The sequence below is a fragment of the Melanaphis sacchari genome, unplaced genomic scaffold, assembly GCF_002803265.2.
Source record: "Melanaphis sacchari strain LSU unplaced genomic scaffold, SCAv2.0 Contig20_pilon_pilon, whole genome shotgun sequence".
Classification (NCBI taxonomy): Eukaryota; Metazoa; Arthropoda; class Insecta; order Hemiptera; family Aphididae; genus Melanaphis; species Melanaphis sacchari.
In genome coordinates, this window is record NW_020271042.1 from 1,860,106 (window position 1) to 1,932,194 (window position 72,089).

Consider the following 72,089-nt stretch of genomic DNA (forward strand, 5'->3'; position numbering starts at 1 on the left):
TTTTGTTTTTCTGAAATTTAAATCGTACTTTCCATAGCATTACAATTAGAATCATCACCTTTAGAACTTATTGTTATTATTTATACAAACAATGTATTCTACGTCGTACAATAATAATAGGGAATAATATTACTAAAATATTTGTGTACAATAAAACTGGATAAAACGCTGAAAGTAGTTAGCAGTGTAAGTTCAATGAATAAAAAGTAAAATACAATGATGAATGAACGAATAGTCAGAACACTTAGAACATTCAAAACAACTATAAGATCTCGACGATGACGGTCTAGTCGGTCTACAATAATTCAGTAGGATGCCAGGATGACGTCAATGCTATATACTTCTCCTACTCCTGTTTTTTGTTTTATAAAACTAGGAGTTTTACATTGAGACAACCGATATAATCTATAAATCTTGATTATGATGGCTCAGCAGTCAGCAGTCAACATAATGCTAACCATAGACATAAATACATAATATAAATAAAAATAATATAAATTTCATATTACGTAACATGGCGCTAATGTCTACTAAATATTATTATGTTTATAATCAGAAATATACAATCAGCAAATATTTTATTGTATAGATTAACTATAAAATAATTTGAATTTTATAATTATACTTCAACACGTAATTTATATCGACGGTAAAAATTAAAAAACACGCGTGCAACTCGATTCCACTGATTGCAGACAGCCACATCGTGGCGGAAATCATTTCAATCACATCGAATAATATTCACGTTTTGGTTCTGTAATCGATTGTAGCACAATTATTATTGGTCAACGTCGCGGCTAGCCTGTAGCTAGCCCGTAGTTAGCACGACTACAACAGCTGTGCTGATCAACTACCTAACGTCGTGATGTGATAACAGTCAGTGAACGTTGCCTAAATCGAGTTATATTAATTATATTTCTATTACTGCTATTTATTATTATTATTTGTATTATCATTTATTTATTATTATTCGCATAATCGACAACGGTGTTGCTCGTCTTGTTGTTTTCCTCGATTTACGTTACAACATTATTACTTCTCACCCGGCGGGGGGGCCCGTCCATCGTTGTTATCGCCGCTGTCCGTTGTTTTTGTTCCGTGTAGTGTACCGAGCGTACACACTATGCTGTAGTAATCCCGTTGTCCCACAGTATCGCGTACAGTTTTCCTCTGGTTGTCAGAAATGTTCACATAATTACACGTCGCTTTTCTGTCCGTACTAAGTTTTTTCATTACGAGTTTCGATATATTGGTGCGTGCGTCGAGCGCTGGTTTCAGTGATTCGAGCTGCAACTCAAGGTCAGTTTATCGTAAACAATTGTATGAGATCTATGGTGTTTAACAATCAATAATATTTATTTATGTCATATACGGCTACCGTAACGCATTTTGACAATATTTAGCCCATCATTTTGATGCGCACGTAGTGATGGACTGCGATCTTCACCGATGAACGCTCGTCAAAATGTCAAACGTTGTTGTTGACATTGTTTATAGTATTACCATTAAAAGCTAATTGTTATTGTTATCAGCTACAGAAATACTGGTCTTAGTTTTGCTCGTCACCATTAACGTTTTAGTGTCAATTTTTAACAACATTTGTTTTTACTTTTTTTTTTCGCAGATCATGATTTACGCCGAAGGTCAGATTTATTTCAACTGTCAGTTACACGTTGTATGGCCAGATTTACTGTAACAGTTTGCCAGAAAATAAGTAAATAAACGGGGAGGTCTTAAAACATATTGTATAATATTGTATAATATAGATCTATTGGTCTATGAAATGTTAATTCTATATAAATGATTAGTAGGTATTTTTGTTTCACACGTATTATTGCCAATGATAGTAGAATAGAATAATGATAACAATATGTTTTATTTGGTTAATCTATTGTTAACTTATAAAAAAAAAAATAACCGTGTATTAAAAGCTTATACTAAGAACATTATCAGAGTTGAAATCCAGTCTTTTGTGTAGCATGTTTTAGTTGATTTAATTTTTCCAGTATGTAAACATTAAAATGTACATTTAACAATGCTTTTTTTATATAAAATTAGGTAATACGATAACATGTTAAGTTTGTGCACAAATAAGAGTGTTGACCCGGGGTGACCAACATGAATAGGTTCACGAATTACATACAAATATAATACCAAGAGCCGAAATGTTAATAGATACATTTTATATAATTTGATAATCTTTATAATATAATATTAAAAAAATTAAAATTTATAATATTAAGTATTGAGTAGTATCTGACAGTAACAAGAACCACATGTGTCTCGCGAGCCACAAGTTGGCCACCTATAGTGTAGGCTATAACTGTTGAGTATTATTAATCATTTTAAATTAATTATTATTAGATAATTTAATTTTCGTGTGCCTGATACATTAGAGTTAAGTGGTTAGGGTAGGTGCCATATTATGTATCTATAAAAAATAGAAAATTTTATTTTATTTATCTATTTTAATTTAATTTAATTTTAATTTTAATTTTAAGTTTATTATTATAATAATAAGAACTAATATGAATACCAACTAAACCAAGCTTGTATCTAGTTGATTTTGAACAAAACATAAAATGCTTGTAAAAAAAGTAATTATTATGTATTTTTATACATCTTTTAATAAAATTAGGCAAAAATTGTTTGGAAGTACACTTAATGTTTTTTTATAACATTAAATTTCAAAACATTTTGTTTTGATAAAAACTAATAACCTAAAAAAAATACAACTATAGCTTAGATACCAGGTTTCAATAATTAAGAGATGAATAAAGAAGTTGACAAACTGGCTATAAAAACAGCAATTAACTTAAAATTTCATGCACTTTGGACATTATAAAGGTTATTACTTATTAGTGTCAAATTTTACAAAATTTGTATGTAAAAAAAAACACCAAGCTTAGTAAAATGCATAATATTGTTGAATCACAAATATTTAAATAGAAGAAATATTTTTTTAATTTTAAGTCATGTAAAAACTTATATACAAGCACTAGTACTTTATGAAAAAAAGAAGATTCAATCAAATGTACAGTTAGTAGATTACAATTATCTGTCTATTCTTATAGAATGTTGGCAAATAAAAATTACCAAAAATTTAAACACTATTACCAAGTTTAAGTTCAAAAGTTAATATGACAAAATGAGAATACGAGCATACAATTTTAAAAAAAATTAACATTTACAACTTATTATAATGCCATATATAATACATATTAAAAACCAACACTACTATAGTTATTATGATTTTAGTATTTCTATTTGTTCTTAAATTATGTATGAAAAAACTCGATCCCTATTCAACAAATCACTTAATACATAATCTTAGACAAAATATGGGCAGAACATGCCAAGACAAATAAAATCAATTCAAACTATGTCGACTATGTTCATTATTAAAATCCAAAATGAACCTTAAACACAAAATACTATTATATTTAACAATAAAAATATAAGGTCAGTTAAGAGTTACAATAATATGAGAAACAAATTGCATTACACTTATGCTCAATTGAAACATTCTAATTAATCTACTAGTAGATAACTGCAACTTCACGGTATGTTACAAATATACATTTACTCAAACATTTGAAAATTCAAATAGTCTATAAACTTACCTAATTTTTCTATAAAATATTCCATGAATGACTTTTCAGAATTAAAATGATTCTTAGAGACCATATATGAAACTAAAATAAATAATAACCTACTAAGAGTTACTCTTTTTAGATAGTTTCCTCATCATTAAAAATGTATAGGCATTCTAAAATATATTTTCTTTATTCTATGTAGTTTACTGATTCTTATACTAAGAAAGAAGTTTCATTATTATTTCATTATATAATTGTATAAAACAAAAAAAATTAACCATCGGTCATAATAAATAAATATGTATTTGTGATGAGTTTAATATTATCGTTCTATATACCTACTGTTTTTTTTAATAGGTTAGTTAAATAATAACATTTACCAAATTAAAATATGTAAATATAACAAATTATTTATGAATAATTTAATTATAATATTTTTATTGTTGTTACTTAATATAGACTGATATTATTCAAAATTATTACTCCAAAGTAATATTAATATAAAATTTAATATCTATTAAAAGCAATGTTAAGGATATTTTTAAATAATTAAAAATAAATGATGATAAACATGTAAATTTAGTATTGCTTAATTCAAAGATTTCCAAACTTTATTTTACAACAAATATTGGTGACTCGTAACTCATTAGTGTATTTTATTATCCCTATTCTTGTAATAAATTATAGCCATGCAATGTTGTGGTGATAAATTGTTCTGTATTATTTATAACTAGTATAGGTAACTACCAATGATGTAAACTAAATTTGAACATTACATGTGGTTTCAGTATATCATATGCTCATAGGTGTTGGGTGGTCAAATTTTTTTGGGAGAGAGGGGCTGTAACCCTCTTAGTGGTAGACATGTACTGACTTGTGGAGGGCTTCATCTGCTTTTTGTGGGAGGCCATTTTTTGAACTAGGGGGCTAAGTCTCCCCTAATATGCCTATGCATATGCTTTAATACTTATATTTAAAATAAAACCTTTGTTTTAAGTATATCCATTTAATAATAGTTTAAAATAATTTACTCAATATACTGGATAAAATAAAAATACTTTTAAATTATTTTTTATTTGTTTCAGTTGAGTATCAGATGTTGTACAGCTTTTATCAAAAATGTTTAGAAAGGCAACGGCATTTATTGCCTTAATAGCCTTTGCAACTACAGTAAAATGTGACATTAGTATATATACTAGAGATCAGCAACAGCTAGATTTAGAGTTTAAAGATGCGCAGTCTCTTTTTGGACCAAATATACCTTCAGATGGCATTAAAGTATTTCAGTTTTTAAATATACTTAAAATCTAAGTAAATATTTACTTTAAATTTTAAAATTGTTTAAGGGTTACATTTTGAGTGCTGAACCTGAAGATGGCTGTACTAAAATTGAATCTCCGCCTAAAAGTGGAAGTTGGTTTGTCTTAATTAAGAGAGGAAATTGTAATTTTGATGTAAAAGTTAGGAATGCTCAAAATAGCAATTATACATTAGCTATTATATTCAATGTCAACTCTAGTGCTGTTGGTAAGTAATCATAATTTAAATATTAAATTATTTAACACTAATAAGTTAGTATTTACTATTATTGAAAATTTAATTACATTATGTTATTTTAAGATATTGTGTTTAATTCATGATGGATTAACAGATTTAAAAAAAAATACATATTTAATATACTTTAATTTGTTTTTTTTGAATTTTATTTAAATATTAATTCGTTTTTACTTTTTTTAAATTAGTGCCAATGAATGGTAAAAATACAAGTGATATAGTAATTCCGTCAGTTTTTGTTGGTGAAAGTACTGGACTTATGTTGAGAGACTACTATGATTATCAAAATGGGTAATAATTATAAAATTTTAATTAATAAAAATTAATATTTTTCATTTAAAGAACAAAATATTTTATGTAATCAAATAAATTTCTTTATAATTAAAAATTTAATTCAGTTTTATTATATTAGGCAAAGTCTAATTCTACATTTTTTCTTTTATATAAAAGTAACTTAAAAGTATTTAATTACTAATATTTTAATGCTATTAAAACATTAGAAGAAAAAGATTTTATATTAAAATTTAATAAATACATTAGTTTTCTTAATTTTATAAAAAAAAATTGAATTTGTTAAATTATATATAATAGCAGAAAATCTTGCAGGAAAAATAGTTGCTATAATATGTACGCCTGATTATTATTAATGTTTTATATTGTTAATTAATTATTGCCTTAAGACCATTTTTTTGTTACTTTATATTTTAATAAAAAATCTGTTGCTTCAATTACAATAATTTAAATATCAATCAATCATAGAACATTTAGTTGAATAGCGCAGGGCTGTTTTTGAGGATTTTTAGTGTAAGTTTTTGTAATCAATTATTAAAAATAAATAATTAAAATATTTTATACTTAGAGTAATTCTATGTAATTATCATTGTTAGTTAAAAATAAAATTATATTTAAAAACTACTTTTTCCTATTTAAGTTTTACATGAAATAGTCATTATTTAGAAATCAAACTTAAGTAATATTAAAACTAGAGGATGCATTATTATATTATATTGTTGTTGGTTTAGTTTGTACCATCTTTTATCAGAATTATTTGTAAAAAAGATAATTGACTTCTTTAATATTTAAGTTTTAAAATAAAACATTGGCTCTTGAAAACTGAATATTTTTCATATCAGAATAAATATTTAATGTTTTCAGTTGACTCCATTATTACAGTCTTAATATACATCATCTGTGTCAAACAATATTTTTTATTATAAATATAATTCTTATTTAGTTCAATTTAAATAATAAAAACATATCTATAAATATATATTCATTTTTTTTTTTTTTTTTAGCTATTATGTGATTATAGACAACAGTCAATTTCCATTCGATATAAACTTGAATTTATTGTTGCCATTTGCTGTAATTGTTGCGGTATGTTTCTTCGCAATGCTTGGGTTTATGGTAATATATATTTATAAGCTCTGTCCTAGATAGATAAAAATTGTTTATTATTATAATAAGTGCAATTAGTATCACACATAATATAAATAGCCAATACAAATAAATAAGCTTATTCAGTAGGATTTATTATCTATAATAAATAAATTATAATAAAGCATTTCTTTAATTATTAATATTTAATTGTACTAAAGAGTTGATTTTAAGTTTTTTCAGCAATTTTATTTAATTGGAAGTTTGTGAATATTTATTGTCTTGTTTTCTTAATTTTTTGACTATAACGTTTGAATGCTGATCTTCAGTATTATATTTATTAAGGTCCAAAATTTATTTTTATGTATTTTATTATTAAAATAATTAAACATCTAATTTTAATCAAATATTTTGGTATTCAATTTTAACATTTAATTTTATTTGTTTATTTAAAATTACTATGTCTCAGTTTATTACATCATAAAATTAATATGAAAACTTTTAAACATAAAACATCCAAAAAATTATTGTTTGATTAGCTATTGATGATATTAAAATTACAAATAATCAACAGTTAATTAAATGGATTAAAGACCGAAGACGAGCATTTAGACATCGATTACCTGCATCTATTCTTCGTAAAATTCCGATCTCAACATTTGTAAAAGGTGATCCGTATGATACTTGTGCCATATGTTTAGATGATTATATGGATGGAGACAAATTAAGAATTTTGCCATGTGCTCATGGTAAGTATATAATTATTTATTTATACATTTTATGTTTGTTATAAAAAAATTATTTCATTAAATGTTTACAGCTTATCACTGTAAATGTATTGATCCATGGTTAACACGTAACCGACGATTTTGCCCTATTTGTAAACGTAGGGTTTATGGCAATAATGAAGATCTACACTCTGTGGCATATTCTTCAGATACTGATAGTGATGAGCCCAATGATAGAACTCCATTAGTTACACCTGGTGTTAATAATTCAAATTCATTGGGTGTTGGTACATTCCGTAGTTTCAGAGTACGTACTATTATTTTTCTGTTAACATACAATGTTTCATTAGTGTTTTTTTCAGGGACGTGTGTTTACTCGTGGTAGATCTGCTAACACTGTTCCTGTGCATCCTCCAGTTTTATCTTCAATAAATGTAGCAAATGTAGACTATGACACAGTTTCATCTCAAACAGATACATCAGACTCAATGTTATCAGATTATCAAAATCTTTACGACGCACCGGCTCACCAATCAGTTTCGGAATCCATGTCAAGTAAGTGAAAAAATAAATTAATTTTACTATATATTGAACATTTATGTGTTTATCACAGATTCAGTGAATAATTTGGCACCAGAACTGATGAACAACACAGAACCAAGTAGAACAAATGTGCAGAACCATATCGTTTAAACCACTTAATAACAAACAGCCTAAAATATTTGATTTTTTTTATTGGACTTAATTTATAATATATTGCTTTTAAATAGAAACGAAATATGATTTATTTTTCTTAATCAAAATGTTGTATTTTAGGTCTATTTTATTACAATAAGTTTTTTAATAATTTACATTAACTTTAGCAATGAATATATACAATTAAAGTAACTTAGACAAAAAAAAAAAACTACAGACTGTCAAAATGTTTTCAATTAAATATTGTTCTCACTCTATTAATAATAATTTTCATATATACTTAAAGTTATTTTAATTATTTGTTTTCTGATATTAGTAAAAAAAAATAAATAATTATTAATTCAACATGTGATAATTGTTATGATTATAATTTATAAAATATAGTTTTGTTATTAGTATTGATATATGTTAAAAAAAAAAATACTATACATCTAATAAATGTATTTGTAACTTAAATATTCATTTATTTTGATTAGTTGACATTATCAGATGTACATTGTATAATGTTCTATCAATCATATATTTACTTATGTATATACTTTTTTTTTGTTGTGGTATTTTAAATAAGCTTGTCAGAATACCCATTAAAAATATATATTTTCTGTGAAAGAATATTGTATTTGGTTAAATAGTTTTAATGTACCTGCAAGAATGATATATAATTCATTTAAGATTATGTTTTGTTTTTATATTATTTTTTCATTATATTTTTAAATATTTAAATATTTTTTATATCATATATTATTATTTACATTCTCCTTAAGTTGTATTTGTGTATGATATAAAATAATGTACAGCATGTATTAAACAACTTGAATACATTATTTAAATCGAGAGCTACTTTGATACATTTAGCTTAAATAATTTATTACTCTTGCAATTTTGTATAGTTATCCACCTATATCTAATACTCAAAAACTAACACTAAAAATTATAAATACTTAACATTTTAAAAATAAAGAAAACTTTGTTTTTTACTTAAATTTATAATTACTGACAAGAGCACAAACATATAAAAACATGCTTTATAAAATCAATTAATTCTCATTTTAGTGTTTACTTTTTAAAATGCTACAAATACGTTATTCAATTACCAAATAAAAAACTATTTTTAGTATCAAGGACGAATTAAGTTTCTCTTCAAACATATTTACATATATTTTATTTATTATTTAATAATCGCTTGTTATGTATTACTTAGTACATCTAGAGATAAAACTATAATGTTAATAAATCCTCATTTTCATTATATCATTATTCTATTTTATAGATTTTCATAAATTGTTATCTTTATACTGAGAAGTGTTCATGGGTGCTCATTCTCTTCAAACAGTTATTAAAAAAATAAAAATGTTATACTCGAACATTGCTGTTCTCGGAGAATCTAACTTATAATTATATTGACTTAAGTACTAAAATATTCGACACAATGAAGTTTTGGAGATAAATCTGTCATGATTTTATATTTATGTAAATTTAATATAATTTACATAGATACTATAGATAATATAGATTCTAACTAATTTAAATTATGGTTCGCACTTGTATTTATTCAAAAAATATTTATTTTTAAATACATTGTCTCTAAAATTAGGTAACTACATAATATATAATATATTACATATATTTATATATCATGTTTAATAGTGATATATAAAATAATATTCAAAATTTCTTTACTAAATAATTTTTTTTTATTGATTATGAAGTATACAAAGTATACAATCTATATAATTGTTGACCTGGATGTTTGTGTACTGGAGATTTGGGGGAAATTTTACCAAGTACTTATTCTTGGCTTGTTATCTTCTAATGATTAACACTAATCGTGTTATTTTTAGATTAAAAACTAATTTAAATCAAGTATAAAAATAATAGTATAATATCATTAACAAAATGTAAAAATCTTATGTTAGAATCTAATAAATAATAATACAAATTTTAATAATTATAATGATAATTTTATGAGCTGTTTGAGCCTTTGTTTGATTATATAATAATAATTTCTTAGTCTTTTTTTAGTGGCATTATAAAAATACTAGGTCTCCTAAATTAGATGTAACTGAGGGACCTGGAAGTCATAGCCTAAATGTGCCATTGAGTTCGATGCTGGTAAACACGTATCTATTTATGAGGGTTGAATAGGTACATACTTATCAACTCGTTAAAATAATGTTTACATATATTTCAATTTACAAAATTTTAATACACATTATGTTACAATTTTTTTGTATTTTTAATCCTTTTAAGTCATGAGATAATTTCCAATGATCAATTAAGATTTATTTTAAAACTATTAAATTTAGTTATTACTTACTCCTAATCGTCTTACATTTAGAATGGATCTTAGGGTGACTGTACATAATATATGTTTTATTAGAAGTTTGCGCTGTATTAGCTTTGTACTAAAGGGTAATTTTAAGTTAGGGTTGAGAAATCGTTTGAAGTTGGAAAAACAAATATTACTAGGGTTAATTTTTAAATGGTTAATTTATCTTGATTGCGTATTAAACTTTATTCATGTAAGACATTAATAATCAATAAACATAGTTAATACTAAATATATATATAGATAATAAAATGTGTAAGGTTAGATATCTAAATTATTCATTTTTATTATTTTTTTAGAATTATAAGGAAATATGGTAAGTGAAGATACAAGTGAAACTTTTAAAGAAAGAAGCTATCCAATAGTGATACTACCTATGAATGTAGTATATTAAATGTTTATTTTATGGTTTTTTTAAATATTGGGATAAAACATAAAACCACAACTTCTTAACAAAGTAGTCCATTTATGACTAGAAATGGACTAGACTTCGATGAACAATAAAAGTATAGAAAGTACTTATCCACCTAAATAACGAATATTCTGTACACCTACTTTAATAGTAGATATTGTGCTTTTAACTATTTTTGGATTGTTATATGATATGATCCTAGCATATAAGTTTCAATAAATCTTAAATCTTAAATTTAAAATAAACAAATATTTGAAATTATATATAGGTAAAAATGAGAATTTTAAATAGGTTTGTATAAATAAACGATTTATTATACAGGCTCAATGTCTGTTGACGAAAACAAAAGATTTTCTGAATGTATAAAAATCCAAGAATCAAGAAAATGATAATTCCTTTCTAAATTTAGCTCCAAATCAATCTCTAATAAATATTACTTATTCTTACCTGCATAATAATATACCATCCATTGGAGATTAGTTTAAGTCTGAACTCTGAAGGCGAGACAGAGACGTTAGACGTCGTTGTGTGCGGTCACCTCTTCTCAAACCAAATCGTATATATTTAGGACTATTTGTGTGCGTGTTATTGAAAGCACAAATAGCAATATCTATAAATAATTTAGTATTAAAGAAAATACTCAATTTCAATTTTTAAGGTCTATTTGTAAATTGGTGATACGAGATTATTACGCCTCGACACCATGGTGACATGGTATAATTTTCTATTTATTATTAAAAATTTTATGACATAAACCACTGGTTGTTGTGGCCCTAAATTGCCTACACAAAGCGCCGTCACTTACGATTTTATGACATAAATAATATTATAGAATTTGATTAATGATTTTTAAGTGTTTTTACTTTCTTCTAAAATAATAAAATATGGACTTGTTATTACTTAAATTAATTTATTGGAGGAAATTTGAAGGTAATGTACTCCTTTTGAATTTTCTCAACTGATTGAAAAACTATTGCGATATTTTGTTTTTTGAATATATTGTCATTTTAGAAGTATTTGTGAAGAATATCTTCTTAATTAATGTGGTAAATATTTTGATTGGAAATAATTCTCATTTTTTATTTTTCCCACATAAATGATACTCTTTCCCAACTAATCCACCTGTTATTATTTAATAAATAAATTAAAAAAATATGTAGAAAACATCTTTGATTACTACGATAATGTAGGAATAATCTACAATTCTATATACATGATATGCCAATATATGCGCCTATTAAACAAGGAAACGAAAAATAATATTTTCAATCATATTTTATTATGAAATTATAACAATTACATTTTTTCTTAGAGCAATGATATATTTATATATTTTTAATGGCATTTAGAATTTTTGTTTATTGAAATTAATATTAATCTATATTGTTATAGCTATCAATTGAATGTGATTTTTATTGAGCAGATACAATCAATGTAAAATTGTTTTAAATGTGGTTAGGATTATAGTGTTAAGGGTAGGCAAATTACATTTCTCAGCGGCTGGTCAAATACCGTGGATCAAATACTGAATATTTAAGTGTGCTGTACGCGCATGCGTATGTATTCGTACGGCGACCTTGGTGTACCCACAGTGATGTTTAAACAACATAAAGAGTTCACGGACTATCGGATTATCTTATCACACAATATCCTATCATGATAAGATCGATATGGCGCTAAGCAGTAAACATTGCTTTTGAAATTTAAATTATAATACGCTTACTTAATATATTCTATTTTAACATTGAAAAATTTACATTTAAGTACAATATTTTAAGTCACGCGCGTACTTCGAGGTGCGTATTTTTGGAACTATTTTTTTTTGTTTTGCAAAAATTGCAAGAATTGTAAATAACACGATAAACGGCGTCATTGGCATTTAGCAACCCTCCCACAGTTCGTAAGAAATAGAAATCGGAATGGGAAGACATCGCAAATTCTCAACCACAAAACAGCGGTCTTCGAGAGTGCGTCCAAATCACCGCTAGATTACGTCGTTTTCGGTCAGAAATATCCTTACCTTCTCACTAGTTGGTTGTTCGCGAAATTCTTGAACTCCCCACTCCACCCTCTCAACGATACCAAATGTTCAGAGAACAACAATAGTAATAGTAATAATAATAATTCGGCGTATTGCGCGGTTTGTATAGTGCGCGCGCACAACGATAGTGTTTATGGCCGTGTGCGCGTGCGCACGTTTTTATGTGCGAGTGAGTGCGCGCGCGTGTGACAATAATATTATTGCCGTAGCGTCGTGACAGTGTGTGAGTGCGCGCGCATCGAACATCACCGTCGTGTTAGCCTGGTCAAAATAACTTTGTAGCGTTCTACACACTGCTACACGTTTTTTTTTTTTTTTTTATACACAAAATAAAATATTGATTGCTAAGATTTTTACGTATTTTCTATCTTTTTACTGCTCATTCCAACCGTGTCCGAAGCGCGTCATACAATAATTTTGTGAGGTGCCGTGTACCAAGATAGCTGTAGACTTATCTCGTTACCCGTTGGTACGACCACGATACTGATTTATCTCACACCGAAGAAAATCGCGAAGTGTTGTTTTGTTCAGTGGCTGTAATCCAAGATGACGGTCTCGTCTTGATTCATCGGGAGTGGTGTACGACCGTGGCTGTTTGGACGATTTTTCTGGTAGAGTGGTTGCTTCTAGTGCGCTTGGGTTTACATAACATAGGTCGTAGCAGAAGTCCTGACATCAGCGTCCATTCGACGTCGTCATCGTCCCTTTGGCTGTGAAGGTGGTGAACAAGGAAAAGTCGGTCCGATGTGCCTCCATGGCGACCGCCACCGCGTCCGCCGTCATCGTTCTGTTGCTGTTACTGCACATGTTAACGGTCGGCAGTGTCGGTGAGTATATATTCATTATTCACTATTCCATAACGTTAGTTGAAGGTAATGAGATTAAAATCGTATAGTGAATACATAGCGGTCAATTTATAACTCTCCTACTAGATTTTAAAGAATCTTCTGCCCTAGTCCAAGTAAAAAGCGTATAAAATCTTAAAAATGTTATTTCGTGATAATATAACATAATATGTTTTAGGTAATATTAAAATTGTAGTACCTATCTAATGAATTTTGTAAATGAGCCATTGAGCCATATATAATTTCTAAATCTCCACGATCATCTTATTTACTCTTGGACCCCCTAAGCGTTGAGTTTATGATTTTCCCTCCGGTATTTCGTTTGGTAATGTGTGTATATTATAATATTGTTATCATACTTAATTCGAGTAGTGAACTCAGCGATCGAATCTTTATCGTCGACTGTCCGCCCGCTATCTGTTATATCGTGAAATAAATGATAATTACTGTTATTGTTATTCGGTCGTACGTGATAACAACAAACTACTACAGGCTTAGTCGCTGAGTGTACCACGATTAAGCCATGTGGTTTGTCTAGGAATGTCGAAATTAAAAAAACGTCATTTATCACCACCATCAGTGGCACTCTCAGTATTTCGTTATTCAATTATCGCCGCGTGATTAAATATTATGTTTTTTACGTAAGCGGTATCCAAGTATCCAATGCGTTTTCCTACCGTTGTCTACGCGACCGGCCCGTCGCTGATCGTACTTGTCATATTACATATCTCCGAGCATATCTCTATCTACCTATACATATTTTTTATCCTCCGTAACTTCCCCTCCCTAACCACTTTTAATGATTCAATTAATGATCAATCACACGGCTGAAATGTTTTAACACCGTTATCTTCACGCGCAGACAACAATTGTTGTCATTCATCACCTATTGCCGTTTTATTTAAACTGTTGCAAATGTGTGTTTCAATAATAATATTATGTGTACATATCCTGATCGATTTCAGTTGTCAATTGTATACGCTAGCAAAAGATTTTAAATCGCGTGATCTTTCATGTAGTGTTTACAATGTTGCTCGTGTTGATAATATCATGTACAAAAAAAAAATAAATATTTTTGGCATTTAGACTATTTAGAGTTACGAGTAACCCAACTTAATAAAACCTTAACCTTCATCATCAGTAGTTTTTCAATAGCTTATTATTTTAATATTGTTGTAGACGTCGAATTTTTCACAAAACTATATTGGTTTGATGTTTTGAAAAGTGATGTTTATTCCCACTCATGTATTATATTATATACTTTATAGCGTTCTAAGCTGCTCTAGTATGAATCGTACTGTACGAACCCTCAGACTGTTATTTATAAATATATTGTATTATCTATTTATTATTATATTTTGTATATTATGTATATAAAACGACAGTGGCTCTTGTGTAATTTTCCTCTTCAAACATAATATTATTTTGATGTTTGTCAATTACTAATATTTCAAAGTCCAATCCAATCCCAAACTCTGCTGTGTTATGTAGGTACATGTTTACCTTATGAACAAAATAATGTAAATATTTATTTTTAGCAGTATCTAAATATAAAGAAAAGGATCATCATGTGAAATATATTACTAGGTACCTATAGGTTGAATATAGTAACTAACGAAAAATATTAATGAAAAATACATATATTACTATATATAATGGCTGTATTGGTTATTATTACTTACTAGTTATTACATTTGGTTGGGGTTGCTGGGGGTACCCATATTTTTAATCAATAATTGAACCGAGGTCTTATTGACGAATAAAAGGTTATAATATCTGTCTGATATTTTATTAGAATTATATCCTTTGATACTTGGCTGCATAGCATTATTTCGATTGTATATTTTACAATATTTTTGATGACAGCTTAAGTTTAGAAATGTAGTATTATGTATATAATAGCTATAATAGCTTATGTCTTATAACTTTATAAGCAATGAGTATTCATTAATTTATTTTTAATTCCTGAAAAATATTGTAGTATATTATTATGTTTATGTAGTATTTAATATAAATCAGTGAAACAAATGTTTTCAATATTAAATTTTGCTTTAAATATTAATACAAAGATTATCAAATTTGATCAAAAGTGAAACTCTGTTAACATAAAAGTGGTATTAGTTTGACTGGAATAATATGTTTATATTGTGTCCTTGCTATTTTTTGTTGTTTACTCGACTGTTAAGAGAATTTTTCAATATTTTGAAAAACCCTTTCTTTTTCTTAAAATTGGAATTATATTTCTATTTTTAGAGATGCTGTAAAAAACTGTTTGATATTTTTGTAACTGTTTAAAGTTGTGACTTCATAATATTAAAAGTACATCACTGTTGTAACTTTATAATTTTACCCTAGCTTGCTCAGAATTTAAAGAAGATTATTTTGAATAATTCAAGGAAATACATTTGTAACCTACCAATATAAGTTGTAGTATTTTCCTGGAAATGTACGGTGTTTAAACATTAGTTACTTCAAGCTGTTTAACGTTATACAAATACTTAACGTTCATAAGATAACTAGTCTGCAAAAATTTCTAATGTAATCTGGAAGAAAAGTTGTTTCTGAAAATATAAATTTAATATATATCTTTGTTAATTATCTGTATATAATTAATTAAAAGCTGACAACTGTTAAGTAATGTTGTGCAATATTAATAATACAGAAATAAAATATTTTAAAATAACTCCTATGGTTAAACAAAGTGATTTACTGTTGTAATATCATGATTAGTAATGTCAATGTGTATTGTAACATATTTGTTTTTATTTTTAAATGCTTAGTCTCAAAATAATTTAAATGAAAAATGGTTTAAGTGTAAATGTATAAACAATTAAAGAAGTAGAGATAACATTTGATTAGTATTAGATTGAAGACGTCTCAACCACATGTATGCTGTCTTATAAATGTACTACATATTATTAAATTTACGTTCAGCAGAATACATTTTGCGTTGTTAACATTATAATATCAATGATTTTACCTATGTATGTTATAAAACTTGGCTTACTTAAAATTGGTTTTGCTAAACGTAAACTTGCTGTTCTACAATTGAAACAACACAAGCGTGACAGCGTGAGTATAGTGCTTAAAGTTTAAGTTTCGGGTTAAGTTTATTTTTACGGTAATAAAATCGTAGTTATAAAACTACAAGTTAAAAATAAATACAAATTAAAAATTTAACAACTATTTATATTTTATTATTAATAATATTTCTAGTAAATACTAAATAGATATAAATTATATTTTTTTGCGTTATTTCTGTTTTTATGTATAGTTTTAAGATTTTGTACAGCATTAGAATCCCAATTTTAGTAGGTAGGCAATAAAAAAATAAAAATAATAGATAGTTCATGAAGTTTTTAACTTTGAGTTATTTGTGTTAGTAAAGTACCTATTTAAAATTTTGGTTGCCTAGGATTTCTGAATTAACATAAAATTTATAAATATTTTGTTTTTAAACTAATCAATAATAATGAAAATACCTAAATATTTAATAATTACTAACTCTACAATTAGTTTTTGGTGTATAAATTAGATTATTAAAATATATTAACTCTTAAATTTGAATACCAAATCATTAACCTATTTTAATTACCTACTTGACAATCAATTGTTCAATTCTTAATAATTTATCATATATTATCGTATATAATATATCATATTGATGTTAATTTTTTAGAATGCAAAATGTTTATTGTATGCTGTTATATTAAACCATTAGTATTGCAACGCAATAACTGATGTAGTAGCGTTTATCTTTATAAACTATACTAAAATATTGGGAGTATAAAATATACTCTCTTGAGTTAGGTATTTATTTATCATTTCGAGGGATAATTTTGCTGGAGATTGTATCGTGTGCGCTTGTTATTATTGCCAAAAAAGAACAGCTGCATAATACTAGCAAACTGTTAGCAAAATGCACACCGGTATGGATCTACTGAAAAGAAACGATTTATTGTTGGTCCAAATTGAAAACTGGTTTCTTTGGATTTCTGTTTGATATTGTGTTATAGGCCACCTATGCCTGCCTCACCACGGGTGTGGGACATAACAAAGGTTATGTATGACTAGTGGCGAGGGTTGGGTTCTACTGGAGATGCCAACTCTATAATATTTTATATTAGTATACAGGATAATTGCAGTAAACATACCATTCGATACCATTAATATTAAAATTATAACGAGGCCACAATATTCTTATTTTTATAATTTTTACATGATTTTTTTGTGTTAGGAATGTATCAAGTTTTCTGAAGTTTATTATCACTACGTATAGTATTTTGCATTTTGCAAGTTTGAAAATTGATAACTGATCTTGTAAGAAGGTTGTGCCTATTATTATTTCGCTAAAAGTTATATCTTTTTTACATGAGAGTTATTTAATTTATTAATCATAGTAGTATTTATTTTATAGAATAATATTACTAAATATTAATGAAAAAAATATCTAAAATACTTGAGTTTTTTTAAATTTTTTAACATTTTTTGGTTTGTAAAAATTATTTAAACTGTACTCGAATGCATTAATAATTTTAATTTCTTTTTTATAAATCAAATAAATTAGGCTTTTTAGTTATTGACACGTGAAGTTAAAAATAAATATTGTCATAAATGACATCGTTTTAGTTTGTATTGATTTAATTAAAGTGAAAAAAGATTTTATTTTAGATTTAGAATTAATATATTAATTAAAAGTAATATCAATATTTTAAATATATAATATTATTGAATATGGTAACAAAAACATATTTGAATAAAAATAACAAAGGTCAAAATGTTTATAATCACGTGATGAATAAAATATACTAGGTTTAGTTGTTAAACTAGCTATTAAATACAATTTATTAGTCTAATTTAGTCCTAATTAAATTAAATTATTTTTTCAGTGTGGTTATAATTTGTGTCTAAATTTGAATTTAAAATTGCTTTATAATAATCGGAAAAAAATATTATGTTTTTAAAATTGTTGATTTTGTTGTTGAAAAATAACAAATATCCAATTTTTAACATACTTTGTATATTCACTTTTTAACCTCTTATGTGTAATTAAAATTATTTTTTATTTATTTATTATTTTTTTTTTTTTTTGAAGATAAATTAACTGCTATTTTATTTATTTGGTATCGAATTTCAATGAACTTTGCACAGGGTATTTATTTAAAAATGTTAAACATAGTACTAGAATAGTTCTGTTTAAGTGCAATGTGTAAATCACGATTGTGAAATTTGTGTAGTTTCGTAATCAAAGGGATTTTGCGTTTTATTTTATGAGCTTACCCTTGTTCTAGAACAATAGATATTAGCGTTATTAATGGTATAAAATAAAAATAACAATAACATACATTCCTGTATTGAAGAGTTCATTGTCCTCATTTTTAAAGGGGTAATGTTAACATTATTAAAGTTTGTCTAGTTTTTCACGGAAAAAAGGTTAGCGGGATACGTGTATTTCTCAATTAGTCACAGCTATCGGTACATATATTTTTTTGATACTCAATATGTAATTCAAATTCTACGTGACTGTTCCAATGCGTATGGGAAAAATTACAACTGAAAAAAATTGTATTCATCAATACTATTTAATAATATTGTATTATTCATTTATTGCTATATGTTTATTTATAAAATATTGTGGACTTATCATTTTAGAAGAAGTGTTAAGTGAGAGTATATTATGGCAATAAAATGTCTTTTAAAAGTGTTATGCAATGTATTTTATTTTATTTATTATAATTATAACTTGTTTTGCTACTGTAGGTCATAAAATACTTAATCTTTAGAATATTTTCTATTTAATGAGTGTAGATTAATAATCTTATTCCTAGTAAATAATTAAGTAACTTATTTCTCTTTTTAAAAATTGATTATCATAATTTATTTTAATTCACTAAAATGTTTTGCAACTTATTCACGTATGTATTATTTATTCAACTATTATTTCTTCAACTATTATTTCTTAGGATTGATAAATTATAATTTGAAATTATATATAGAGAACATTTGTGTGATAACTATTTATTATTAGTTTTGTTATGTTTGACTTAAATTAATTCTTGAGTATAAAACTATTCATTTCAAATTATCAACTAATGAATTTATATAAAGTAAACAGAATTAAAGTTGTGACCAATAAAAGAATGATGTTATTGGTTGTTGTTAAATATTGTTTAAAGACTTAATTTGCTTGTTTATCTTATGAGTTTTATTTAATTTTTATGTAAGGTGATACAATTAAAGTCAGATCAAAAGTAATTTTTTATTGATTACAATTTTAAATAAATACAGTGAAACATCTATATAACAAAATTTCTATTTAACGAATTAATTTTGTTTTTTTTTTCAAAACAAATTTAAAAAATATTGTTTTGTTTTATATTTATAAAGTACATTTTCGTCAATTAGACTTATTTAAATAAGTGCGAGCATTTTTAATACTAGAATGGTACAAAAGTTGTTTAACAGGATATCAGAAAGTTTTTCGATAACAAAGAATAATAAAATTTCGGAAATTTAATTTTTGAGATTTCAGGAGGTTTTTAAAATTTTTGTAATTTCAAAATTTAGTTATTAATTTTAAATACAATTTTTATTTGGTTATTGGTATTATAAAAGTTTTTTTCTTTGGAATTTAATTTAAAAATATATTTCATTAGTTTTTAATCTTTAATCGTTTTTAAGAACTTATTATATATATGTATATATAATTTTTTTTAATTATCAGTAATTTAATTATGTAAGTAAACAAAATATATATAAACGTAAACAATTATTAAAAGATTGTTGTTATGGAACTTCTTCTGAAAATTTTTAATTTAAAAACATTTAATGTATTTCGTGATTTTGACGACTTGTCGAATTTTTAACTTATAATGTGTAAAAAAAATGTGATGGTATTTTTGAAATTGTTAAACTATTGTAAGAACAACTTATGATAATATATCTTATACTAAACTTTTATTTTTTTTTTTGGCTTAAATAAAAATATCTCAACATAATTAGGATAACCACTAAAAATTTTAAATTTTGTAATGCTTTTTTTCTAGCTTTGAAAAAATTTGATAATAATTTATCGTGTTTAAAAATGTAACATAAATACTTGCTAAAAATGGCAAGAATCTTCAGTTAATTTTAGAATTAGAACAAAACTGGTTATGCTTAAATATTTCCGTTCTTTAGTTTTTCTTAATTATTTGAAATACATTGTGAATTTTCCACTTTCCTTTCCCGTAAGTACCAACTAGATATAATTTGTCATCAAAAATTATTACTAATGTTAAACATTTAACTGAGTGATGCATTTTTTCTGCTTTAAAATACGATGATAGACAAAAACACATAATTTTAGAACTAACAAATAACATTCATTGCTTCTTTCAGAATTCAAAACATTATTAAACTCGTTCAATTGGTTATTCATTATTCGTTATAGTACTATGTTGTCATATTTATTTTTATGACCGTTTTTATTATTATTTTTAGTTGGTTGTTATTAAGACAAAACATTTGGATCGGTAAAACTTCAATTGTTACATAATAATACCGGTAACAACGAATAATGCTATTTTCTATTCAATATTATAATAGCCGTTTATTGAAAACATGCATTTGTGATTTTCTAAAGTCACTCTTGTTACAATTGCATATATAATTATAACTAACCTATACTACTACGTGTATATAATAATAGTCGATAGGTCAGTAAATGACGGTGTACAAATAACGATTGCTGATGGTGGTGGACTAGTGGAAAGGGCGAACAGCAGTTTACATTATGCATACTATTATATAGCGATACATTATCTCTATTTCATTTATCTTTTTTTCATATGATGTATCTATGTACAAATATCAACTGTCATTCGCCAACACATACCATTGTTAGCTTGTGCATTATTCCATTTTATTGTATTCGTTCATGAGATCCAACAGTTATTTATTATTATACTTGTATTCATTTTCAATCTCGATTTTTTAAAGTACTCTGTGTAAATAAATTATAGCATGTAGGTGTATGAAAAATTTGTCAACAATTCTAACATTTTAGATTCTGAATAGAGTAATGAATGTATTGATTTTTCAATGATGTGTTTTTTTTTGTGCATGTATACACAATAAGTAGTCGATATAATGTTCTGGTTTTCAAAAATGGGGGTGGTTTCTGATAGAAAATTTGATCTAGTCTATATTTAGAAAAATAAAAATAAAATGTTTTCAGTATTTTTTTGTTTTAGTCGTAAGGATAAGGAGTTAAGAAAAAAAGGAACAATTATGTAATTCCAATTTTTGAAGAATCTATTAAAATTTTTTTGTATTACTCGAGAACGAATGATCGTAGATACTTGATATTTTATATTATAATTTTCTATTCATGACAACATTTTAAAAATATTTTAACTTTTTTTGAGCTATTGGTATAAGTATGAAAAATTATAAATTTATTTTCTTTTATAATAATTGATAAAAAATTATCCTTTATTATTATTCTTACATTGCCTAACAAGTAATAAAATATAGTTTATACTTTAGTACAAATAATAAATCATCACGGAAAATCGGTAACTAAAAATTAACTTGTTCTCATTAGAACACTGCGACATAGTCATGAAACCAGTAAAACAACCAGTAAGACACCCAAGTTCAGGAAATTTTCCGGGAACCTTAACTCATGTTACAAAAGTCTCGTATATTTATATAATATTCAAGTCTATATATCCAATATACGGTATTTCAATTTATTAATTATTATTTATTTAGGGATTTATTTATTCATTTGCGTTTCTCAACAGTATTTTAATGGAATATTAAAAAATTCCGATTGAATGTCATAAATTAACAAGAAAAAAAATTTTTTTTATTGTAATTGAATTATTTAATTATTAAAAGTTTTTTGATCTTAATTTGTTTAAATTCTGAGTAGAGCGATGAATGTATTGATTTTATAGTGATATATTTTTTTTTGTTTCTCATCATATTTTGGAGCAGTAAAAATGCTTCGATTTTCAAAAAAATGTGGCGGTTTCTGTTAGTGAATTGAATTTAGTTGGTACTTGAGGAATGGGGCAAAGGTGTCCCCAGCACTAACCTTAATGTATAATATTTTTTGATGTATTAAATATACTAGTTTTTATGATCACTGTCATCTTAAAGTTTTTTCAATTAGGCATAAATATTAAGTTTATATATTAAATTTTAAATATTTTTATTATAATTTATTATAATGTTTCTACTTAAAATATTTAATAGTAATGTAGCATAAAAAACATAATCGGTTGGTAAAAGTATATTTAAACTATGCAGGTTATTAGTTTATAATAAGTGGAGAGGTTTCCATATCACTGTATTTCTCCTTTTCGATTCTATTTGAATTTTAATATTATAAGACAATATTAATGGGTTATTATCTTTGTTTTGTTCTTATTAATAAACGAAGGTAGATAGTTTTATCAGAATTACTTTTATTATGTACCTAAGTACATAAATGACGTACATATTCCCATCATTCGTTAGAATAGGGGTGTTCGGTTATATATATATATAGCAAGCGGAGTAAAACACTTATTAAAAAGGGGATGAAAGTAAATTAAAATATATTTTGTATTGAAGGACTGGAAATTGTAATATATATAACGTATAAACATTGTTTTTCATTATTTATACATAGATATAATGTGATAAAATGGTCAATTATTGTATGAAATGTAGGTATTGTAAATCTACATAAAAATAATATTGTGTACAATGATGTGTTAAAATAAAAAATTGCTTTCTGTCCACTGGAATATTAATAATAAACCGGATGATACATAAAATAAGGACAGTTAGATATTTTGAAACTTATTTTTGAGTAAAACACTATTTATATTAATATGCCTATTATTAATAATCTTATTAAGTTCCATTTTTTTTTTTTTTTATTATCATGTTAAATAACATTATTTTGTGTTAAAAAGTTTCTTTATATTCCATAATATTTTAATATCATTACATTTTAAATTTTAGTATAGTTACCACTGAATAACAAATTGATCACTTTTATTTTAAATCAATCTCAATAAGACTAAATAATAAATAAACCTATACAGAATTAAGTATAGGTTCTATGATAAAGTGTAACGACATCGGAAATTAGAAATAAGTAGAATAAACAATATATGTATTATTTACAGTTACACCTACCTAATATCTAAGTTATAATAAAATAACTAAAAAATTGTGTTTATATATTTTGGATTCTGAGTGAAGCAATGGTTATATTGATTTTGTTATTATTTTATTATAGATGTGTTTTTTTGTCTGTATACACTATACACGATAAGTGGTTGAATAATCTCTTCGATTTTTAACTTTGAAGGTATTTCTGGTAAGAAATTGTATCTATTTTGTAATTAAAAGAAAAAATTAAAAATTCCCAGTATTTTTCAAAATAATATTGAAAACGTAGAATTTTTAAGCAAAATCAATTTTTTACAAAGTCGATTTTGTTTTTTTCGATGTTTCTTAAAAACAAATAACCTTAGATACTTACAACTTTCACAGAATGGTTTTGTTAGCGTTTTCTACACATATTACAATTTTAATTGTTTTTATAGGTATGTGTAAATATATTAAAAATACGTAGGCAATTTTTCTTTTATATGGACAATTTTGAAGTTAAAATTTTTACTAAATTCTAGAAAATTTAAAATTTGAAAATTTAAAATCTTTATGAATTGTTTAAAAAAATCAAAATATTTATAAAATTATTTTTATTTCCAGAAAATAATTGTGATTCAAATGATAAACAGTAGGTGGCTTATAAGATTTTGTTAACGGTGATCTAGCATTTAATTATATTGCTAATAACACAAAAATAAATATTTAAAAATGTGTTGAGATATTTTGGATTGTTTAAAATACAAACACTATTTTTTCATAAACATAGTAAATTTATATTTGTATTAACTATAGATAAACTTTATTTAAAATGTTAAAATATATATAACTATTTATAAAAGTACATAGGAATGTATTATAAAATTAAGAACTTTATTATTATAGATTTAATATAGAATAATACTTGTTTAGTACTTTATACTTGTATTTTAATATATTAAATGTGTTAGTTCGAGTGGAATCAAGGAGGAATCCCCTTTCCCGCTCATTAATCAAATATTTATCATACAATAAGTAGTACTATATCAGTTATAAATCCTTTTTTCTTACCTGTTAATTTGTGCTAGATTCATCCTTCATTAAGTTATAACTAAATAATTATTTTATGTTTTAAAAATATAAAATTATACTTTATTAATTAAAAGTTAGGTATTTAACTGATAAAGTTTTTTATTTGTTATTTATTATTTTTTGGTGAAATTACCCAAGACTGACGGACCATTTTGTTTAGAATTATTTCTTTTTCGTTTTTTTGTTTGTCATTATGTATCTTTCATTTAAAATTTAACACTTCCATTTCAGTAAATTAATCAATTACGAAGTACACGCTCTACACTTAGACGATTTCAAAGTTGTGTGGATTTATATTTTGCATAATACCCTTTTGTCACCCCGAATCTACTGCATATATGTAGGTATATTTATATTTTATTGTCATATTTTTTCTGTTGTATAATACTAATCTAAATAGAATTATTTCAGATAATATATTAAGTAGCGTATTTAGGAGGGGTTAAAGAGTCATTTTAGCAAGTACTTAAATACTAAGAACTTTTTTTTAAATTCTCATAATTTTATTTTGTATTAGATATTTGTTTGTATAGGCACCACCTAATATGAATTATTATCGAAATTCTCTAATTAAAATACATGTATCAACTATATAATATGTTGTATTAATGATTTTAAAATTAATAAATAATTGATCAATTAATGATAATTTTTTATTTTTTAATAATGATACAACATTTCATTACGTGAAAATTATATTTGTTTCTAATTTAATAAAGTAATAATTGTAAGGAATAATTAATTACCATAATTTTACTTTAGCAAAAAAAAAAAAAAGCACTAGTCAAAACTGCTCTGCTAATAATATAGTATACTATAATACAATATAAATATTACTTATTAGTAACATATTTTTTCTCGTGAGGTTATACTATAGTGTTTATATAATGATGAAAATTATTTTTTATTTAGCTTGTAAATTGATAAAAGTAAAATAATATATCTCTTTTGTAAGCAACGATTATAAACGAGTATTAAGATTTAGTGTAGTAATAATACAGGTAAACCACAAACTGTTATTGGATGGTTGAGACTCGTTTGTGCATAAAATTGTGAACAATGGAAACCTATGGGTGTACATACTGTACACTGTACAGGGTATCTTAAAGTATAATTCTTATTTTAAATTTTTTACTCTTTTAAGCAAAAGGTATTAATGAAATCGTATCTGTAATGTGGAGAAAGAGTATACATAAATATGCGTTTAGATCGCTCAACTTCCCCGTATACAACTATATACTTAAATATAAAAACGCAAATATGTAATCGGCGAATATTTTAAAATTAAAATCCATGCTAGTATCCGATTGCATCACGCATCGCGATGTTTATAAGTTAAAACAAAGAAGCTTGATTATCATAAATTTGGGTTTCCAGAAATTCGAAATTATTTTGTGAGTATGTTTGTATTAGAAGCCGACCTACGGTAGGTAACGACCACTCCAATGAAAAAAATAAACCGGTTTGCGCAATAATAATAAAAACACGTGCCCCTGTTGATTATTTGGCCTCAAACGAATTCACCTGCCGAATACACACGCAATAACTTGGGTGTTTTTTATTAATATACGATTTTTTACCTGCAAATTATATGAGGCATATATGCGTGCCGTAGTTTTCGATCGATTTCAAACAAATTATGTATTTTATTTTTTTAATTTATATAATTAATGTTTATAATATTATTAATTTTTATGTACAGAAGGCTTGATTTTTATGATATACCCATTATATGTTATGAATTTATTTTATTATTAGTATTGGGTAGTGCGTAGTTGAGTAGGAGGGATGCTGCTTTATAACGCTGACAAAAGACTGTTGGTAAAGAATTAATAAAAACTCTACAATGATGATGGCATTGGCCTTGAACAGGACTACTAGGAAAGTTAGAAAATATCCATCAGCGATGGTATATGCAGTTGTTGATACTATAAAATACATAATAGTCCACTCAAAAACAACTTACTGATGCTGTGTGCAGTCGAGGTCATCGTCATGACGGATTATTACTATTCTTTATTGTGTTTGTTTTTGTTGGCTAATCTACGGTGGGGGTAAAATTATAGTTTCCAAGATAACTTATCAATTATTTCTTTGTTAAAAAATTAACGGATTTATACAAGTTGGGTGTACAATATTAATTGTATGCGATATTATTAATAATGTATTTAGTATTTATTTTTAGCCATTAGTTATTTTGAGTGATTGCGGAGCATGTTGTATGTTAATTTTATTATCATTAGATTATACTTTCTGATAGTAAATTTAGTACCGTTGGGGCCAAAAGTTAAAATACCAAGTAGTTTTTAAAATTTAAAAGTTTAACTGTGAAATAATTACGGAATAACGGGAATATTTACACAGCATCAATGTTTTGTTTTTTTTTTTTTGTAATTAAAAAATTAATCTGGGCACTGAAATTATTTATTCAAGATATTTTTATAAAAAATTTTAAATTAGTATTTTTTATATATGACACGATCTTTAAATGTTTCAGTTTATTTTAACTTCCTTTACACGTTTATAATGGTTGGTTTTTTCGGTTTATGTTGACAAAATGTTTCTTAGTTTCATATTTCAGGATTTAATATTTATCAAAGCAACAAACCTTATTGATGACGTGCTTTCAATAATTCATAATTTCCGTTATACATACTCGTGATTATTCATAAAATAATGTTTTATGTTACAAGAAGAAGAGTAAATACGGTTTTTATACTATGAGGTTCTATGATATCCTTTTACAAATATTATATTCAAACTGATTAGTGGATCGTAAGATCACTGTGAGGAGAGCATTAGTAATATGGCTACGTTCAAATTTCATGTATAAAACCATAAAAATATGAAAGGCGAGCTAAATTTAGTTAAGCCCAGTTTTCATTTATTTTATACAGGTAAATGCATTTAATCAAAATTAGCATTTTTAAATTTATAAACTTTAATCCTGGACATTTTTTATATCCCTAGATTTCTTTTGGGACACAGGGACATGTAGTTCGTGACATGAGAATTGTCCCCTGACTTTCACAAACTACATAGCTGCGGCGGTTTCGCTTTGAGGATCTACAATTTAATAAATTAATTGCTGCGTTTTTTTGAATTAACACTTAATTTACTGAAAAAAAAAACTATAACATATGTTACAATTCAATTTGTTTGGTTTAAATCAAGTATAAAATATTCTAAACTTAAAAATACAAATAAAAAAAATATATAATACGTAGTGTTCCACTGGAAAGGCCGTGCAGTGTGCGATTAATGGTATAGGTTGATAATCCATGGCTAACAGTGAAATATTCAGGGGCCAGTTTTCACATTTTTTTGTAGTTAAATTTTTAAAAGCCTTTTAATATTTATTTATTTTAAATTTCGAAGGAAGCAATGAATGTATTGATTTTACAGTGACGTGTGTGTTGTTTTTGTTTATCATCACCTTTTAGGCAGTAAAAATGCTTTGATTTTTAAAAATGAGGGTGATTTCTGGTAGAAAATTGTGTTTTGTTTGACTTTCAAAAAGTCAAAATAAAAAATTTCTTGTCTATTTTTTTTAATTGGGAAAAATTAAAGAAAAACGGGAATTTTTACATATATTCAATTTCCTTAAAATCGATTTTGTTTTTATGGTGCATTTTGAAAATGAATTATTGTGATACTTGAAATCTACCAAATGTTTATATTTTAATTTTATATATTTACGATAAAACTCAAAATATTTCGACTATTTTTGAGTTATTTTTTTTTAGATCTTTTTCTATAAATATCTTTTAATGAAAAATTCTTAAAAATTTAATTTAAGATTTCACGTAAACTGTTCTTATATCTCTTTAAAAATATTAAAAATATAAAGGCACGATATTTGTTATAAAAACATTTTATATCATTAGTCTAATACCGCTTTTAACTCGAGGGGTTTTATTCTTGTACTTTATTTTCAGTGATGTAAATACTTGGATATTTTGCGATTATACGTATAGGACGTACAGGGACATAGTTGGTAGGGTGGTTAGAGGCTCCCACGTATGTATAACTATATAATATTGATAATATTGTAATTAATTGTTGATGAATAAACGCTACGGGATCGGTGGCAGTATTGTGCAAAACAGTGTTCCCACTCGTTTCTGGTTTTTTTGAACGGAAAAAAAGGTACATAGTTAATAATATTATTATTAGACATAATTCTGATTTTATGTAGATTCAGCTTTGAATCGTAGTCGTTGTAAATGTGTTTTTGTACATTTTCTTAGGTCACAAAAATTGTAGATACGCTCTATTCTACCATAATTGATTGTTTATTTACGTCGGGGGCAATAAAGTAGTAGTATTTATTATAGTCGAAATAATGCGTGGGACTGAAATAAATCTTTAAAAAAAGACCATAAACAATTCATATTGATTAACCTTAAAGATAAAAAATTATAGTAAAGCAGTTGACTTCCTGTATTGCGAGTCGTAATTGTTTGTTCAATTAAAAATTTGCACGGCACTTGTAAGATTGACGAATTCGAGAAAAATATATATACTCGTATATTTATACATATTATTTGTATTATATAGTTTCTAGTTCATGGCATCATGGGCGTAGACACGGAGGGAGGGATATGGGGGATAGATCTCCCTCAGAGCCTTAAAAAAGGATAAATCTACTTATTTCCTATTTACATATCATAAAAAAAAAAAAATAAAAAAAAAAATAATAATATGTTTATTCAATATGATGTCCCGGTTTGGTAATTTCAATATTTATTCCCCCAGAACAACATTATAACTAGGTACGCTACTGCATGGCATACCAAGTATCATTGATATTAGTTATTATAACTGTATAGCATTGTTCTTTGTTATTTATGAATTTGGATATTTCAATAATATGATTATCGTTTTACGCTCATTCGATGCGTCAGTACCTATACTATATATTATATATTATGTTATATCATACACAAAAACTTCAATGTATACGTTATTAAAGACGGTTTAATAATCAGTCAATTTTATTCAGTTTTAATTTTCAAAATCGACCTAATTTACAACATTATAAATTTGTTCTTACATTATCTCCTTTCTATTTAACTGGTCTCTTTTATTTGATGTTTTTCATATTCCTGAAAATCTAGGATAGTTTCCCTTATTGATATAAATTTCGATTACTTACCTTGATTCTTAAATTATTCGAAGATAAATTATATTTTATAAATACAAAAAGTCTACACTTTTTTTTTAAACAATGTTTCTCACAATAATATAGATTATTTAATGTTCTTTAGTCGTTGTCCTTTTTAATTTTTCAACACATAATTGTTAGATGTAATGTTATATTTTGTATTTCAACCCAGTGAACTAGTTATGTGATAAAGTATTCGATATATTGTATTATGTATTTATTAAATAAATGTATTATGAACATTTTCACTTCACAATTTTCATCTTCTTTTAAGCAGTTTTTAATATATTTATATTTTAACTGCTATATTAATTTTAGTGTTTCTTATCAAAATGATAGTAAACCGTAAAGAATGGTAATACGTGCATTTTAAATAATTTTAAAATTGCATTCATTTTTTTACCAAATTAAAACCTCGTTTGCGATGGAGACTCAATATACCTACGTACTACATAATAACATAGTTAATTTGGCAGTGGTTGATATTTAATTATTGCTCGATCGAAATTATTTAGTATCAGTATTTACTTTTTTGTAAAACTCTTAATTTTAATTAGTTGTTAATCTTTTATTTTGTATTAATTCTAAAATTGTATACTGCTTATAACATGGTCTAATCAGCATCTTGTACTTTTATTTTGTTGTTTTATTTTACTCGCTTTATTAAAATAAATAAATAATTTGTGATATATAAATATGTTATGGGTTATAATTTTTAGCATTATACAAGTACAATAAAACTGAATTTATTTTATTTACTATAGCTCATTATAATAGAATCATCTAAAAAACGTTAAATTTTTTTTATTTTGTTCCAATTAAAATCCGTTATTTATAGATGTTTTTCAACTGAATTACTTATATCATAGTTATAGGTAAAGAAAGTATTGTGAGCACATCATTGTTTCATGGTTCGATTTAAGCTATAGGTTAATACGTAAAGGTTTGTTGTATAAATTGTTTTTCAATAAAAATTATTAAATTGAAAAAATCTAATATTTTTATTTTTAAAGTGCGGCTTTTATTTAAAATTACAATTATTTTGTTTACGGTTATTTTATATTTCATATTATATATACATATTTTCTTTGATGTTATTAGTAGGTATTAATCAAATATACATGTGTCGCATTCGTAAATCATTGATTGTTTATTATTTCTCGTATATGTACCTATTTTTGTATAAAAGGTCGAATTAATTGACCTGTTTTATAATCATATTTTATTTAAAAATGATCGATAGTATAAGAAACTCATCCTAGTTATACTACAACCATAGTATAAATATAATTAGTGGGGATCGTAAGGGCTTCGCTCTCTAAAATTACTTAGTTGATATTTAAAAAAAAAATGAATAAGAAGACTTATCAATAGCATGGTCAATAAATAGTTTTATTGAAATTTATTATAAACATTTTTAATTTGTTATAAATTACTTAAAGTTAAAAATTGGAATTAGTTTTTTTTTTTGCTTTTTCTTAGAATGTTCTAAAAATTGGTAACAACGCAAGTTAAGTAGGTACATATGAACTAAAAGGCACGGCTAATATTGACATCATCCAAATTTTAACATTATTTGTAACATATATAAATATTAAACTGTAACAAGTTAATTTCCTAACTTTACTTATGTGTCTATTTATCTACTTCTAGAATATATTTATGTATAGGTATACCAATGTACATTATGTAAATTTATATTTATTATTATCAACAAAACAAAATACAGTTCATCCTCCGTAGGCAAATGCTGAGAATACCATCGAGTAGTGCCTAAACCTATTTAACACAATAAAGATGAGAGAATGTACCTATGTAGGATGTGATTTTCAGTAAATTTCTTATGATCAACTTAAAACCCGTAACATATATATACACATACCTCTATTTTTATACATAGAATTATATAGATTATAACGTATCTTAAATTAAAATTTTATAAAATAGCTTAGCAAAAGATAAAATGTTTTATTTTAAATACTTAGAATTGTTAAAATTATTAATGGCTTATATAGTATTAGGTACTTCGAGTTTTTTTTAGTTTTGGTGTTTTGGATATTTCATTTTTGGTTGCAGTTAATTAGAAAAGATAAGATAAATTATCATAGTTTATTGTTATCTATACAACGAATGGCCGTGGTCCTATTATACCTAATCTAATGTTCTATACAGTAAATTGTATAAGTACGAACAGTATAATATGTATTTAACATGACTACAAAGTTAAAATGAATAATACACTACTTTTTTCATAAGAACCTGAACTGTCTATACTGGGCGTCATTAATTTAAGAGAATAACCTAAAATTTACCTGAGTAGAGCAAATATCATTTGGACTACAGTTTAGATGAATTTTTAAATTATTGAATAATAGGAAAGTAACATACCTACCTAATCAATAATTTTGATATATTTACTACAATTAAATATAATAATTATTATATCGTTTCGGTTGATTGCTGATTACTAGGGCTAGGATTTATATGCAATAAAAAATGATGAAATATGCATTTGTTTTATTAAAAATTTGCTAAAATATACCGCATAAATATTATTAAATAAACTCTCATAAACTTTCAAATTACTCTAAATAAATATGTTTAATTAAGCAAATAAAATATGATAAAATAAATAATTAATACAAGAATATTAAAAAAAAAATTCTAAAATCTATAAACTAATCTGTTATTTTTAAATTAATTTAAGCTATTCAAAAGAATTACATGAAACTATTGTTACCATGTTATTACATGGTACTTAAGATTTTCATAAGTAAACGATCTTTTGTTTGACCTTAATAAATTTTTATATTTGCTGAAATTTCGCTCAACATTACACGACGTAATTTTCGCATATTTAAATTTCATTACTTCTCTAGAAGTTATATTTGGAAAATCTTCATCTAGATTGTTGCCATTTAAAATGTTACGTATCGTAAACATAGATTTTGGTTGGGTATTTTTTTCTAATACATTTTTTAATTCGCTGTCAAATTTTTAGCAATGAGTCCTTTGTTTTGGTTAAGTTAAAATTTAGTTTTTCAACAATTTCTAAACTAATTGAATAAAAGTGAGATAGTTTCTGATTTTTAAAATAGGTTGAGTGATAAAGCCAAAGTTACATTTTATATACGCTAATTAAATTTGTATTTTTCTATTTTCAAATAAAGCTATAGTATTCTTTATTGATTTCGCAGAACTTTCGTCTAAAGACAAAAGCATTGATTTTATTTAGTTGAAATTATCAGCATAATACGATTCAGCTTCTAGCCAAGTTCCTCATCGGGTAAAGGCAATTCTGAGGATAATTCTCGAAATTTGAAGACACTACTCGAAGCTTTTAAAAATATTTTTTTCTCACAATTTATCATGTTATCAATATTTGGATGCTTCAAAATTATGCCATAAAATATGCGTTTTTCACGTTTTTGTAGTTATAATATGCAATATTATTAATTTTTTTAAAAATAGAAAAAATATGCATTTTATCCAAAATAATGCAAAAAAAATACCACCGTTTACCTCGTCACGAACTGATTCATGGACATTATTAACAAAAGTAGTAATAAGAAGTTACAAAAAAAAATATACCAATGCATGTAAATCCTAGCCCTATTGATAACTATTTTAAAGTGTCAAAACCAATTTTCTAGTATACAATATACATTAAAATCATAGGAAGAATATCAAACCGAAAAATTAATAGTAATAAATTATATTAAACAAATGGGTATGAGATACTATACTAAAAAAAAATTAGTTCCCTAAGATAATATATATAATATAACAAATTATTTATGACAATATAAATCATTTTTAATCATACCAGTTAGAGTTAACTGAGAGTCCCAAGCGAGGTCCCAAGTCTTTAAATATTTGAAAGAAAACGTATATTCGCCCAAATCATATCTATAAATTCGCCTAAACGATGTTATTTTGTGTTATTCGCCCAAATGAAAGCCGCCCTTATACTCTGTTCAACAAGAAAGTATGCTGCCATTGATATCACTTAAAGACAGGGTTTCGGGTATAAAATATGCGTAGAAGAATCGAATTTCGTCAGGCCACGACATGTTCTTCTTTCATTGGACAGAGTTAGTATTGCTTGATTTAACTACTAACACACGCATAAAAAAAAAGTTATGTGGGAGATATGACAACATTGTTCTTTTGTTGCATGTCTCTGTTACTACTTGAATCTTTTTTTATACACCTGTGAGGTATGTAATGGAAAAACGGTGAAAAATTAAATTAAATTCGTGAACGTTTTTCAGATTTAGTAAAAAATTTAATTTTAAAATGGATAGTGTTCAAAAATAATTTTATTATATTTAAATAATTTTTAAAAGTGCGTAGTTGACTTATGTGATTGATTTTAACCTTCTTTTTCTTCTTCTTAAAAAAAAAAAAAAAAATCGATTAATTTGTATAATTTATATTTTGATTTATTTAATAGCACGTGCGGACATAACGGCCGACATTGGACCAGACTCGACGTGGATCACCGAGCCACCGGAGGATGGCATTGCGGTCCGCAGTAAGCCTTTTACATTACATTGTCATTCAACCCTGCCTAATGCCACATATCTATGGATGTACAACAATCGCACTTTGGATCTAGTCAACGATTCTCGCCGTCAGATTCTTCCCAACGGATCTCTGTTTTTCAAAACCGTAAGTAATCCAGTTTTTTTGTTCGGAGTAATAATAGCTTGATGAGTTATTTAGTTTCTTTATTATATGCGTATGTCTACGGAGGATTTATTTATCTATGAATTGTGTTCATTAAATGTGTTTGAAAACCTTATAAAATAATAAAATATGTGTAATTAGTTATGTTCTATAGTATAAATCATAATTAGACACATGACAATCATGACATAATATGTACCTAATAACTATTCAATATTGTTTGTACTTCAAGTTGTTCATTATTTGTATTCAATTTCAGAATATATTCAAAGGTTCTATTATATAGGGAATGTTTTACCAAGTATACATTCATTCACATTTTTTCTCTTTAATAATGAATTAAAATTCAAGTTTTTGGAAAATGTGGTGCTTTAGAACTTATACCAACTTGAAAATTCTAAACATTTGAATTTGAATAAATTCATTATTAAAGAAAACAATGGTAGGAGTATGTTCGTTGAATCATTTGGTATGTAGTATAGGAATTTATAAGTTAATAGTGTTTATACCATTAGCTAAATCAGGAGGTAGGTGCGCTTACTGTTATAAAATAAAGACGCTAATTCACTTATTGTTAAAAATATAATATTATTTATTATGAATAATATATAATAATAATTATATTGAGTGTCTGCGATACAAAAATAAGTATATAAAAAATAAATTATACGTGTATGTACATTCATTTTTATCCACTTTTTGTATGAATACAATTGTCCACTTCATTTTGTTGATATGAAATCAATGGCAAGTTGTAGAAAACAATCCTCGAAAAACAGCAAAAAAAAAAAAAAAAATCTATGTAAAATATGCAAATAAAATATTTGTTAAATTTTTACCAATTTAAAAATCTGTTGTTTTCCTAATATTTTTATATGATACACATTTTAAACTAATATTCCATTGAATATTGATTTTATTAAACCTACATTTAGTTGTTCAATCGTTGAGAGATAACAATAATATGTACGAGTATATGAATAACTTATAGGTAGGTTGCTCGGAAATTAAATTGGTCACTGACCCGTGTAACTATAATGGTGTGTATTTATTTATGGTTTGTATAGTGTTGATGAATTTAAATGTTACTAATATAAAAATAAAATTTATTTTTATTTTTTTGTTGCCTAAGAAAATTGGCAATTTAAAATGAAAAAAATTCTGACGACAAGTATTATAAAAGTGCTTGTATCGTTTGGAGTAATCAACCTATTTTCTATCTTTAAAACAAAACGGTATAAATAAATCACGCTATACATGTCTTTAGAATTATTTACTGGAAATTTGACGAGCATTTATTATTTAAATGTATTGTGGTATAACTTAGTCAGTTTACTGATTTAAATAGTGAAACAAACCGTGAGACGATGTGTTTAAGCCTAATGAGTAATTATTATTAATGAAGTGCCCTACATATAATAGTAATAGATTGTTTTTAGTTTTCACAAAGCGCGATAAAAATAAAGTCATCGTGATTTGAGAACACAATACAAAACTTTATTCAATTCCAAAATATGCTTATGTGTGGTAAAAATTATATAAGTATTTCTATAGGTACCTGTATTTGATTTATAATGCTTGTGTATGTGTATTAAAATTATACGTTTATACTATCACTTATTTTTGACTTATGTATCGGTACTCAGTGTACTTTGGTACTTACTATACTAGTGAATGCTTTTCCTCGGAGTTTTTGAATAATATATATTTTTATTGTGCGCGTTTAATTTGAACAGGCACTGAGTGATGTATTTTTTTTAAATAGAACTTTGTACAGTGTACACCGTCAAAATATTATCATTTCAATGACACAAATGCTATTATTAAACGTCGATTAAGTGCAGAAAATTGCTAGTTAATATCAATTTACTCCTGCATGGTTAAATGTAGAAAGTAGCTTTTTTATTATTAGTTATAAATCTTCTATAATAGGTATGCTATAATATGGTTTCGTTTATTTATTATATGATTCCACATTGATATTATTATGTAATTGTATATTGTACACGTTTTCAGCTTAATAATTGGAATTCATTATATCTCATTAATGTCTATATTAATTTATATCATTATAATGTATAGGTGGTGAACAAAAAAGGAGGCGACGCGGGATCTTATAGATGTATAGTACAAACGCCCACCGGTGCAGTTTCCTCAAAAATAGTTACATTGCTTACAGCAGGTAAATATATTGATTTAATTTTAATTTTAAATTTTAAACATTATTGTCGACATTGTTATTGTTAGGACATATCAGGCTATATTATACTACGTATGTATGTATAAAATGTACTATATATTGATTGGATGATCTTTAAATTCTGATTTAATTTTCTACGGGTATGTGAAAATAAAATTTGAACGCACGGGTTTCATTATTATTATAATTGAATTCTTGGTAGAAGTACACGTGCAGCGATGCTGATCATAGCAATTCTGGGAATGTAACAAGAAAATTCGAATTTTTTTTCGTAATTTATTTTTCTACGCCATTTTACGTGACTCGTAATAATACGATGTTGGTGATTGACGCATTATATACGTTTCCAATTATTATTTTTCACGTTCAACTCGCGTACTCTTAGCGCTTAATATTAAGTCACGTAAAAATATAATTCAATATATTCCCATTTTCGTCAACTAATAATTTGTTTTCGTCTCGCTTGATTATTTTAATGGTACGTGACACCAAGACAGTTTTGTACTCGAGTAGTTGAAATATGTATAATGAGACGCATGCTTTTTTGCGGTGTCGTGGTGGTATATGGCTGTTCTAATTGAATTATAATTACAGATTAGTGTTGTAATGGACTATTCATTTGTTTACAATTACCGTTTATAGAATTTTACGAATTCCTCGTGTCTTTTTACTGGTGTTAAACAATTATTTGTTTAATTCTAATTTTTTAAAATTTTTTTGACCAGTTTTGCTTTGTTCTGAATTCTTTATTAACTCTCTGAGCTTGAAGAAACGTTGAATAATAATCTGTAATGACCACTAAAATAAAATATTTTTTATTTTATATATTGCACATTACGATTTAACATTTATTTTATAAAAAAAATACATAATGAATATCCACAGTAATTTAGTGTTAAAGAAATGTATAAAATCTTGAACATTATTTTATTATTTGAATTTTAGATTATTTTATTTTTTATTTACAATCTAAGTTTTATGTACTAAAATTTATCTGTTTAAATAAAAATCTCTTGAAAACAAGTTATCATTTTTTTAATTAATAGATTTAGGCTTCAATAGGAATAGTTATTAGCCTGTAGTTGGTTTTACTGTAGGAAGGGAACACATGTATATATGATGATGAGGATTTGTCTCTAAAAACTCAGGTAGTTGCCCCATCCGGATCTAGCAATATTGACTGATGCTTAATCTCAGAACACATTAATGACTAAAACTAATCACTATGCAACACCAGGCCATAAACAATAATTTATCTACAGTAATATTAACAATTTGTATCATAAACTTAATAATTCTATTTCTCGTTGTATACCTATATAATATAATTATATTAAAATGATTAATATATGTATTTTTTAAATTTTTATTTAGTAATTCATGATTTTGATGTACAACCATCCAATGTAACAGTTAGTTCAGAAGCTAGTCGTTCTGTTATTCGACTTAACTGTCATGTGAATTCGGTTCCTTTAGCAACTATTATGTGGCAGAAAGACGGAGTTGCCTTGTCCAGTAACAATAATAAGTAATTATTAGTGATACTAATAAATTAATATTTTTTCTTATATTTATTAATTTTTTTAAAAAAGGTTTGTAACTAAAGTTCCTGGTGTACTATTTATTAAACAAGTTAATGAGAATGATGCTGGAGAGTATAGGTAAATAATAAAATATTAATTAGAAAATATTATTTAATTGATTAATTTAATTTATAAAATTTTAATTTAGATGCGTGGGAAAAAACCATCTATTGAATAAGACAAAATACAGTGAAGTTGGTCATTTAGTTGTCAACAAGATAAATATTGGAGGATCTTCTGGATCACAATTGGGTATCCAAAAATTAGTATTTATTACTCCAGATGTTTTAAACCCAAATGTTAAGTATGTAACTGAAGGTGACAATGTGACATTTGAATGTGTGGCTACTGGTGTTCCAGCTCCTCAGCTCAGTTGGTCATTTATCAACTCTACAGGTAAACTAATAAAAACATTAAGTCAATTTCATTCAATTTATACTAGTATAATTTTGGTTAATGTGTATAGGACACCGACACAATACTATACTTAATGATGAACGAATTTCTGTCAACATATTAAGTTTGACGAGAGTTAGTTCTAAGGATTCGGGTACATATACATGTCATGCATCACAATCTGTGACAGGATGGCTAGATCTACCACGTGCTCAAGTAATATTTAAATTAAATAGCTTTTTGAATTTATTTTAATTATTTTACTTGTTTTATTTATTCATGCTGAACAATTATAACGTGTTTGTCCTTTTCTTGTTTTACAGTATTTTCGATTAGAAGTGATGACTCCTCCTAACATTGTTATTCCACCAGAAACACAAACTATGCCTATAGCAAATACTATTCGCTTTAGGTGTGTGGCTGAAGGTAATCCCATTCCTAATATAACATGGTATCATAATGGTCAACGTTTAAAGTTAAATGGTAAGAAAATAAAGATTTGATAGTAAATTAGTTCAAGTTAGTACATTATTTTATTTTACTTTAGGTCGTATAAAGGCTAAGAACAAACAACTTTTATTAGTTAGTAATACAGTATCAAGTGACTCTGGATTCTATCAATGTTTTGCCTCTAATCAATACGGAACTGTTTGGGCAGGAGCAATGCTCAATATTAGCTCATCTCCGTTTGAACCTTCACCACCTATTAATATCAGCTGCCGTACATTATCTTCTACTCAAATTCAAGTATCTTGGCGAAAATCTCCAACAGATATTCCTGATGATCCACCTATCTTTATACGTGATGATTCTACACAACTTGGTTCTTCTCACAGTGGTGTGCTGTCATCAGCATCTGCTACTGTGTCTACAGATATTGCAAATAAAGTATCCCGAGCATATTCAATACACTATATGCCTACAGGTGCTTGATTTTAGTTGAATCTTACATTTCTTACTAATGCAGATTTTTTTTTTTTTATTAATCAATGTTTTTATAAATGCATTACATTTATATAAAAAGAATGTATCTGCTTCTTTAATAAAACTTTTTTTTAAATTATAGACGGTGGAGAAGAAACACAACAAGTTAGTGTAAACCATTCTATTATTGTAGAAAAATTAAAACCATACAAAAATTACACTTTTTATGTGCGAGTCTATAATGGTAAATCTGGATCTGATCAATCTGAAAAAGTTACTTGTAAAACTCACGATGGAAGTATGTACATTTATTGCTAAAATCTTAGTAATTATTCGTTTAATTAAAAATGTATTTGTTTTACATAGCACCACAAACAGTTCCAGAATTAAATGTTACTCCTTTTAGCCCAATTTCATTGCATGTAGAATGGGCTGCAATCAATGTAAATTTGGCTAATGGAGCGTTTACTCAATATCAAGTAATGTGGAAACAGTTACATAGTTCATCTAATTACATTCAATTGTTACATAATGATGCAAGACAATATACAATAACAGGTAATTCTCAATTTTTATCAATGAAATATAGAACATCATCCACAAATTAACCAGAACCCTTAAGAAGCTGTTATTGTAAAAGTTAAATGTATTCAACTTTATTGGTATTGTACCATAAAATTGAACATTTCTTTTTTAATTCTACTTTGCCGATTATATGTGCTCACAATTTAATTATAACCAGCATTGGTAACATAATATATACTCTGTTCTAAATAAGAAAATACCAAGCTGTGGACTAAAACCAGTTTAAATTCACACATTCTCCTCACTACAAAAATCTTTTACTGTCCGTTCTGGCAGAACAGTTAAACAACCAATCGATGGCATCGGATGTAGTTGAACTGAGGTGACCAACTATAAAATGACTAGACATTGCATGGAGGGTTTGAACGTTAATTCAAGATTCATTTATTTATGCCTAAGTAGTGTCTTCTTATTTTGAGCAGAGTACTTCTGATTTGTTTAATTTTATTACATGTCAGCATATAGTATGTCAGTATATAAATATTTTGGAATAATACATTATTTAAACTTTTTTTATTTTTTTCTTAATGAGATATATATATAAAAAGAAAATAGTAAATGCATTGCAGTCAAACTAGCTATTACCCAATGTTGTCTTACTTATCCCATGGTTTACAATCTATGTGTCAAATTTTACTGTGATATGTGTTGCTAAATAAAATTGTTTATTTATACTGAAACTTTTAGTAGGATAAATATATAACATTTAAAAGTGTTATGATATGATGAAAAAAACTACAGGTTAGAAAAAGAATTATGAAAATAATCTTATTTATTGTCAAGTAATCATTAATGATAAAAAATTATTGAATCAGCATAAAATAAAATGGTTTAATTGTTTTAAATGTGTTGCCATTTTTATAAATCTTAATTTGGGCGTTGTACAAAAATATTGACGTATTTAATAATTAATAATACAAACAATATATTTTTAATAATATTTATTTTGGATTTGTTCAATTAAAAGGTTTATCTCCTTTTGGTAGCTTAGTTTATTGAGTCAATATTGACTTATTATATATTATTGTGTTATTAATTTATATTTTCTTTTACTCATTATGGAAGGTAGACATTCAGCACAATAAACACTGTTTAAATATGATAAAATTATATTAAAAACAATGGTCAATGAATGCATTTTACTTTAAGCATTTTTAAATGAGTGTTATACAAATTTTTTGGGAGTAATTTATTTATTTGTCCTCTAAATATTTATTAATTACAATACTGAATTGTTCATGTCCACATTCATAACTAAACTATGATCTTTTATGATCAAGTGTAATATTATTTGAGAAATATTGTTCAGTAACCCTTACTATTATATTTTTTTTATTTGCTAACAGTTTTTTAATTAATTTTCAGGAGTTAAAAAAATAATTTCAAAAGAAATTAAATAATCTCTGAATCATTACTTAGTTAAAAAACAAAAATTACAATTATTAAAGTATTAAATTATGTTATATTACTATATATATAATAATATAATATAATTTATATTTTATTTAAATACTTAATTTTGTAATCAGATTTTAAACTTTTTGTATTATAGAACACAGTTTCTTTTAACCGATAACTTTTTTGATAAGTATATATATTTTTTGGGTAGATCCATTTTTGTTGAAATAATGAATTTGAGAGAAAAATAAATATGAGAATATTATATGTAAATAAGTAATTGGACTTTATGATGATATGTTTTGTTTTTTTTATGCATTTCGGTTAGTGTTATATTTTATTGCTTATTGATATTAATATTATAGATATTTACTTAATATAATATAAATGTAGATATGTATAGGCCAAGGTTTAGTATCATTGTTTAGATTTTATATTTAATTCTAATAAATACTAATATATATCCTTTTTGAGTTAAGAAATGTATTATTTTGTGTTATAAATAATTTTTAGCTTAGGATGAAACTCTGATATCTCTTTAAATTACTAGGGATATAATTGGAATATTAATATCAGTTATCACAAATTTTATGTTTGGGATAAAATTAGTTAATATGTTACCATACCATAACAACAGTGCACGTTATTATTATTCAAAAAAATTATTTGTTTTCATAATGAAGTTACATGTATAATCCATTAGTAAAAAAATGTTCACGTTTTTACATTTTTTTATCTTTTAGTAGAATTTTTCAATATTATTTTAATATTAAAATTATATTTATTCAGTTAAGAGGTTTGAGTAAAATTGAAAGTACAGAAGTATTTTTTTTTTTTAGCGAAATCGTCTTTTTAAATACAACCTCACTCAAATGTTGTACTTATAGAATTTGATACTGGAATACTTCTATAACTTATACACAATTCTAAAAACTATAGGCCTCAAAAAAATAAAGTTAAATATTTATTGAATTCATAATACAATGTGTAAAAATTATGTGATAAATTAATTTTTTTATTTTTTAATAGATTAAAATGCTCAACAATTTCTCTCAACTTATTCATTAGTTTTTTTACTGAATCATTTTGCAGCCTGGCGTTCACAGATAATTAAATAGAATATGCAAAGCATCTAATTAAATTGTGCTGACTAATGTCTTTAATAGCCTTCACCATATTAGAAGCATTGTCACTAACTATGATATAGTTTGTGTTCAATTTACCAATTTTGCTACCTAATTGTAAATTATTTGTAATATTTTCTGAAGTATGCAATTCTGGTACCCCAACCATATCTAAAATTCTATTTCGAAATTTTTAATTATCCAAAAAATAAAATGTTATACCTAAGTAACTGTTGTTTGCCATAGATGTCCAAAAGTCAAAAGTTAAATGTACATTAGGTATATTTTTTAAAACTACTTTTAAATTCTATTTTTCTACTTTGGCCAATTGGAAAAATTTGTCTTGTTATAGTCTTTTTACATGGAACAATATATTCAGGTGCAGCTGTATGTATAAACTCACAAAATCCCTTTCACCTTTTACATAACTAATTTGTTTTAAATCTTTGATTACAAATGTCATTAAACCTTTAGTGAGCTTTTGACTACGATCACTCTTTACAGATAGTTTTGACATACATACTTGAAAATAAGTCTGAATACCATTCGATGAATTAGATTTTTAGATGAGTACTGTTGCAATTGTGATTTTAAATTTGTATTATTACTACTACTTGCTATAACAGACTTATACACACTACAATGAACTTGTTTTTTATTTAATATTATAGTATTGTAAAGCCAAACTGTTTCCATACATGACTACGGCCTCTGGATAATGGTTCTAATTTTAAATCACTCATAATTATTAATTAATTTAAATAGTGAATAAAATTTACTTAAAAACACTTGACAATCGATATAAATGATTATCAGAAAATATGAGGTTAATATTGTACAATTTCGGTCATTGTGATACATGTTTTTCATGAAGACCTATTGTTATAGTGTTATTGGCAATTGCTTATTATTAGTGTTTATTTTCTTTGGCATTGATTATTTGTCAAAATTTAGATAAATAGAAAGTAGAAACTTTAATTAAGTGATATTGAATATCTATATCCATGTACTTTCGATAAATTATTAGTTTAATCGATATCATAAAATTGATGGTTTAATATTGATATCAGTTTTTGATATTGTTGTGCATCACTATAACTTATATAATTTTATTTTTTATTTTCGGTTTTTAGGACTCAAGCCAGGTGGACAATATGAAGTGCAAGTAATAGGCGCAACACAAAATGGTTTACCTAACATTGATTTTTCATGGCATTTAATTCAGTTGCCGAGTATTAATCCTATCTTGCCCATACCTATTTTAAGTTATAGCATTGATCGATCAATTTTAAAGGTATGTTGTATTTTAATATTTATAGAATACTAAATGCAATGTTCTTAAAATATTGTGTAACGATTTAGTAAAATATTTGAAAATTCAAAAAACAAACTTTTTAACTGTTTCTTATTGAATATGTTTTACTTACAGCTTTCTTGGTTTGTCAATGATCAATCGATTCAATTTGACAAATATAAACTAATGTATCGCATCATTAGCCAAACAAATCAGACAGCTATGTTACTACATACACTCGGGCCAGATACTAATCATCATATAATACATTATACTAGTAAGTAATTTTTAGTTAAAATAATGCTAGTGCATATTTGTTTTCTCTTTCTTTTTATCCCACATTATATCAAATTTGAGTTTAGAAAGCTTATTTTGTATTATTAGCTTTAACATTAGAATGAATTGACTTAATATCATATTACATTAATGTAAGAATATTATTATTGCTCCTATATGCCTATGATATGCTTTTGTTGATGTTCTAGTATAATACACTAATATTTTCACATTATATATTTATATTTCTGACATGTTTGTTTCAATATATATTGAAATAAATTGTAATCAATATATTTACCTAAACATCCTCTCATATTCTTCTGTTTAGTATTTAATCTGTCACAGATATACCATATTAAAAATAGAAATTTTATTATTACTACCGTATAAAATTAATTATAACTTGTTATTAATGTAAAATATTAAATGTTTTAAACAATAATTCCATAAAAAATTAAAATATAATTTTTGAATTATTATTGTGATTTTTTAGGTGATTTGGATGTCTATGAAGTCTTATTAAACTGTATATCTGAAAGTAGTGAAGGCGAATCAGTTTATAGAACTATAGCAGTAGTATCGGATATATTGTCACCACCATCTCAGATAGAAGCTGTTGCTACATCACTCCAGACACTAAATTTGTCATGGGTTCTTTCGGATTCTGTTGATCCATCTTCTTTGCTATTTATTATTACCTTTAATCCAGTGTCTAATTTTTCTCAGAATTCTACTACAGTTTTCACAGACATGTAAGTAATAAATATTATATTTTTAATTTTGTAATTATTTGTGTCATTTTATTTTTTGTTTTTTAGAGGTGTATTTTCATTTGAACTATCAGGACTTAAACCTTATTGTTTATATGAAATAAAGATAGCAGCTCAAGATAAAAATAATAGAAGAAGATCAATATACAGTCAAAAGATACAGATACGCACACTTCAAGGAGGTATACAAAATAAAAAGCACTGGTGTTTTAAATTTTTATATTATCTATAAAATAAATAATGATTTTTTATTTTAGTTCCTGGTATAGTTGAACAAATAGAATTACAGTGGATAAATACTAATACTGTTCGTATAACTTGGGTAGAACCAATGAACTCAAATGGTGTGATTATGGGTTACTATATTTCTTATACATCGGAACTACACATACCACCTGCATCCTGGCAACAATTAAATGTCTCTCGACATAAAAGTTCATTAGATGTATGTATTTAATGTTTAAGCTTTATTTTTGAAATAAAATACTTATCATTCACTTTAATCTTATGTCATAGTTGTACGGTTTAAGCAATAACACAGAATACTTTTTCATGGTACGTGCTGCTACTGATGCCGGATTTGGTCCACAAAGTGGCATATTTTCCATTACACCATTAACTACATTGATTAGCCCACCAGTTAATTCTAAATATCCTCCTAACTCACCAGCCTTATATATGGAAGATCAACAGCTATTAGGCATAGTGATTGGTTGTGTTATTGGAGTTTGTTGCATATTAATATGTACTACAAGTATTGTGTTGAAACGCCAATGTGTGAAAGCTGAACGAATACGAGATCCCCAACAAAACTCAATGGGTACTGACGTGGCATTTTGTGCACAACATCTACGTCCATTTACTATTGATCGTGATCATCATGAGGAAAGTGTTCCTTTAAATGATACAAATTATATTACTAGGCACATTGATGGAAGAAGTCGATACTCAAATAATATGTCTGGCATGACTTTGCCACTTCTTGATCAAACTAATCCAGGAGATCATGATATAACAAATGTTCACATTATTGAAAATCCTCAGGTGAGTTTACTTTATAACATTGCACAACATTATTGTTTAAAACTATTATAATAATTTGGAACTAATTTTGTATACATGAATATATTTTAGTGTACTGTTGATGTTGATGTTGATGGCTATGATGTAGACAGTCTTTTAAGTGAATCAGCTGAAGGTGGTGCAGGTACCGAAGAGTCTGGTTGCAGTGACCAACTAGTTAAGAGTCATAAAGGCGGTGGTGATTCCAGCGTAATTGATGATGGATTTCATGAACATGTTGTGAGCTAAACAGAATGTTAGTTGGTTTGTAGGTAATGGTATAAATGATGTGCCAAAACTGAGACAGAATACAAGTATTTTTTATGTATTCCCTGAGATTCATTAAAGTCTGTATTATTTTTTTATACTTATACAATGCATATTATAACAAACGTTAAAAATTAAAAAAATGTTTGGTTTAAACTGACATCACATTTTGCATGTTATACCAATAACATAAACTATGTTGGATTTAACCTCAGAGAGCTTATGTAGGCTACAATAATAATTTTATTATTATTATTATTATTATTATTATTAGAATGACTATGTATGACATTTTTGTGTTTTCTTATTTTCTTATTACTATTATTTAGTTTGGTATCATATTTAATTTTGGATATGAAAATCGTTTAATGATTTGTTGATATTTCTATCCCTAAAGTTAGATTTAATGATTTTTATAAAACATCGTCTCCAATTCTTATCATTTTCTTTAGGAATCACAAAAAAATGTGAGATACATATATATATTAATAAAATATTGTTAACATAGTTTATAAGTGTTTTCCTGAATATTATATCTATATTTTTTTTATAGTATTTAGTTAGTAGGTTTCATCAAACCTCACAAACATAGTACAAATAATATATATTTTATATATTTATGATCTTCTGAGTTCAATCGAAGATTTTAATATCTAATATCTATTGCTATTCTTAGATTTTTTGTGCATTTATTAAGTTATGCATACAGTGTCCATTCCATTAATTACAAGCCAATAGCTTGCCAATCAATAACACTAATGTTAATAAGTATAATATAATCTATTATATTATAGTTTAAAGCAGAATTTGGTACATAATAATAATAATAATAATAATAATAATAATATTATTATTACTTTAAAGTATAAAAAGTTAAGTCAAAAATATTAATTTTTAACATTATTAAAGTTAAACTTAATTTAACAGTTTTGCTGGTATATTTTATATTATTAATTAATGTTTAATTTTGTTTGTTAAATTGTTTAATTTACAACAATATATATTATATATGTAGTTCCTATTCCCCTAAATATTTTACATTTTGAACAAGAGAAATACTTATAAAGGAACCTTTACTTTAGAGATAAAATAATGGATCTCAAATGGCACTTACAATTAAAAAAGTTCTTTTGTATATTGTATTAATCAATACACATATAAGTCAATTACATTATCATATACATTCTCTTGACACATTCCAAACAGGTTGTGATTAATTTATCTCATTATATATATGTATATACATGTATAAAAATAATGTATGTACATGTGTTTATATATTATATTTATTTCAATCTCCGATAATATTTTTACAACATTTATGTACTTAGTGTATATTTTATACATACTATTTTTTATTATTATTATTTTTTTTTTTTTGTTATATGTTAAGAAGTAGGTACAAAATATTTTTTAAGTTATAATGCTTAAGTTTTTATTTATTTATTTCATTGTTAAGTTTATACTTGCCAACATTAATTTTCATTCAAAAAAAGCAATTATGAAGTAAGATGTTTTTTTTATGTTTACTTATTAAATTTATATTACTATGAGTGAACTGAAGAAGTGATCATGAAACAATTTTTCGTGGTTTTCATTACAACGATGATTATAATAATGTGAAATATAATGATACTTCACAAGTACCTGATAGTTTTATTAAAAATGTAATGTAACTCATATTTATATATTTTGTAAATTGTGTTGAATCTATTAAGAGATCTATACACAGTAATAATATTAAAAAAAAAACATATATAATAAACTATTATTGCTAATTTATTTATAAACATTTTTAATGTAAGCCAAGGTATTTGTATAATTTTTGATTATTGATGTTTATTATCATAGTTAGTTAATAATCAATGACTATAATAGCATAGCTGTGTTTAAATGTGTATAAGCTGAACTCAATTTTTTATAATTTCAGTGATATTTATAATAATGGCCTATTTTGGTGCTCTTTGAAAAATCTGGAATTTAAAAATAAAACCAATATAAATGTATATTATTTTGGCACTTTTGTCCAATTTTATTTCTATACAAACAACAATTTTTCAGAATATTTTATTATTATATAATTATATTACAATGTTTAAAATTTTTTTAATTCAAGTTTTTGTTTAAAAAAATATATTTATATATAACAATACAATTATATGTATTTTGTTTGAACAAAATTTTTTTTATGAAATCTTGGTACATTTTAAACGTATTTTTATATGGTAGCTATTATTAGTAAGTTAAACATTTTCAAGGCCTTTTTTTGTAGGCCTTCAAAGAGTATACTGTTTTGAATTTATGGTAACTAGTTCTAAGTGTATGGAAAAAGCTCATATTTTAAGGTGCTTCAATTAAAAATTAAAACAACTTTTTTTTTTGTAATACACAAGTGTTCATACACAAATATATTTGTATAAATACCACATATACACGTGAAGACTGCCACAATTAAAGAAAATCTAATTGAAATATTATTTTATACAATAGTTAATATAGGTTTATATTATATTTGCTCCACATTTTTCAACTCTAATTGATCTGTTTGTATGAAAATAAATAGTACAAAGTTTTTTTCAATATCTGTTAAAAATATGATAATATGATCTATAATGATATACTTGTTTTTATTTCATTACAAAAAAATCTGTTGTATGACTTCCTTTCGCTTTGTTATTTTGTAATTATTTGTTATCGCATTTAAATAAACTAAATTATTTTTATGTGAGTTTGGTCTTTGCAACACATTTCACCCCAAAGCAATAATGCTGTCAAATTTTTATTTTTTATTTATCTTAAATGTATGTTAATCCCTTATTTTGTCAAATTTAATTGATACTTGCTGTAATGTACATGATATATTTTTCAACATTTTACCAATGCTAATAATTAATACATTGTAGTATTTGGTTAAGCATTTTGTAATTATGTTTCTTGATTATAGTTAAATGCATTAACTAACTACCTTGGTACCTCATTAGATTAGTAAGTCGTTGCGGTTTAATTTGTTTTATTATTATTATTATTATTATTAATATTATTTGACGTTAATTGTACCTATTTGAATTGAGTTTATATGTTTTTGTGTGTTGTACAATTAATACATCGTTTATATTTTGATTAAAATTAAAATTATATAAATAAAAAAAAAAATATTATGAATTTGCAAATACTTTATTTATCCCTAAAACATTATTGTCATAATACTTACTATTATTGATTTAAAGGAAATGATTTTCCATTATAAAAGACTAAAAATATTTAAATTTGGGTATAAATATAGTGTCATAACAAAAAAATCAAACAAATAGATTTAACATTATTTTTAAGTTCTCATATCTTCTAAACTTAAAGTTTATAGATAGATAACCCAGAAATGGGAGTTAATCTATTCTACTGATTTTGTATCAACTCTGCTATCTGTTGGTTCTTTCAAGCCTGACACTTATAAAAAAAAATAAAAATTTTATCTTAATTTATAAATTATAAAGTGTTGGTCTGTTTTAGGACCGTTGTTTATAAATAAATACTATATAGGACTAATAGCTATTTAATAAAATACCTAATAACAATTCTATATAATAATAAAAACAATGATAAAATGTTCTAACTTAGCTTTCTTTTTATTCCCTGTGTTATTATAATTTTCAACTGTTGTGGGGATTACGTTATTAGTATTACTTCCACTTCAGCTGTATGCTTGTATCGTTTATTGTATTAAAACTATGTATAATATATCGTTAATTATTAACAGTATATGAGAAAGGGTCTGTGTAGTTAGATTTCACAAACTCCGTCTTTTCTTGAGTCTGAATCACTCAAATTTCGTGCAGGTGTGCTGTGATCGTCTTTTCACTCGTGGTATTATATTAAAGGAGGGATGAAGAAACTTGGTTGGTGGTACCCTTAATAGTACCGTGAGAGTGATAAGGTTTAGCTTCATCTATGCCGCTTTCCCGAATTGTCTTGCTCGCTCTTTGTCTTTGACGGACAATATATTCTTTATTAACTTATAGAATACTGTAAAAATGGTAAAATCTGGGATATGTACCGTTATCAGACACACCCAAATCAAGTGTATAAGTCAGTTTTTATTGCGTTCCATCTTGGGCATTGAAACAAAGTGGTGTTCAGTGGTGTCCGAGGTGCTGGAGTAATAATACAAGTAGTGTAGACTAGCAAATTTGCCCAAACATAGAGGTAATTCTGAAAATAGCAGTGATCCGTCACTCTGTCAATGCTCGTATCATAGCATCTTATGGAATGTAAATGGGTATTATAGGTAAAGTCATTTCGGCCTACTTCCTGACATTTGGTATAAGACAAGTAGGTAGTCTAACTTCTAAGTAGGCGTAGGTATTTACATTTATGTATCTATGATATTTATAATATTATACATAAATAAAATTAACAATATGATTTGTGTTGTAAATTAATTATTTTAATAGAAATTCATTAAAATATAATTGTTATCTAAAACTTATTGATAGTTTTTGCATTTACTTATTATTTTTAGGGATTATTAAGACTTACAGATCGTCAGAATTGATTGGTTAGTATAATTTAAACATTAGTTAGAGGAGTTGATGTATAGGTAGGTACCTACTTTTTTAGAACTGGATATTTAAGTTGAATCCGTAAATTCTCAGTGATTACTCGAATTAAGATCAACCTTTTCATAAAAATCAGTTTCTTAATAATTTGCTTTAAAAAATGATACCTATAGGTAACTAAAGTTTTTATTTGAAAAAAAGAAGTTCGTAGAGACTTAGAACTACATCGTATAACATCTTTAAATCATTAAATTGCATAAAAATAAATTAAAGTATTTTTAAACATAAGTAAGTATATTTAGAAATTTAAAAAAAATCAAAATTTACTTTTGAAAAAAAAAAGAGTTGAGCATTTTTAATGAATCACTCTGTATAATCTTGGACTATTTATGGTCCACTGCTTGGTAATTTATATAGTTATAAACAGAACTACGAATAGGTATGTACTGGCTGGTGCCACATCACTATATCAGTTATTTTTTATTTATTATTGTTACCTAAATATTTATTATTATTATTTATTACATTATTTATATTAATAAATTATAGCATTATTGACTACAATTATTCTAATTATGTACTACATAGTTAATATAAAGTATAGGTTATGACTTATAATTCAATAAACACAAAATTATTTTTGAATAATCTAACTATAAATAAATAAGATTTGAAGTAAAATAAAAAGGAACGGTGATGGATGTAGAAATGCGAAGAAGGATTTCCTGAGCCTTCAGCTACAATATTGTATTATTAGTTATTACTTATTAGGTACTCATCTTCAATATTATGTTTTATAACCTTTGTTGTTATGTACATACGAGTAGATACTACTCGTACATAGACAGTATCTATTGTTCTATTGATTCTATTTGTGTTACAAATTAAAAACTAGTTATCACTATTAATATTAAATATACTTAATCATATATATTAGGGGAAACTAAATAAGCTTACACTTCTTATTAGGTAACTTGTAATGTTTTATTTAGGGATTATTTAATTTTTAGTTTGTGGAATCAATAAACGTAATAACTACAATAAAATATGAACTATACTTAAAAAAAAAAAAAAATGGGTAAGAATTTATGATATAAAGTATCAACTGTATAGACTATAGTTTATACTTTATAGTAGATACTATTTGTTTTTACATTTCATCCAAAGTAGGTATTAAAATTCACAAAGAAATGTCTAGGTAATTGATGGATTGTGTTTAATTAAAATATTATGAGACCAAGTTTTTTAAGGACTTAATAATTAATTTAGAAGATAAGTTTAAAAATTATATAGATGTATTTATAAAATTATAATACATTATATTTATAAAAATTGTTTATTGAAAAAGAACTGAAAACATATTTACTTTATATCTGAAGTTGTATTTAAAATTAACAATTTATAAATAAATGTAAAAAATAAAATAAACATCATAAAAGAAATCAACTTTTGGAAGTATTTAATTGTTATCTGTAAGTTAAAAAATTTTCAAATGTTGATTTTCTATATGAAATTCTGGAAACAAATTCTTTGGCAATTAACTTTAAATCAACTTTCGCTTTAATAGACTTATAAACGTATAAATTTATTGGGTCATCGTTAACCTAAAATATGTTTTTATTAGTTTTCTTAGTGCATTATAAGAACACTCAGCAAAATGGGTCCAATTTTGAATACGTTAACGTATAAATTAAAGGTAATTGACTTTAACACACATTTTAATTTGAATGTAGTTGGGAGGGAGGGGGATCAAAATTATACTTTTGTCCTCTTGAGTTAAATTTGAGGGGTCAATTTACATCTCTATCCCTTTATTTAACACCACTGTTTGTATTTTAAAATTTTCAAAATTTTGCTTTATGGTTTAATACTTATTGTAAAATAAACGAAAAAGTCGCTTCCTTTATTTTAAATTTAATATAAATTAAATAATAGATAGATATGTATAAAATAAAATTATAGTTGTAAACAATTTGATTTGTTTTGTTGGTTGTAAATTACATAGACGATGTGTGCCTTGGAATATTACATGGAAAAGCGATTTAATGTTTTCTAAAAACGTTAACATGTATAGAATCTATACAATAGATACCTTTTAACTAGGTATTTATTCAAGTATTATTATGTACCTAATACATAAATGTAAATAGATAAACGGAAACGGAAAATATTCCATATAACACCTGTATTTAGTAGGTAGTAAGACCAGCTATGTATAAATAAATTAAAAATTATGTTCCGAAAGTAATATTTGAAATGTTCTGAAATGTATCGCTTTTGCAATTTTTTTGTAAATATTTGATACGAGTATAAGATTTTTTGGATTCAGAAAAAAATGCTTACGTTTTATGAATTGCAATTTAACGATATTTTACGTGTTCGACGGTTTTATGGATTCGTATTTATTTATAAGTCCACTTTGCAGCCTATTTTATCTATAAGGCTATAACCAGGTATGTAATATTATTAAATATAATAATATGATAATGTGACGTGTACTTAGTGGTATGTGGGGTTCGTGAGCGCACAAAATAATTTAATATTGTGCCGGCCGTTCTTTTTTCCCCATAAAAGTACAACGGGACGGTTTTAGTTGCAACATGATATTGGCGAACGACGGATAGTGGCTTCGAAAATAAAACGTTTATAAATAGAGTTGAAGTCGTGAACGTCGGTGGAGGGGTGGCTGTGGCCGAGCAGCAGGTCAGCAGCTGAGGTGCACTTCAGTCGATATTCGTTCGCATTGTCTTCCGAGGATACACGCGCGAAACGAAAACAGTACATTTACGATTTGAACGTGCATCTATTAAAATGGTAAGTACCTCCTTATATGTTTTTATTGATAATAAACGTACATTATGTCCCCGAATAACTTGAATTGTGATAAAGTATTCTTTATAAAGTAGTCAAAAAAGTTAGTCGATTATCTGAGTGGGTACTTGGTAAAAAATATGGATGTGCTTAAGATATGAAAAAAAAATTAACTTGAAATTATTACAGGTGTATTAGGAAAAAAATATCTAATTAATCCATTTATTTTAAACTGAATAGTTAAAATTAATATTTAAATGCAGATTGAACATTTTTTTTTTTAATAATTTTAATATTTTTGAATTATTTTACGTTTAGGTTTAGACATTTAAGTACATAATAATATTAAGTAAGTAGATAGAGCATTTTATTACTATAATACAAATATAATACAATAAGCAATAATTGATATTACCGTCAGAATAGGCGAAGCATATTATGGTTATTTATAGTTTAATGTCCTCAGTTATTTGATCACAGAATTTCTAAGCAAGTATGCATTTTTTTAACCATTATTTTGTAGTTAATAATTGTGTCTAAATTTTTAATTTATTTTCTTTCAACTGACATCAAAACATTTTGTGTGATTTTTATCATAGTTAGGAATATCTTCTTGTTTTTAAATTTAAAATTAAATAGTTAAAACTATAAGTAATCAGATCAGAAAGGATTTTAGCTAAAACGTGTAAAAGGTAATATACCTATTAATAATTGAGAAATTTTACATTGTACCCTAATACTATACAATTGAGTAATTTTAGGTGTATAGAAACTAGGTAGTATATTTAGTTGGTTTATGCACTAATAATTGTATTAATTATAAATTTATTACGGTTTTAGAAAGAAAATTTAAAAAAACCTTGTATATGATGCCCAGTATAAGATAAACTTTTGCCAGAAAATAACTCTTATCTAATTATCATAATTTTAGAAGATACATTTTTTTACTTCAGCTGTATATTAAATATATAGATTATGTATACATTTTATGCATAGTAATTTTTTTATTCTAAACGTTTATTGCTTTTTTTTTTCATTTCAGGAATTGTCAAAAGATGATATTGAACGTAAGTACATACAATAATAAATAATAATGAAACAGATGAATAAATAATAAATGTGTAACATTCCCGTTCGTTAATTTATTAATTGTTTAACTTTTAGGTGTAAACTTCGTTTGGGGTATCTACGATAGCACCAATGAAGGTGTTGACGCTTTCTACTTAGGTGATTTGCTCCGTGCTCTGGAAGTGAACCCAACGTTGGCAACCATTGAGAAGATGGGTGGGACCAAAAAGAAGGGTAAGAGTAGACTGATTAATATATATATATATATAATTTACATGAATTATCGTGCAATCCTTAATTAATGATAATAACAATGTGCTAATGACATATGGTTGTATGCTTTGCATGAACAGGCGAAAAGAAATTGATGGTGGAAGAGTTCTACCCAATTTTCGCTCAGGTAATCAAGGACAAAGACCAAGGAGTGTACGAAGATTTTATTGAGTGCCTGAAACTGTACGACAAAGCCGAAGACGGTCACATGATCGGTGGTGAACTGACGCACATTCTCCTTTCCTTAGGTAAGCAATCGATGATACTTGGTGGAGTCTATAATATATTTGTATTCGAACGTTTCACATAATATTATGCCCCACCTTTATGATTCTTTGACCAGGCTGACATTCTAGTTTAATTTTTATGTTTGTTTTACGATTGCAGGAGAAAAATTAACCGACCAGGAGTTAGACGAAGTCGTCAAGGACTGCATGGACCCAGAAGACGAAGATGGAATGATCCCTTATGTTCGTGAGTAATCTTTATTTTGTTAAACAAGTGCATTATTATAATATGTTCAATTTATATTATGCACACCTAAATCGCATTTCCAGTAAGGTGTCAAACAAAAGTTTGTATACTTACTGGCAGTGTCCACCTACCGATATTATTCTTATACCTACCTAAAAACTACCTTGATCGAATGTTTTTCAGCGTTCGTAAAAAAAGTGATGGTTCGCCTGAGCGACATGAAATAAATTCCATTTTAATCGTTTAATGTTAACACAAAAAAAAAAAAACCATTAAAAAAATTTAAACTACCCGGACCATTATCTGTAAGTGTAAAGAAACCGTTTTGAAACGATACGTTGTGACGTCATTGCGATTTTTCTTGTCAAAGCAAACTGCTTGTAAAATATGTATTGCGTACGTGTGTGTGTACGTATGTACAAGGCTATATAGCAACGGACTTTAGTCTTGCTCTGCTTTCGTAATTAATTCTTAACTTTTTCCGTCGGTTTTTAGCCGATTGTAAACATTTATTTCAAGCGTGTAACGGACGTATATACGAATCCAGTAATTAAATGAAATAATGCTTTAACAATATTATATTACTTTGCTTGTGGTAGTTATTGTATGAGTTTTTTGTATCTTATTTTTTTATCAATCGGCGCGTAAAATATCTATTTTACCAGTGTCTGATTTCTTGTGTAACGTAGACGAGCAAACCTACATATTTTTCAAAAAAGAAATTATTTTTTGCGATCATAATAAAATTAGTTTTAAGGTGTAATATAGACGCTTTTATTTTAAAACTGCCGTAGATTATGTTATTTTGACGAACGGCGTGTTAAATAAAATCGACGTAGACATACTGTATGTAATAGCTAATGCTATTACTATACTGACCGGACCGCGACTCTATAAATATAAATTTGTTTTTACGCACATTTTGCGATTGACGCTATCCGTCCGCTTTTGCTTCGTTGGCTTATTTTTTTTATTTAATACAGAGTTGTGTTGTCCATGACGCAAAGTCGGTCTATTTTTAGAGAAGGCTGTATTTTAAACTTGGCGTCGTCCATTTTTTTTCGTTTCAGCGTTTCTGGCCAAAGTTTGTGGAAAGCCCGTACCGGCCGACGACAACCCGTTCAACAAGTAAAACTACACGCGCATCGCTCCGATAAAAGCAAATACACGTTATTATTTATTTATTATTATAATTAATATAATTATTATTATTATTATTATTGTTATTTTTGTTTTCTGTATCCGTGCGCCCGTTATACGGTACGGTCGTCGATCATTATTTATTATTTGTACTGTTACAAACGATTTACGATGTTTTTTTGTAAAAATACATTATTTGATTTGAATATCATACAGACAACGGATGATAATAATAAAAAAAAAATTTAAAATAATAATGCATTGGAAATCTCACCTGTTTGACATGTCAGACACGTGATGCTGTGCTCTTTTTCGATTTTTACCTAATCGACTTTTCTTATTTCGTATTTTACTCGACTAATGTGTAAAAGTTGTGATGGTGCCAGCGGAGGATTTAGTTTTAGATTTGTGGTCGGTCAACCACAGTATAATATCACATCATAATCTGATGCTGTGCCAATTTTAAAACAATGCTTTTGATTACGTATTTCTGTAACACGGCGCTTCGCTTATGCAATTCTTTGACGTTGGTGTATGCACACGTACTGACAAAAGCATAAGATGCAGTACGCCACGCATACGTGATACATTATCTTAGCTAGGATTTACAAGTTATGAATTTAATTTAGTTAGAATATGCAAAAATATGAATTAAAAGATTATCAAAATATAAAATAATAATTTTCAGTCTATCATGAAATTAATCATAAGCTTATTAAAATTTAAAAATAAATTGATCAAATTGACTTTATCTATATGTAAACATTATAAACTAAATAATTTTAGTTGGTATTACTTTTAAATAAATCCATAGTAATTTTGACTTTAAATAAATTTTTGCATTTTTTTAGACTATGATTTTACAAAATTAATATCAGGAGCGTATTATAGACGTTTGATACCAATTTTATTATGTTAAACAATGTAATTATTGGCATAATACCTAATATATATTATATATATAAGCATGAAAAAAATAAATAGTTAAATTGCATCAATGTTCGATAATTTTCGGACAATACTAATCAAATATTAAAAAGGTAAATAAAAAATAACAATGCATATATAAATTCTAGCCGTACTTATAATATACTATTTATGTATAAATATTATAAGTATTAGATTTCTACTTAAATATTGAAATTTTTTATGTTAATGTTACAATGTGTATCGTTATTACAGATGGATACATATTTATTTATTATAATTATATTTAAATGTCGTAACAAATTAGTTAGTTTCTTATCATACTAAATGTATTTAAAATAATGGGATTTTTAATTTTTTGTTCTAGCTACAGCAGTGATGCTCAAAATTGTAATTAGTAAGCCACTTTAGTAAAGTGTTCCTTCCTGTAATCTACCAATAATTTATAAATTAAATATTTTATCATTACAAGAAAGAACAATCTTCTTGTACTATTTATAGTGCATGGATGAATAGTTATTTTTCAGCTAAAAAATTGGCCTAAGGACACATTTAAAGCTTTAGTAGGTCACCAGTTATCTGTCACTGCTCTAGAATAAAAAATAGATTACCTATATTTTAAATTTAAGTATCAAGTATTATTGGCAAGTTTAAAACTAAAATATTTGTTAACTAACTATGACAAAAAATTCACAACTATTCACTAATATAATAACCTTGGGTCACTATAATTTATAATTTTATATTATTACATCTGTATTACTATTACTATTTTGGAGCAAAATATTTGTTATTATTAAAAATAATAATATATTATCTGGCCTTTATAGTTTAAATAATGATGGCAAAGTATAATACATATAAATATTATATGACACAATGATTTACTAACATAATAATATGTTGTAACAATACGTGTTAATTGTAGATATCAATAAAGTATTCATCGTGTTTGTTATTATGATTTGAACAATGAATATATTAACATATAGAAAATAACTATTATAAGACTAATGACTATTGGTTAATAGGTAGAGGAACTTTATTATACTTACTAATCAGCCATAGTGGAAGTATAAAAGTATTAAAATAGAAAATACTACAATAGATTTATTTTTGTGTATTATTTCCTATTTAACCAATTGCTTAGAAAAAGGTACCGTATTTATATGGTAGTGTTTCGTGTACAATTTAAATATCATAGTAACGAGTATTATATTGTCATAAAAATATCGCGGTGCCAGTTTAGCACACGATTTTCATCTAAAAACGTCTATTCTTCAGGGCGTGCAAATAAATAGTTAAATTTATAGCTCATTTCATATTTATGTTGTCAATTACTTTTTTAATATGTAGTTAATATATTATATGACTTTATAAGATTTTTATGATATTTTTTGAATAATATATTCGCATAAAATATAAAAAGTTATTTAACGCTTAAGAAATATATCAAAAAAATACTACGATAAGTTTAAATAAAGATAATAAAATAATGAATATACATTTTGTAAAATAAAAAATGTTATTCATAAAAATAAATCACAATTATTTTAAGTTAGATTTGGGTGTTCTAATATATATTTTGGGAATGTTTTTAAATCGTTTACAGAAACGGTAGGCATCTTGAATGAATACCATGGCTTGAAAAATATTCTTAGTTTATAATAAATTGCAAATTTAATTTATGCATGTTACTGTTTTTAATCGAATAATACCACATTTTAAAACAAAATTTTCTGATCACGATTTATAAATATTAGGACTACTAATTAAATGATATAATAGTATAAAAGACTTAGATTTTTAATTGATTGGGAGTTGAAATGATTTTTATTGTATTATGAATATTAATAATTTACAATATTCATTAGATAATATATGTTGACTGTTAAAATAAAACTCAATATCTTAAAAGATTACGATGGTTGAAGATATATTACTCAAATAGCATACTATGGCATATTTCTAATTTTCAGTGTAAGAGACCAATGGGTGCTGAGATATTAATAGGTATTATTTATACCTATATTATGTTTTATGAAAACATTTATTTATCTATTTTTTTTTTTTTTTTATATAAATATATTTATATGTTTCAATAGCCGGGTTATTAGCGTTTTCTAAATTTAAGCTATAAAAATTAAAGTCCGTAGATTAATTTAGGTGTAATAGCTATATAAAACAGATTTACGCAGGTATAGCAAATCATGATAAATTAAATAAATTAATATAATTTTGATAAATGTAAAACATTTGTGAACAGAGTTATGATTTCTAAAATCATTCAATCTCGGCATTCTTGATATTTGCGACATTCGATGAAAATTTGCTTGATATTGTTTTGGTATAAAGCATGCGAGTCACATAGAGGTTGATCTTATACAGTCATCAGGAGATTGTGTGTTAAGTTGGCCTGCCTAATTCTAAGTCTCTTTATTATTATTTGTAATTTGCGTGGGAGCGATTTATCATGTTTTTAAGGGAGGATGGTTGACTTTATTTTTCTAAGTTTGTCATTAAGGAGGCTTCATATTTTTGGCATAATTGATGTGAGTTTAGGTTTATTAGATATTTTGTGTTTGGAGATATTGTTGTATTCCATAGCAACGCAAGTTCTTTGGTTGCCTTTTTGACTAATTCATTACCACTAATATTATTGTGTTCAGGTATCCAATAAAATTTGATGTTCTCTTTAGTTTTAAACGCCATATTCAATATTTGTGACCATATGGGTTTACTACATCTCACTCCAATTAGGTTTCTTAAATTGGAAATTAGTATAAGTTTTCTTATTTTTTTTTCTAGTATGAAGTAACACTTAACAAAAATTACAGTATTTAATGTGATGACATTTCTCTTAAATGTGATATTATACCTACATATGTCATATAGGTCAAAAACGCTATCAGTATTAGTTTTCTAATCTGTCTTCTGTAATTTATTAACTAGCAAAAATAAATGCATATCAAGTACAATATTTATTTTTTACTATTTAATACTGCGCGTGTGATGTGGTCGTAAAGCAGCGTAGCAACAGTTGCGATTTGATAATATAAATAATATTGTGTAGTAGCCGTGTGATTTAGTATGATATATTATACGATAGTAAATTCGTGGTCGACACGCGTGTGGTTCTTAATCGTGTTCATCATAAACGATGTGTATTATAGTAGTAGGTACCTACCATTCCGCACGTTTAGCATTATTCCACGTTCATTATTATAGAATTATATGCAAAGCGTACACCTCAAGAGATAATAATATGCCACTTTTTTCATCATAACGCGCGTTTCAAAATTTGCATTCTAAATTAAAATATATACTTATTTATTTTTTTGGAATGTATATATATGTATAGTATGCGTTTTATACTTGGAGCGATAACTATTATTATAATATACACTGGAAAAATCAATTATATGTGTATCCGGTCCTTAACTTAGAATGGTATTGTGTGGTTGTTATAGTAGAAACGGTGACAAATTCCTGAGAAAATTTAAGTCTTTGCACTAGATACCTTTGAAAACGTGCCAGAAGTAAATCATTTTATTTCGATTTAATCTTGGATTAATGTCAAACGATTTTTATTAATCAATTTAAAGAACGAGAACAATTTGAAGTTTTGATTCATACGTATAATGTGTTTAATACGTATCGGTCGTCTTTGTCTGAACGTATTTTATATGTGTATGCGATAAACACATGCTATTATGGTTTAATACATCACGAGTATATCCGTAAGCCTTTAATTACATGATATTATTAAACTACAGCATCATGACTGAGATGGACTGCAGATCCATATTTCATCCATTATTTTTCTGATTTTATAAAAAAAAAAATAAATAAATATAATATGGATTCTTTTTTAATTCAGCCATTCCTAAATTTCATCTATTTGCCTATCGAGTACTTGCCTTCTCCACCCCTATAACACGATCACACACTATCGAGTCTACAAGTCAGGAAGGTATGGGCGACTCGTAGAGTTCCCCCTCATCCCCACAGTGCCTTTAGAGAGTCTTTGAAATTGATCGCGCGCGCGGTCAATGCAGTAGTGGCGGTGGCGCGACGTCGAGTTTGCGCGTGTGTGCATAACGAACGCTAAGTCGGCGACACTCGCGCGCGCACCTACAGCGGCTGGCCACCGACGCCACCGCTGCAGCGATTTATGCAGTCCTTGTCGTTTGCGAGATTCTGTGTGCCGCCCATCGACCGCGGTATACTCACGCACGCACACAACTGTTCGCACGTGCAGTATACAGAGCGTTTACCGGTCTCCCCGACGACGTCGTATTATTTATCTGCAATCGTTACTATTACAATCTCCCAAACTCGCAATTATACCATGCACAGATTTATGAAATAGCCGTTGGATACACCCAATATAAACACACAGGAAACATAGCATAGACGGACCGTTTATTGTGACTATTAGCCGCTTTGTTTTTCGAAAGTGTATCGTTCGACGAGTGTTTTCGTCGTCGCGTTGACGACCGCAGTCTTTTTCCGCCTATCCACCACCGCCGCCGCAGAGTTCCGCCGTAATCTAATATCATCTGAGTATACATATTATATAAGACCGTGCAAAAAATAATATGTCTGAAGAAGCCACGCCGCCGCAGCCGCTACCGCCGAAAACGGTCAGCGACGATGAGGTTGACAACGTACCAACGAAACCGTCACAGCGGGTGGCGGAGCCAACGGCAGTCGACCGAGGTGAGGCCAAAAACATTAGGACTATTATTCTATTTGTCTTTCGTCGACGATTCATATACAAACACAAACACGTTTTACATACTTACCGACAAAATCATTGTATATACGAGTATAAAAATGTAAATACATTATGATAATAATATAAAATATAATGCGTATTTTATAGACACGGATAGGCGTGACAATCAACGAACACACATACGCGTTTATAATATTATATAAAATAAATATATATATATATATATATATACTCGAATGTGTGTTCGTTGATTGTCACGCCTATTCGTGTATATAGCTATAATAAATCGATTTATTTGCCTTAACAGAAATAATAATTTGTAAAAGCATTAATATAGTTAGAGTGACAATTGTAATAACTAGGTTCAATTGTAGTTTTTTATAGTTATACGTGTGTGATTAAATTTTATGTATGAAAATTTTAATGACTAACGAAGTAACGACAATAATGCAATAACACTACAATTGAAGCATTTATGTGTTCACTGTTCACAGTAGTGGTGGAAACAAGGGAGGTGATAAGGATATCTTGTTTTGGCCAAGTCGATTTACTTTGGCGCTAATAATAAAGTTAAGATAATTTTTAATTTTTCGACACAAAATCCACTTCTCCTTTCTCTCATTTCTTGAATTACTTCTAGATACGCTACTAGTTTACGATAGAATAAATTGATTTAATATTATGACCGGCATAATTGTAATATGTGATATAATTATAGTGCCAAATGTTTATTGTATTAGTAAAAAATTATAACACTGTGTTCGCCTATGTGTATGATACAGTGATTAAGATTTTCACAGTATTTTAATACATTTTATGTTTTCAGATTATTATAAATATTTGTTTTTAGATTTTAAGTGTCGAATTAATTTTAGTCTAAACATATTTTTTGTTATTTTTGAATTAAGTGTTTTGTCTATTGATCGTTTTGGCTCATTTATTTCAGTGTTTATTTAAAATGCTTTTTATATTTAAAAAGTAAAGAATTCATAACACTCACAAATAATGTGTCATCTTTTATTTTAATCATTATTATTTTAGGATCTTTAACAATTATAATTTATAAAAAACTATTTAACATTTTAAATATAAAATTTTATAGATAAATACTAAATAGTTATATATATATATTATTTTCCAATATTTACTGAATAAAATTGGCGAAATTTGTGGCTTTATTTATAAAGTTTAAATTTTAAATTTCTTACGAAACTACGCTCTCTGTTATAGTATTATTTTATTATTAACTTTTTTACATTATTTATTTAATTAAAAACTAACATTTGATTGATAAAATTCGTAAAATTCTACTATTTACAATAGAGTTTATTTTTACAATAGCATTTAATTTTATTGTTTCGGCATTTGTTAGTTTAATTGTATACCACGTGATGGTGTTAAAAAGCATTATTATGATTCAAAAATAAAATGTACAACATTATTTCACAGAAAAAATTTAATTTTTTTAAAATAATTGAAATATACAAAACTAAACCAAGGAATTTAAAATTCTCGTGAACGTGTTGTTCAATTGGTTGTTTGAAGAATTTAATTAACAAAAATTTAGTAAATAGATACAACAAATTGAATCAACAAAATGTATTTAAATTAACTATAAGCTATTTAAAAATTTAATACACTTTAAATAATAACAAGATATGTATTTTTTTTAATGAATTTTAGTATATATTCTAAATTTTTTAGCACGTTGAATTTTTATCTCTCTTTTAATACTGAGTTACTGAGAGTCTACTGTATATATTTATGTTTAATTTTATATTAATATTTTGTTTTATAAATAAGTGTAGCTTATTATGCACACATACATTTTTTATTTTTATTTTTTTGTCACATCATACCAATTAATATACTATTATTGTCATTAAAATGTCAGAATAGATGCAATTATAGCAAATGTTACATAAGGTTACGCACACAAAAATATTTTTCATACATGCGTATAAAACAAAACCCGAGAAGGACCCCTTGTAAGTTTGTAAAAACTGAAATGAAAAGGTACATTGTCATATCAAAGTTCTTTTGATTTAATTTAAAAATATATTATTGAATATTATTAAAAAAAATTTAGCTAAAAATGTTTTCTAATCAATGAATAATTATATTATATATATAGCACAAATTGTGCTGGCTTGCCTCCAATAGGGTCAATAATACTTAGGGCCGTGCATACCGAAAAATATTTTTTAACCAGTGCTTAGGTATTCGATGTGTTAGGATACTAAAGAGTATTTCGTTCCAATTTATTGCAAATATATATATTATTAGATTTCTGTTGTTCAAGTTGGTTATATAACTTTGGATGTAAGGCGTAGGTGGTATACTTTTTTCGACATGTCAAGGTGATGTTTATAACATCGATAAAAAATGCATAGGTATAATAGTCTTGTGTTTTTATTTTTCTTGGTCTATACAGAAAGAATATTCATCATTCTACTTAAAAATTACCTGTCGTTTATATTATTGACTATAGTATAATGTTCAAGGTAAAGTTTAAAAGCTTTAAACTGCTTAATTAAAAAAAAAAAATACGTATAGTGTATCTTGATACTGCTCGTTTCGTTAGACATTGTGACGATAATGATAGGATAATAAAAAAAGTTTTTGGCTAAATAAATTCATCTATAAATAAAAAAAATACTCACTCTTTTATTTAAATTTTTAAATTAATATATATTATACTTAATATACATAATAACATAAATTAATATATACGTAAATAAATAAAGTGTTTTGATTTTCTAGGATTCATAGCATATAAATTATTTATACTCAGTTATTATTTTAAAGGTAAATTATCATTTTCTCAAGAAATAATTACAAATCAAAATATTTTCATCTCTTCTGAAATATTTGTATTTATAAATAGAATTTTGAATGAATAGGTAATTAATTATAATTAAAAATTATAATTTATAATTGTTATGAGTGTGAACCAAAGTTTTTCTATGTACCCATGTGTTGCTTTGCTTATCAATACTTTAATAAAATAAAAAACTTATAAAACTATGATATAAAATATATAAATTTACGAATAATGATTATAAAAATAATTATATTGTTTTGTTATAACTTAGTCAAAATGTTTTAAATTTTTGAAAAAATTAATGACTACTTTTAAAAGAATCACCTTATATTTTTAATAGTATGATAGCTACACAATCTGAATATCGTATAATGATATTATATATGATAGGTAAGATATTTATGAATTTATTATTAAATTATTAAGTATAGTACCTATAATATTATAAATATGTAAGTATGATTAAACGTTTAGAAAGATAAAGCCTCGCTAAGCTTAAGTCTTATTTGAGTTTTCAAGTATTAAAATAAATAATATTCTACTTTTACTAATCTTAGCCATAAAAACTAGTTATTACTATTAATATTTAATATATTTAATCATATATATTAGGGGAAACTAAGTAAGCTTACACTTCTTATTAGGTAACTTGTAATGTTTTATTTAGGAATTATTTAATTTTTAGTTTGCGAGATTAATAAACGTAATATAATTACAATAAAATATAAACTATACAAAAGTATATTTTTTTAAAGTTTTAAATGAGATTTTATGGTCGTATAAATTATCTACTTAAAATAAAACAAATCATAATTATTAACTCTATTGTGTTGTATGCAAAAGCATAGTTATTGTTGTACGTATAATACAAAGGTTAAAAAAAATCTTGTCTGTCGTGTAAATGTTGTGAATAAATATGCGTAGTATAATCATATGAAGTTTGTTTTATAAAATTGCGGATTTTACTAAAAACTCTCAAGATATGTTAGTCATTTTTTGTTACATAGTATATTTCAGTGCTAAAATTATTTAATTATATAGAAAAATTAATCCAAAAATTTAAACATACTTCAGATTTGATGGAGGATTATAATAATAGTTATGACATTAATCAAATACAATCTAATTGTATAAATATTATAATATATTAATTATATTAATATGATAGTTTTGAATATTTTCCTCTTCTCACTTTACGTTAGATATACGCATAGAAACCGCAGAAACTATTGTAAGTTTTTATAGCTGGTTTTTATTTACTTTATAAACTTTTGTTTTTCTCTATGATTTATATCTATAAATTTAATATAATGTAATTTCATAATTATTTTCGATTATAATTAATTTCTTGATTTCTTTTAGTATTTAAATTTTGTTTATAATTTTTTTCAAATCTTTCAATACATAATGTGTTAAATTGTTGAAAATTAGATTTCATTATTAGCTTAACTATTTTTATAAACAAATAGATACTATGAAGTTGTGGGGTGCAAGGTTTTAAATATTATCATTGTTACTTGTTATATACACTCACAATATTAAATATTATAATATTGACATAATTACCAAGTAAAATATAATATTCTTCATGTACTCGTATGCATAATTATCATATAATAGGAGGTGGAAAGATGAATACATTTTAATATATTAGAGGGAAAAATATAAGAAATTATTTTACATTAACATAAACATTAGACATCATTGCAATATTGGTAAGTAATTATTGTAAAAATTCACTGAAATGCAAATTATCAATGATTATCTGTAGACGATAGTAATTGACGATTATCTAATATCTAGTAAATATATATAAATATATACAAAATAATAATATTTATATATACAACAGTGTTACCATGGTACTTGTAATAAATAATAACTAATAATATATACTATTGTACATTAGACTTTTGCAAATTAAATATAATTTTATGTTGAAATGTTGTGGGAAGCTATGATATAAGAGCATAGTCAGCAAAAATAGATATAGTATTAATTTTAACTTAAAAATACTACAGTGTTAAACTGTCAGCTCACAAAAATTTTCATTATTTTAAAGTTTATAACAGACCCTTAATAATTAATAACACCTCAGACTTAAGTAATCATGATAATTTATGTTGATAGGTGCTTTGTATATTTCAACTTATAATCGGTATCTGTAATCCATAGCTCTTAAACATGTATAATCTTTATTGTTTATAATTTCTTAACTATATTATTAGCTTAAAATCATGGTAATCTATATTAGAAAGGAAGTTAAATGATAAGGTTAAATTTGTTTATAGAATATAAATACATTTTGTATAATCAAAATATATTTATATATAAGTATAGAAAACTATTAATTTTTATGAGATGACTGAGCTAATTTACTATGTTTTATAAAAAAATCAAGAACAATTTATTTTGATATGCTATTTATAAAATATAATATTATTTAAATTTTGAATATAACTTTTAATTAAATTTATATCAATTTTTATAATGTCACTTTAACTTATTTTAATCAATTTTCAATTTTTATAGTTTTATTTATTATTTAGAGAAAACGATTTTTTCTCGTGACTGATAAATCATTCAATTTCTTCAATCTCCTAATTAAACGTAGAAACCATACTTTTGTAATCTAGCAAATAGGCATAAACTATAATGGTGTTAAGATCTTAATTTTAAAAACGATAAAGAATAAAAACTAAAAATATAAAGTGTGGTCATTGGAAGACTTTTAAATTCTTTCTATTTGTTTATGTTTAGACTCTTGGTACATGATATAATAATTGATTATTATTCAATACTTATAATTATTGTGAAAAAATATCAACAATTTTTTTAACTTTTTTATGAAAATAGTTAATTAAAATATATACTTTATGTATTGTATTTATACAAATATTGGATTATATACTATATATAATACATAGTAAAATGTATATGATTAAACCATTAAACACTACAAGGTGTTATTTCAACGAGTCTAAATTAATTAATTATCGCATGCATAACACGTCGAACTTATGTACTTGTATAGTCTATACAATAATAATATGACGTACCATAATGATCGGTGCGTCTTTGTGTGGTTGTTTGTTTGCTGATGACAATATAACACGTAATTTGGTGGCGGTGTAAATTAAAACAACTACTATAATAATACGTTGTTTCCCGTTTAACTATATCACAATTACATATATATAAATATATATAAGTATATCCTGCTTGGTCGCGCGTTTATATTATAATAACAATATGAACGCCGCGTGATGTTCGACAATTAACTCCGGGACTTGTCGGTTTTACCCGTGTAATATACGCACTGCCTTTACTATTATTATTATCATCATCATCATCATCATCATCATCATCATCATTATTATTATTATCATGAATACTCGTGCCTATTTACAGCAGTTGTAGCTCAGGTGTAGGTATTTATGTATATGTACTCTTTGAAGAACCAACCCACAAATGCTTATTATCATCGCGTGATTTCTAATTTGATTTTTATCCTCTTCCTACTAAACGGACATTTGCTCCAAGATATGGGATTGTTGCTATTTGCTTATTGCCAACAAAATATGTTATACATAAACGAAAAAAATGTACTCACATTCAATATGCAGTGACGGGCTTAACGTTAGAAATACCTAGGCTTAGTTGTAAAATAGGCATTTTAAATTTGATTAAACACAAAAAAAAAAAAAAATTAAAACAAATTTCCACTTAATTAAATCATGACACAATTTAGTATGTAATTATTGATTGACGATGTTTACCTACAATTTTTTTTTAGGTAAATGTATAAAAATATTATTCAAAATTTCAAAAAAAAAAAAAAAACATTTAATATTGTTAATAAAATGCATAAACATATAGAAGTATAAATTTATTGTTAATATTTAATAAATATGACGGAAAACTGGTTTGTATTTTTACAGCCTTTTAAATTAAAAAAATATTTTTAAGGAATACTATGAAATGACAATATTGTGTACAACAGACTTCTTATCGAATAAACAATAAATAGATTTACGAAAATTTAAGTTGATAACTGATCGACGATAAGATAATATTTCAGTATAGATTAAACGCACATTGCACCGTTATTGTCAAATTAATATTCAACTACGACAATGACAATAAATATTAACGTAAAATAATATTGAGTTTTTGTATTCAATCGCGTCGAGTGTTACCAAATACCACTGGGTAGCTACTCTGCTTAAGTCTCATGCCTAGGATGTATATATTTTTTTTATTTTTCTCTCCTCCTCACATATTATACATATACATATTGTAAACATTATTACAAATTGTATTTTTAATAAAAGATAATATATGAAAAAAAATAAAAAAATATTATTAAAAATTTATAGGTTAAGAAGAAATAAAATCAAATTTTTCAAAAAAAAATTAAATATGTTTAACATGCGTATAAAAATTAATAAAATATTGATGAAATTTGAAAAATATGCATAGTATATTTTCGATTTTTAAATTTACCATTGTACAATTTTGATTTCTAGCTTGGTATACTATAAATCGAGTGCATATAGAACAATATACAACTACTGAGCTCTAATATTAAATAATTAGTAATATGATTATCTGTATATATTTAAAAATTGGAAATACACGTAGGTACTAAGTACTTATATAAAGCTCTTTAATCTCTTTCATTATTTCCGTGTCAAGATTATCGATTCATTAAAAAAATTAATACGGTTTATCAAAATAATTTTAGTACGTATCTACTATAAATCTAATGATCGGTAAATCGGCTTAAGCTTTTAAAATAGGTATTGTAATTATTATATTTGTAATTAATATTCGGAAAATGTATAGACTGTGTGCTCACCTTTCTCATGATATATATATATATATATGTCTATATTTATATATAGGTACATAATTATTAAGAATTATTTTTCTATTTCAAAATGTTAGCTTTAGGGAGTTGAAAAAATGATAAGAGAGTATAATATATTGATTCATTAATTTATTTAGTTACTACTTTATTAATGCATTGTATTGTATGATACGCTTAAATATTTTAATTATTATAAGAATTTGGGATTTATTTTTTAAGAATACTTGATATTCTCAATGCTGTAATATATATATATATATAACTTTGAAACATATCTAATTTGTGTTTTAAACACATGCGTCATGCAGATTCATAAATATGTTCACTTAATGTTAAATGTTTTCATAAAATGTTTGATCTTTATTATATAGAATATACTATTTTAATTAATTAGTAAAATAATGTCTATCGCTATTCTATTTTTTTAATTTTTTAGATGTAAATAAATTAGAATATTTGTGCACAATTATTATAATAATAGTGCATTAAAAAGTAAAAATAAACTATGCAAAATTATGAACCTTATACGTATTAAAAATTAAGTTTTTATTCAATAATAATTCAAATATACAGTACAATACTAGTATACCTATGTATAATATATTAGTATTGTAATATAATATACATTGTATATGCAATTGACTCGATGTGTTGTAAATTATATTCACTTTTAAAAATGTAAACGCTCGTGAATAGTAAATGGAATAATGAATAAAATTACTTTTACATATAATTATTCTAAAATTTTTTTTTATTTTAAGTCGAAATATACAATCTATATCAGATATGGCATAATAAATATTTATGATAAGAGACGATAGCATGAGTATACACAAAAAAAAAAAAAAAAAATGAGAAAAGAAGTCACCCAATGATAACATTTTAATGTTAATTTTTATAAATAATAATATTCTTATTTTTGACAAACTTTGATAAGGTAATTTTAAAAATAATTATGTTTAAAATTAATTTTTCAGATTATATTTATATTTTGTTTTATAATAAAATGATGGACACACTTAATAATTTTTGATTTCAAAGACCAAAATTTCTATAAGCCATAGAATTTATAATAAAAACGATTATATGTATAACAATATGTATGGGTTCAGGAAATAAAATATATTTTAATTTAGTATGTCTTTAATTTTCGTTAATAATTAATATATATACTTTTTTATTTGATAAAATTAATAAAATTTTTTTTTTATTTTAGAAAATACCAGTCCTCTTAAAAATTACATCTATCAGACGCCTGAGCAAATATCAACTATACAGTTTGAAAATGAGATCTCGCCTGTTGCTACAAATGGAAATTTAAACAGACCTTGCGCTTGGCAAAATAGTAAGTGTATTAGTTGTTTACTTATTTTACTTGATATATATTATGTGTCTTGGGTAATGCGTACGTATATATATTCTATAGAACGTTAGGATTATGGATCATCCTTTCCCTTGTTCTCACATATATTGTGGCATATATTATTGTAATAAAAAATAAATACGATGAAAATGGTTTTGTAAAAACTATTAAATATTAAAGGTGTATCATTTGCTGTGCACTTCTACTTGACGCGTGTTTTGAAGGTAATTTGTCGGGTCGAGCAATAAAAAACAGGTACCACGGTATATGCGTATACTATAAATTTTAATAAATAACAATATGATTCTATCGTTAAAAAGTAAAATCAAATTTAAATATAAATATATATTTGTTTAATTTTTTGTAATATATTGTGTACAATATAATCGTCATTTTTTTTTTTTTATAATAATTATACAACCCTTCATTATAAGTACAAAATTAATAAATATATTAATCATTTTTAAATAAAATGATAGTAGAATAGTTCACTGTAA

General features: G+C 25.6%; 3 protein-coding genes across 6 annotated transcripts; all 3 read left to right on the plus strand.

Annotated features, from left to right (window-relative positions):
- The first annotated feature begins 882 nt into the window (after positions 1 to 882).
- LOC112593698 (E3 ubiquitin-protein ligase RNF13) lies at positions 883 to 8,037 on the plus strand. 3 transcript variants are annotated; one of them, XM_025338212.1, is made up of 10 exons: positions 883 to 1,299; positions 1,625 to 1,714; positions 4,682 to 4,874; positions 4,943 to 5,123; positions 5,339 to 5,441; positions 6,446 to 6,527; positions 7,102 to 7,276; positions 7,348 to 7,562; positions 7,618 to 7,810; positions 7,869 to 8,037. In XM_025338212.1, exons 3-10 carry the CDS (start codon positions 4,716 to 4,718, stop codon positions 7,946 to 7,948), a joined length of 1,188 nt encoding a protein of 395 aa, XP_025193997.1. In that variant the 5' UTR covers positions 883 to 1,299; positions 1,625 to 1,714; positions 4,682 to 4,715; the 3' UTR covers positions 7,949 to 8,037. The 3 variants fall into 3 exon arrangements, with proteins under 3 accessions (XP_025193997.1, XP_025193995.1, XP_025193996.1); XM_025338210.1 differs by having other exon boundaries at positions 885 to 1,299; positions 6,446 to 6,557; XM_025338211.1 differs by lacking the exons at positions 883 to 1,299; positions 1,625 to 1,714 and adding an exon at positions 1,745 to 1,807 and having other exon boundaries at positions 6,446 to 6,557.
- Positions 8,038 to 12,944: 4,907 nt separating this feature from the next.
- LOC112593616 (protogenin B-like) lies at positions 12,945 to 47,024 on the plus strand. The gene is made up of 18 exons (XM_025338100.1): positions 12,945 to 13,560; positions 34,428 to 34,645; positions 36,746 to 36,845; positions 38,238 to 38,391; positions 38,456 to 38,524; positions 38,595 to 38,842; positions 38,913 to 39,058; positions 39,166 to 39,325; positions 39,390 to 39,767; positions 39,909 to 40,064; positions 40,133 to 40,324; positions 44,007 to 44,167; positions 44,303 to 44,444; positions 44,940 to 45,198; positions 45,265 to 45,398; positions 45,474 to 45,661; positions 45,733 to 46,260; positions 46,351 to 47,024. Exons 1-18 carry the CDS (start codon positions 13,488 to 13,490, stop codon positions 46,525 to 46,527), a joined length of 3,483 nt encoding a protein of 1,160 aa, XP_025193885.1. The 5' UTR covers positions 12,945 to 13,487; the 3' UTR covers positions 46,528 to 47,024.
- Positions 47,025 to 53,801: 6,777 nt separating this feature from the next.
- Positions 53,802 to 56,941, plus strand: LOC112593764 (myosin light chain alkali). 2 transcript variants are annotated; one of them, XR_003114606.1, is made up of 7 exons: positions 53,803 to 53,912; positions 54,952 to 54,976; positions 55,074 to 55,211; positions 55,331 to 55,498; positions 55,638 to 55,724; positions 55,908 to 56,029; positions 56,795 to 56,941. XR_003114606.1 is itself a non-coding variant. In XM_025338304.1 (6 exons), exons 1-6 carry the CDS (start codon positions 53,910 to 53,912, stop codon positions 56,854 to 56,856), a joined length of 483 nt encoding a protein of 160 aa, XP_025194089.1. In that variant the 5' UTR covers positions 53,802 to 53,909; the 3' UTR covers positions 56,857 to 56,941. The 2 variants fall into 2 exon arrangements, 1 of the variants encoding a protein (XP_025194089.1); XM_025338304.1 differs by lacking the exon at positions 55,908 to 56,029 and having other exon boundaries at positions 53,802 to 53,912.
- Positions 56,942 to 72,089: the final 15,148 nt, after the last annotated feature.

Excerpts from the sequence above, each read along its gene's own strand:
- LOC112593698 (XM_025338210.1), top strand. The coding sequence starts at position 4,716 with ATGTTTAGAAAGGCAACGGCATTTATTGCCTTAATAGCCTTTGCAACT. Across the intron at positions 6,558-7,101 it reads TCGCAATGCTTGGGTTTATG|TTAATTAAATGGATTAAAGA; the intron begins GTAATATATATT and ends AATAATCAACAG. Across the intron at positions 7,811-7,868 it reads AGTTTCGGAATCCATGTCAA|ATTCAGTGAATAATTTGGCA; the intron begins GTAAGTGAAAAA and ends TGTTTATCACAG.
- LOC112593764 (XM_025338304.1), top strand. Across the intron at positions 55,499-55,637 it reads GCACATTCTCCTTTCCTTAG|GAGAAAAATTAACCGACCAG; the intron begins GTAAGCAATCGA and ends TTACGATTGCAG. Across the intron at positions 55,725-56,794 it reads TGGAATGATCCCTTATGTTC|CGTTTCTGGCCAAAGTTTGT; the intron begins GTGAGTAATCTT and ends TTTTCGTTTCAG.
- LOC112593616 (XM_025338100.1), top strand. The coding sequence starts at position 13,488 with ATGGCGACCGCCACCGCGTCCGCCGTCATCGTTCTGTTGCTGTTACTG. Across the intron at positions 13,561-34,427 it reads GTTAACGGTCGGCAGTGTCG|CACGTGCGGACATAACGGCC; the intron begins GTGAGTATATAT and ends TTTATTTAATAG. Across the intron at positions 39,326-39,389 it reads TCAACGTTTAAAGTTAAATG|GTCGTATAAAGGCTAAGAAC; the intron begins GTAAGAAAATAA and ends ATTTTACTTTAG.